At 41.9% G+C, this 71150-nt stretch overlaps 2 protein-coding genes across 6 annotated transcripts in view; both read left to right on the forward strand.

Moving 5' to 3' along the window:
• The first annotated feature begins 15173 nt into the window (after positions 1-15173).
• Positions 15174-42483, forward strand: RASGEF1B (RasGEF domain family member 1B). The gene is made up of 14 exons (XM_064711143.1): positions 15174-15322; positions 27362-27544; positions 28983-29105; positions 29877-30014; positions 32594-32809; positions 32909-32983; positions 34282-34377; positions 34952-35054; positions 35750-35829; positions 36217-36312; positions 37738-37833; positions 39474-39597; positions 40238-40310; positions 41119-42483. Exons 2-14 carry the CDS (start codon positions 27368-27370, stop codon positions 41141-41143), a joined length of 1422 nt encoding a protein of 473 aa, XP_064567213.1. The 5' UTR covers positions 15174-15322; positions 27362-27367; the 3' UTR covers positions 41144-42483.
• Positions 42484-53076: 10593 nt separating this feature from the next.
• PRKG2 (protein kinase cGMP-dependent 2) overlaps positions 53077-71150 on the forward strand; it is a 24607-nt gene continuing 6533 nt past the window's right edge. The window contains exons 1-14 of one of the 5 annotated variants that reach the window (XM_064711145.1): positions 53733-53800; positions 54808-55026; positions 55721-56227; positions 58940-59106; positions 60738-60851; positions 63567-63672; positions 64859-64922; positions 65571-65648; positions 66700-66794; positions 67562-67630; positions 68392-68490; positions 69417-69567; positions 70835-70971; positions 71131-71150. The exon at positions 71131-71150 is cut by the window's right edge and continues 70 nt beyond it. In XM_064711145.1, coding sequence (XP_064567215.1) covers positions 55734-56227; positions 58940-59106; positions 60738-60851; positions 63567-63672; positions 64859-64922; positions 65571-65648; positions 66700-66794; positions 67562-67630; positions 68392-68490; positions 69417-69567; positions 70835-70971; positions 71131-71150 — 1594 coding nt within the window. In that variant the 5' untranslated portion in view covers positions 53733-53800; positions 54808-55026; positions 55721-55733. Of the gene's footprint in view, positions 53222-53259; positions 53418-53732; positions 53801-54807; positions 55027-55720; positions 56228-58939; positions 59107-60737; positions 60852-63566; positions 63673-64858; positions 64923-65570; positions 65649-66699; positions 66795-67561; positions 67631-68391; positions 68491-69416; positions 69568-70834; positions 70972-71130 lie in introns of those variants that run through there. The other 4 variants (XM_064711147.1, XM_064711144.1, XM_064711146.1 and 1 more) reach the window with 4 other exon arrangements.

The following is a 71150-nucleotide window of genomic DNA, read 5'->3' on the forward strand; positions in this document are numbered from 1 at the left end:
TCTGATAAATTTTGCATTATTTGCAATCAATTTACTTGGTTCTACTTGGAGGCAAGAAAAACAAGCTTTACATTTCTTTTCCTTTCAAAGGCAGGAAAAGAGGAACCTGCCTTTGGAATAACAAACAGCTGAAACAGCTTACCTGCCCAGCAGATGTGCTAGGAAGGAGAGTCTGGGAACTACAAGCAGGTGTATAGTAGGAAGGAGAATCAAAGTGTAATCTCTCTAGGCTCTGCATTCTTAATTTTATCCCTGGATTTGCATGCCTGCAAGCTAGATGGATCTACCAGGATCAGACAGTCTGCAGGCCTGAGTTTCATTCATCAGGTTGCTCTCTCCCAGTTTGAAATTCTTCCTTGGAAGGCAAGAATCCGTAATCCAAGTGACATCAGTTCACACCAGATTTAGATGCTTATGCACACTTCTGCTAAATCCAATTAGCTGTCAGAGCTGAACTCTGCAAACCAGGTGAGGAGTAAAGGGTGTGGTAACTTGCTGTTGTACTTCAGTCCCTAACAGCGCTGGGAAGTTTTGGGTGTAAGCAGAGCAGTTAACTCCTGAATTTACTCTTTGTGTAGTAAGAGTCTCAGGCATAGGTGAGCCTACATAAACATCAGAATAAGAGCTCTAATCTGCACTGTGGTAGTTACTGTCACAACAGGAGTGGCAGCACAGAACAAAGGAACTTGAGAGCTGGCACAGATGGGTTTTCCTACTAGTGTCTGACCAGACAGAGCTAGGAGAGTGAGATCTGAAAACCCTGCTGGATTTTCTCTGAAGTCCATATGTTACTTGAAAGGGCATTAGAAAGACACACCTGTTCCTAGCTGGAGAACTTGCTAAAACACCTTAAGCCTACACATGACAATCTGGACCCAGCCCATATGCTGGCAGATGCAGCTTTAAGTTCAAGGGGGGAAATGAGGTTGTTGGGATGGAGGAGACTCCTTGCTCAGTAAATTGTTGAAAGTTGCCTTTTTTCTGTCTAATAAATTTTTCCATTGCTGTCTATGGAGTAAATGCATTTTGTAATCAGTGTACCATTTCACCACTTCTTCTTTCTGCTGTGCACAGCAGCAGCAGCAGTTTCTTGTGCTGAAGGCAGCTGGCATGGGACTTAGAGGGGTTATTGGGAGGCAATCCCCAATGGAAGCCTGAAAAGAAACTGAGTCAGTACCTCAGGGGAAAGTACAGTTCAGCTGACATATGTGCACTAAGAAATCAGCTGGCTATGGCCAGCCCCGAGCAGGGCTGGAAGGTGTAAAGACTGAGCAAAACACAACCCATCGGTGCTCATGGCTCTGGCCATGACTACAAAAGCAGGTTCTTCTCCCAGATGTTGCCCCTTTTCCTGCTTGTCCAGATCAGCCCTTTGGCACTACAGAACAAACCAGCCTTAGCTACAGTACTAAGGTTGAGGGTAAAGTCTGGAAAGCATTAATTGACTTAGAGCCATTAAGCCTCACCCTGTCTCATCCTCAGAGCCAATCAAAGTTGCAGCATTGCTGTGGCAAAAAGAGAGTGCTGTTCAGTCTAGACTGGGGCTGCAGGAATAACCTTTGTGCCCAGAACACAGATGAAGTTTGGGAGCTATTAAACTGAAGGAAGTGAGCGATGGAGAGGAAGGCAGGCTTTCAAAGGAAGTGTGGGGTGGGGTGGTAAAACTCAAGCACAGCAAGTATGTGATATCCAGAAGGGAAGAGGACACTTATTGGATCCACATGTCACAACAAAGAGCAGCAGAAAGAAACCTCCTTAAATGTGGGCAGATAGAGCATTAGGGAGATCCAGCATGTCTTTCACACAGATCCTCAGCCCCTGAAGCAGGAATTCAGCTCCATCTCTCTAGGAGCTCCCTCCAAGTGCTCTGAAGCCTTCGTATAATCCCTTAGCCAGAAGCCTCCCCCAGTGTGTTCTGTAGCCTAAAGGTCCCTTAGGCTGGGGAAAGATAATTGATGACAGAATGTGGCCTCACTTCTAGTCAGGATCCAGCTACTTCCTGTGGTTGCTTCTCCTTGTTTTTTCCCCCTCTGGTTACTTTTAGACAGCTACACATGGTCTTAGGAAATGGCTGGAAGGCTGATCTTGTTAGAGGCAGAGAAATCACCTTTTCTGTTCCATGTTTCAATTCCAGAGTTCCCTCCTTGGGTGCAGTTGGATGTGAAGGACTCAGTGTCCTGTGGCAGAGTACCTTGTAGTTTTATAAGGTGATCTAACTTCTTGAGGAAGCTTCAGAACATTCATCTCCAGTTTTTTGTGCTTAAGGCATGGTTTGTTTGTCTGCTCTGCAAAAGCAGTAAGGGCCTTGCAAGGCATGAGGCAGAAAAGGGCTGACACTTTGCTGTCCCTGTGGAGCTTTCCCAGAAAATGTTACCTAACTCACTTTGTTGATACTTGGTGGATCAGTGGCCAAACTCTACCACATTAGATTATATTAATAAAAAATACATCCTAAAGAATACTTTGTTTTACAAGCCCCCGCACCTCTCTTTGCCTCACTGCATATACTACAGGAAACCAGCTAGTTCCATTTAGAGCCACAGAAAAGCACCACAAAGGAAAAAACTGCAGTTTTCAAAATTGCTTCTGTTATTCTTGAGCAATCAGAATAGCACAATTCCTTCCAGTGCTGCACAATTCTGAGTTCAGAAACATCCATGTAACTTGAAATTTCATTGTCCTTATTTTAGTAAGGACAAAGTAATTTTTCACCAAGAAAAATTACTAAAAATGAAAGTGTTCATAGGTACAGACAGTTAAAGAAACCTTTGAAAAATCTGAGCCAGCAGGTAATTTTTTAAAGCAAATTTTTAAAAAGGTGATTTTGAACGAGCTATTATGTTTCAATTAATAACTCTATAGGAATTCCGCCAAATTATAGCTCTGTATATTTTCTGCAGAATAATGAGATTTCTCCTGTTTCTGAAACAGTAGCTGAGCAATTCCAGAGCTCTGCAGTGCTAATTCATAGTGGTGAAGGAAGGAGGGACAGGGAAGTGTATGCAGATAACCCTGTTATCCCAGGCAGTGTGGTAAACTCTCATATGGACACAAGCCAGAAGGATGTGGAAGCCATAGGCTTCATTCCCCACAGATTATTAGTTTCTGACTGTTAACTGTAGATTGTAATCTCTAAAGAGTGTTTGCAAATGAGGGTTGAGGTCTTATCAATGTGCTGGATTAAACTAAATAAATTTTATCACCTATTTTCTCATTTGGGAAATTATGTCCCTCTGCTTCACACAAGCTGGAATCCCTCTCCTTTAAACCAGATCAATTTGACAGCTTCAGAGGGGAACAAAGAGAAATGTTTTAAGGCCTTGACCAGAAGGGAACTATCAGGACATGACTTTTATATTTCCTGGGAAAGATTTGTGCTTTGTTAAGACATGAATACAAATAGCAGTGCCCCTTTGGATGAGTACAGTAAAACCTCTAAACCTTTCTGGGTTATTTCTGCTGGGCCTGATCATTATGTTCAAAGCTCATTGCTGCCTGATCTGATGAAGAGTAGGGCAGACTGGAAAGATGCTCTGAGCTGTATGGTGATGGAAAATCCATCTCAGTAATGGGTGGTGATGGGAGCCTTTCCTTGTTCAGTTCAGTTGAAATCAGACACAGATCTTTGTGGAGACACAGAGAATGGTTTTGGTTTCTCTGCCTTCTGAGGAAGAACACACAAGAAGTTTCATGGCAACTAGGACCAGCTGCTGGAGTCATGAATTTTCATGAAGGGATTTCTGGCAGCCACATTAAATAATGCCTTTAGCCAACATGTCGGCTTTCTGAACTAATTTTTATATCAGCAGCACTGCAGATGGGAGATCTGCTGCAGCACTGGTAGACACTTAAAGTTATGAGCTTCTACAACAAAAGACTTCTACTAAACAGCATTTTCAAGTTTGCAGTCTCTCTTCCACTCAGGGTGATGGTAGTACTAGAACTATAGAAGGGAGAAGAGGAGAGACTATTCTTTCAACCTCCAGGACCCAGTTGTTTTATCAGTTTTAACACCAATTGAGCCTCTTTACATCTTACTACTGGTTCTAGCTTATAAGATATAGGAATTCATCACACCTGAGGCTTCTTTAAAATGAGACTGGAGTTCACTCTTCAGTGACTGATATCTCAGTCCAAATTAGCCCGTGTTATGTCCTTCAGCAATACTAGAAGAACAAGCTCTGTTTCCCTTTATATGCATCATCTGCAAGATTTCAAGGCTGAGGATGGGAAAACTGTCAGCGTTGTAGCAGAGGACATGTGCAGGCAGATGAAAACAGAATCTATTCTGTAGAGTGCAGGAGAGACCTGCTGGTAAATGCTTCTGAAAAGAAATGCCAGAGAAATCAAGCCAGGAGGTTTGTTTTATGATAGTAATTATTCCCCATGATGTTCATTGAAATAGGAATCCTGTGATTTTCCCCTCAAACTCCACAGCATTGAAGAATGACAGAATCCAAAGTAAGCTCCTTCATCAACTTATTTAAAACTATCATGATAATTATTCACTGATGATATAACCACACCACTTTGCAGCATTGTTTTTATTTCAAAAGCTTGTGTCCTACTGGTGCTCTGCAGCTCATTTGATGCAGTGAAGTGTGGTGGCTGCATTTATAAAGGATGTTCATGAACATTCTGCTAACTGTTAAAAACTGGCTCAGGAGATGTTTTTGATTTCTGGTTCTATATTTGAAAGCATACTGAACTCTGTGTGCATGATGATGCCCCTTTGGAATTGTGGACTGTCCAGCTACACAGAAATAAGCCAGTTTTGCACTGAAAGGCTTATCCTGTGGGAAACTGGAAAAGGGGAATGGCATAGAAGGGAAATGATGCACATTCAGCTGTAGAAAGCATTTTGAGCAGGGACAGGACTTCCCACCTTGCTCTGGCTCATCAGGATGCATTGGCAACACTGTCCTCAAGGTTTAGTGAAACATCTTTCCTTTGACCATGTTTCCTGACAGACACACACCATGTGGTTATGGCTTTCTGCAGTTCTGTTTTGATATCTTCTGCAGAGTGGACAAAGCTTGTGATAAAAACTGAAATCCACTATTCTGATATACTCTTGGAAAATAGCATGTCATCAACCACATGCCTGTGCTTCTGAGGCTGCTCAGTACAGGCTTGGTTCTTTTCCATGTGGGTGAACCAAAGAGTTTTAGATTTTCATGCACATGGATTTCACACTGTTCCTTGCTGGTGCTTCCCCTGTTTGATTACAGCACTGCTATACAGGGCTCAAGCTGCAATAAAAGGGCTTAGTGAAAGTTGTACACAGTGATCTCTGATTTCCTCTTAGGAACTACAATCCTCCTTCATTATTTTCTGCATCCTGGAGTTTGGTTGTTACTTTTGTGGCTGGACTTCTCTTTTAGCCAGTCCCCCCTGTTTATCCAAATGCCTTACCTCCTTCCCTTTCTGGAAGATAATATTTGAGGGCATTTCTTAAGCAGTGGAAACCCTCAGAGCCTTGTGCTGCCTTAGCCAGAACACTTTTATGGATAACCTCTAATTTTTGTGAGTGAGTAACTGAAGGCCCACATGTCCCAAGGGAAGGAAACCTTGGAAATGGGAGCCAGAGTGGAGTGTTCAGCAAACAACAAAACCCTTTTGGCTTTGTTCACATCAAACATTTGTGTTTGCCAAGACAGGGAGAAACTTCTGCGTGACTATTTAGAATGCCACCTGCTCATTTAGCATTATGAATTGCATCTAAGCCGACTCTTAAATAAATCCTGTCCTCAAAGACTGGTTAGTAATTTTGAAGGAGGAAATACTGTCTTACAGAGATTTTCCTCAGCAATCTGTATGTATTTCTAAACTTCTTATTTCTCCCCTATGCTGGAAAAGGAATGTACAGATCAGGCTCTAGAGCAATGCAATAAGTAATGCTTATTCTTCATAAATAGAGAGCTATGCTGATATACAATTGGTTATTTGACTAATGGGTAAAAAAAAAAATCAATGTTTTATTAAACCTCTCTAGCTGGAATCAACTGGAAATTGTTTTGCGAAAATATTTCTCTTTTTTTTTAATGTGAAATAGAAATTGCTTTAAAAATAAAAAAAAATATTTTTCCTACACCATCCAAAAAACCAGAGCAGATGTGTTTTGCCAGCTGCATTTTCCTATGTCTAAACAAAGCCCTACTGTACAGGTTGTGAGGAGGGTGACTGGATAACACCTAGAATCTCTGCCTCCAAATTCTCACAAAAAATTGACAAATAAGCTGGAATACCTTGATATTAAAATAGGGCTATTTTTATGTGTCTTTATGAGCTTTAAATAAATATTTTGGTCATACATATAGGTTTTTGTCCAATAACTATGAAGCTTAGATAAAACTAAATGGAGTAAGCATTAGATTTTTTGCTTAATAAAATTTCTTTCAATGCAAGAAAGCAAAAATTTTCAAGCTACAACTCTTCTGCTAAAACCCTTGGGGCTGGGAAATTGAACTGAATTGCTCAAAAATGAAAGGACAATTCTAGCTTTTGTTGCATTATGATAGATGAGTACAGAGCTATCCTAGAACTCCAGGAAAATAGAAAATGTGGCACTTCTGGTTTCTGGAGGCTTTTTTTCAAATGCTTTCATAAATGCTTCCTACATTTAACTACTGTCATGTTTCTGAATTCTGACACCATGGCTGTATTACTGTTCAAGTACAAGAAAAAGGAATTGATTAAAAAAAATAATAATACTTAGATTCAGAGCCTCTCTTGCTTTAAAATTAGTCTTCTGATGAATTTGCCTGGTGTGCAGTGATGTTCATCCCAGCAATGAAGTCAGAGGGGATGAGAAACATCTCACTTGGCTGAGGTTATGCTCTTATTAGGTAGCACAGCTCTGCTAAGTAGAGGTGACAACAAAGCAATAATATTTAAACACTACTGTAAATCTGGGGAAGAAATGGCAGTCTTAAGTGTAAACCTCCTTTTTTTCAGCCTGTGCCTACATACCTGCATTGATGGGCTCCATTTGAAGCGCTGTGTAAATGTTTAGTGAGACTCTCTCTCAGGTCAGCTCTTATTAATGTTGAGTGTGTGCAGAACAGTTTGCAGAATCTGAATCTTGCTTTCTGGCAGAGTGCCTTTCCTTCCTATTACACTGCAAGAGGGGGGAAAAGCAAACTGCCAGGGAGAAGTAGTAAACTGACAGTAGAGAGCTGCAGCCTATAATGGGTGTAAAAGCATCCTAAACCATATTTAGACAAGAACTGAAGCAGCCACTATTTATTCTGTTTCAAGAATGGCAGTTTTGAAGCCATTCCTGTTACATGAAGTAACATGTGAACAGTTTTCAAATTCCTGCTGCTTGCTTAATAGAACAAAAACCTGAAAAGTCAAGTAATATCAGTGAAGGTTATAAGCTTCTGTTGCTTCCTTCCAGACTTTTGCTGCCCACCAAAAGTATTGACCCAATGCACATCTTTGAATTTACTGAGAATAACAGCAGTAAAGGCATCAATAATAACAGATTCTATTTTCTCCCCTAGCACTGCTGGGTTTATTTTTTAAGAAAGGAAAATCTGAGCGGATTTGTGCAGGAAGAGACCCCTACCCGGATAGATGCATATCCAGTGCCTCTGCCTGTAGCTGGAGAAGGTTCTGCTTTGCTTAGCTTTGTTTTCTGCCTTGGATGTCCTTCCTTGCAGTCTGTGAGCTCAGGAACAGCAGCTCCCAGCTTTCTGGGAGATACACACCATGCTAAATAAAGGGGGGGAGAGGCTGAGTGCCAGCTATTTTTCTTGCTTTGGGAGTAGTGGCTGCTCTGTTGGGGGCAGGGGGGCAGCTCCAGGACGGTTTTATTCTTCAGAGCTTTGTAATCCCCCTCTTCACTGGAAGCTGCAAGGGGACAGCTGGGGACACAGCAGGCAACCTTTCAATTAAGTGGAAAGAGTAAGAAATTTTCCACTGACAGATTTTTCCCCTCTTGACCAGACAAATTTGCAAAACTGAACACTGTGATTTAAATTTAAATTTTAAAAATTAATTTAAAAAATTTAAAAAGGTAGCTCTTGCAAAAACAAGCTGATAACCTTCTTTCAGGGGGAGAATTGAAAAAGATTTGAGCTTCTTTTCTTCTACTTAGTTATTTCTGAATATTAAAAAGCAGGGATTTTTTTTTCCAAGCCAACCTTTTTTTTCACATGTTTAAATAAGATCTTAAATAATACTAAATTTCTAATTTGAAATTTACACATTTAAAAACTATATTAATAGACATTTCAGTCTGAAATATGTCCAGGATTGTTGGCTCATGAACATGAGATTTTTGGGGTGATTTCATACTTATGTTCTGATTTGGGAGGGATTTTCGGTGTCTTACAAATACTTTGGGAATACAAAAGCCATTCCCCACACAGCTGCTTAATACTGTGGTGAGAGTTTGGAAACTATAAATCCATTCCCTACACTTCACAGAGGTTACCCACCAAATTCCTTTCACTTAGACTGTCAAATTGATTTCATTAGGAATAAATTTTCCTTTTTCTGCACTGACCAGCAACCGAACTAACACCTTACCTGTAATAAAGTCTTAATTTTCTATGTTTTTCTTCCACGTCTTTTTTGTTAAAGTGCAAGAGTCTATTTTGTCACACATAAGAGTGGAAAACATCCCAGCTTCCCTCACCAAAGAGCATGCCCAGGGAAATGTGTGAGCATACTTTACCCACACTTCAAAACAAAAGCTGTGGTTTACGGAGTCTTTGAATCCTTTGTGCACTGGTTGTGGGTAGAGATGATTGAACTCCGGCCAGAGATTTTGAGAGGGCACTGCTAAGTTTATTAAACATCTGGGAGGCAGACCAGGTTTCCTGCAAGTCATTTGGTACAGAAGCTTCTTACTTCTAACCAGGGCTTTGAGGTTTGCAATTACAGCTCCTAAGAGCCATGGCTGTCACAAGTTGAAAGGATTCATTTCCTCCGTGACTTACTGGGACACGGCTGGGATGGCTGCAAGTGACAGAAGAGAATGTCTTTCAAGCTAATAGATCACCCAATATAGCACAGTCCCAGACTGGCTACATGCCAGGCAGACACACAAGAGAAACAAACCCAGTGCTAGTAAAAACTTAAAACAAACATGGTGGGATCACTTTCTCCGTTTGATAATCCATTGAAATGGACACTACTTTGTCCTCATGACACTTGCAGCACAAGACTGCACTGCAAAAGCAGTTCAGAGCCCTTCAGTTCCAGAGCAGTTCAGCAAGGATTTATAAGCATTCCAAAATTCAGAGGAAGAACTGGTTTTGGTCATGGGAGGAGGTGGTTTATTTGCTTTAATTTGAGGTTTGGCTTTTGAGGGATAGGGGATAGTGTTGTTGGTTTTGTTTTGAGGGCTTTTTTCTGCTGACATCCTTTTCTCCTCTTTACTCTATTCTGTTGTTTTCCTGAACCAGTGAGACTGTTTCTTATAACCCAGATCCCAATACTGCAGCACAGGCAAAGATGTTGAAAGCTTCACTGGCCAGAGATGGGGCCTCGCTGCCTGGAATAGCCAAGTGTGGCTGCTCATCCATGGGGATACTCCCTCCAGCAAGCCTTTCCCAGCCCCCAGCATGGCAAACTTTAGTGCAAAGGGGGTTTTTTGGCTGCCGGTGTGAGAGCAGTGAGTCTGCAGGACATTGTTATTCAAACCCTTGAACCTGTGTCAGGTTGTTAATGTCTTAATGTTTATTCAGGGGTCAGAGACTGCTGGCAGGTGTCACAGTAAATGGGAGGCTGTCAATAAGCAAATGACTTGCCATTCACAGTGTGATTGCTGTCAGCAGGTGACAGGATGTCAGACTGAAAGGGGAGAGGATGGGGAGGCAGGAGAAACTGCAAATGTTTCCTGGTCTTGAGGAAGTGAGGGAGAAGCCTCCAGCAATAGCCATGGTAAATCAAGATTTAAACAGCAAGAAAGATCCCAACAGCCAGGTTTGGGATAATGCTACTAAAGGAGCAGTTTAGGTCTTCTAAAGCTTCGGGCAGATGGCATTGACACGTTTGGAAGCACTTCCACTTCTCCATCAGGAAAGAAGATAGATTATATTTACTGGTACTCCCATTTCTGCCATATTACATTGTGTGTATAAAAAGAGGCGAGGTCCTAAACGAGTGGCTTTATCCATAATTAAAGACAGTGATTGTGCAAAGTATGTTATTTCTTTTAGATAATCTGCTTTTAGGCACACTTCCCAGTCCATAAGGTTCTGACCTCCCAAGCCACAGAGAACCTGGGGATCAAGATTCTGTTCTCAGTGTTAGGTGTTCACATGCTGCATCATCTGCCTCTAAAAATTCCTCCATTCCTTCATCTGTAAGACAAACTGGAATATTTTTCAAATTTGCAACGACTCAGTAGTTAAGATACTTTGAGGAAGTTTTATAGAAATAAAAGAGAGACTTAATTATTTCGTCCCGGACAGTTTATTCCTTTGGGACAATTAAATAGAGGTCGCTGATAATGCAAGTGATTGCAATTAAAAAATAGCATCTTTTAGTGATAAAAACTGGAATTAAGCCATACTGAGCCAGGATCAACTTTTCCCCTCCTTTTCACACTGTCTTGGTGCTAACATGGAGGGGACAGAGGATGTAAAAGAGTCTTTCCATCTCCTCAGCTGTGGTACCCACTGCACTGAAAGGGATCACTGAACTGCAAGTCCAGCTCAGCCCCTAAAACCTGTGACTGATTTTGGCCATCATGAGAAGGTCTGTGAGAACCAGGCTGACAAATTTTCACACATGCTCACAGGGCAGGCACAGAGCTTGTCTGAATTTGGGCAGTTCTTGCATTAAAGGCAAAACATTCCAGGAAAATTAGAGGGAGTGTATTCTTTCAATTTTCAGGACCCTGTCCAAGGTTTTGCACAGATTTTCCTTCAGTAGGTAACAGGAAGAAATAAGGAAGCCATAGTCAATACACAACAGTGTGTAAGATGATCAATAACAATAGATTTTTGTCCACCACCTTTTCAGAAGAGTATAAATAATATTTTCTGAATTTTGTCCTACCTGAAGCAGGAACTTGCCACCAACACTTTGAGCTTCAATTGCTTAAATTCTGACAAAGTTGTAAACAGCTAAAATCAAAGAGTCATTACAACAGATCTGCTAGAGGAACTGCTGTATGCCTACCATTCAAGTGCCCTGAGTGCTTTTACATCTCTAATGTCCACACACAACCCCTGCACTGCCACACTACTGCATCTAAACACTGAAGAATGTTGCCTGAATTCCTCTGTGTTAGCACTTCGTTTCAAATTTGTACCCAAGGCAAAGTTTAAGTGATCTGCTAGACTGATTCATCTACTCTGCATGTCTACAGAGTGAATTGCAGCAGATTTTTGAGAATTCAGAGTGGTCAAGAGCTTTGGTATCTGGATCTGCAAGAAATTCAACAGATGTGTGAAATTCTGCAGGTGTCCCAATGATTCCAGCAGGAGTTCTGTGCACAGGTTTAAATGTGTGCTAGCGTTGCCAGACTTCTGAATTTCAGACAATTGCTTACATTTGAATTTCAGACAATTGACTTCACATTCTAAATCCTTCCCTTCCATCCATTTGCACAAGAATACTCTTTATGTACAGAGTTCTGCTGAGTACTTTTTGAAATGCCAAATGTTGTGCATGTTTTAGGTAACAGGACTTCTCCACAGCGACTTTAATACTACTTTTCATTTACTTTGTCTTGCATCTCATTAAAACCACAGACTAGTTTTGGCAAGCATTAAGAGCTCTTAAATGGTTTGTAATCTGTTTTTAATATGACCCTAGTTCAAGTTCAAGCTGAATAAACATAGGGCTAAAATGAAACCTGATGTCTTTCTGCTTTATGCAGGGAACTGCTACAAACCACAGGGTAAGGGCTGATTTATTTGCACAGCAACAAGTCCTAAAATTAAAAAAAAAAAAAAAAAAAAAAAAAAAAAAAAAAAAAAAGGGTACTAGTTGTTTTCTCTTAATTATTACTCTTGGGTGACCTTTTGGAGTTACAGGAGGCAGACAGCAGCTAGTTTGGCCAATTGTTTTACCTTGCTCTGACAGAGAACTGTCCAGACAGTTACTTGCTGAAACAAGAGAGAATGTTCTCTCTTGATGTTTAAAGTTCACCCTCATTTAACTGTTTGAGCATGCTTGCTTGGCCAGCAAATGATTGCTGGACAAACTGAAGGGCATGGTTTCTGATTTATCACCTGGAAATGACCAGTATTGGGCTGGGGCACATATTCACAAGCCATCCTGCACGAGGTCAGGATAAATCTGGAGATGGGGAGGGTGCAGGTTGTTTTATCAGTACACAGATTTTCAACCACGTAATAGAAGTTAGGCCACAACACAAGTTGTTAACAACTCTATTTTCACTATGTCCAGGCTTGGTGAGTTTTCTAAAGCTGCATTTCCTCAAGTTATCTGATACCATTAAATTTGCTTTCCCCCCTACTCTCCATTTTTTATAACTTGTAACTCTTGTGTCTGAAAGAGATATGGAATAGTCTGAATATGCTGATTTGAAGCATATTAACTCACTTAATAATCACCAGAAAAGTAAACAGAAATATCTTGAAAAAAAGCATTTTTATTCTATGAAAGTACCAAAATTTTAAAACTTCCACTCCTTCAGCAGTTGATATTGGCATTGCTGTCAAACTCACGTTTTCTGGAATGGACCTAAAAACTCAGGAGCCTGGTCACAATCATCCGGAATTGTAGCTTGTTTGCCCAGGGATTTTCTATGTCTATGACACAGAGAAGTACTCTTCCCTCCTAAAATCTTTTTTTCTTTTTTGAAGCAACACATTGTTCTCACATGCTGATGTTTTATAGCAATAATAGAGATCAGGTGGGGCTGTGGATGACATTTTCCACAGCCCAAATCCACAGACAAAGCAAAGCCTGGTTTGCAGTCCAAGCCTGCAGCCTGTATTTCTGCCATGGTGGATGGTCTCATGTTAAAGCCCAGCCTAGATGCTGGGTTTCACACTAGCAGATCCATGAGGACTAGGCCTGGATTTTAGGAGAACTTGTTTGGCAAGAATTGGTTTAATTGGTTTAATCATTCCCTATGTCTTTTTTTGGGCTTTGTGCTTAATTCCTTTAATCTGCATTGCTGTTGTGAGGACCACCATGTCAAAATGGGAAAATAAACAAGCAAAACATCTGAGCAGCACAAACCAGGCATGTTCTGTGCGTGCAGTGTTGACTCATAACTGTAATTCTTTACTCCTTCCAAGTTTTGATCTCCTCTCAACTCTGGCCAAGTGATTCATAACCACCTGCACTATGCAAAGGAGGCCTGAGCAGCAGCACACAGAGCCACTTCCCTGGGATTTTCCTCCCTGCCAGGGAGCCCAAGGGCTGCCTTCACTCTTGTCAGCCTGCACCAAAACAAAGCAGAATAAACGTGCCTGTACTTGCAATTAATTCAGCAAAATATTTCCATTTTAATCAAAGATGTTGTCTGAGAACACAGGAGACGAGGGGAGGGGAAAGCAATGTTTGCCCTTGCATCTGAAAGGGGCAAAAAAAAAGACAAAAAAAATGGGAGCCTCTTTACCTGGACGAAGTCTAAATCTTTTTTCCAGTAGATTTCTTGTATGTATAGTAAGATGGGCTGTCTAACGAAGGGAATTGTAGGGGTAAACAGGAACCAAGAAAGCCAGGTAGCCTACTGCATTGAGAAACCTGTCACAGAGGGGAATTGGAGGCAGAACCACCACAAAGCAGAGCCTGAAGAGAATACATCACCATCCTCTGATAGCACTGCTCACTGACATGCTCACCAAAATGGGAAAAGTACCAGGATATGTGTGCAAGTGCTGGGACCCATGACTTGGCAGTATGTCATCTTCTTCCAGAAACAGCATTACAATGTAATTTTGTTATATCTCACATTCTGTGTGACACTGTCCAAAGGGACAGAGCAGGCTTTTGTGTGAATCCAGAACATAAAGACTTGCAAGTAATTTCTAGAATCCACAGTGAGACCACGTGGGTGTTTAAGTCCTAATTCCAGAGAGAGAAAGCTGCATGCACAAGGGCCTTTTGTGTTGGGGTTCCTTTTACTAGTAGTTACATTGACAGCACAATTACTTTTCAACTAGTTTTTACAAGTGTTTCTTTCTATATCCTCTATTTAAAGAAATAGGAAGGCAGGATTGCATGATTGCCTTCAAAATCATCCTGGCCACAGGGTGTGAGGTTTATTCAAGCTCCTTCTACTCTTGAATGTAGAAATAATAGCTAGAGACATCTGTCTCTCAAGCCTTTAACTACCAGGGACAAATTTTCTTCAGTCAGTGAAAGATCTGATGCCTGTAGTTAGCCTCGCTTGTAAAATGCAGGTTCTGACCTGGCTGCTGCCACTCCATAGAAAGACCTTGGTTGGATGTTCTGAGGGGTCAGAAAAAGCAAATTGAGCATAGATCAGTAAATGTTAGGAGAGGGGGCAAAGAGCAGTTGAAATTTTGCTCCCTAAATCTGAGGTTCAATTGCACCTTGAACTGTGCAGATGCAGCTCCCTCATCTCAGAAGGTTTAGAGGTACTGCAAAAACACTGGTGGAGGATAACAAGGCGTGTCCAAGATTTGGACCCTGGACTTTTCATCCTGGAAAAGTGCTGACTGAGAGTGCTGAGAGGACAAAGAAGCAAAGTGTCTGTCACTCCATCCAAGAGCAACGGGACACCAGATCCAAGCTAGTAAACCAAGTTGCAGAGAAAACGAAGGGCGGTGGGTTGAAATGGAGGGAGTTGTGGCGATGGATCTGTACAAGATCTTTTTGAAGATTACCGTGCCTGAGCTGGACGGGGAACTGGATGAGAACCGGGGGAGAGAAGAAACAGCACCGGGCTGAGGAAGAAATCCTCTGTACTGGAAATACGACCTGGGAGACTCATGGTGCTGGGCCAGCGGCACACCAGCTGAGGCCGCGGTTGGCATCAACACAGGGGACACCTCCCCGCCGGTGCCCGCTGCCCGTGGTAACCCCAGCACAGGGGACACCTCCCCGCCGGTGCCCGCTGCCCGTAGTAACCCCAGCACAGGAGACACCTCCCCGCCGGGGCCCGCTGCCCCGGGGGGCCCCACAGGCCGCTGTGGGCCGGGCGGGCCGCACCGCGCTCCGCCTCCCGCGGCACGGGCGCTGCGGCGGGAGGGACGGGGCGGGACGGGGCGGGAGCGGCGATTCCCGGCGCTCCGCCCGCCGGCGGCACAGTCCGTGCGGAGTCGAGCCGTGCTGTCCTGTGCCGTGTCGGGGATGATGAGTGCGTGAGAGCCGTAAAGCAGCGTCTGGGGCCGGGAGCACCTGCTACTTCCAGGTATAGTCTGCGGTGCGTCTGGTCGGTCCATCCATCCATCCATCCATCCATCCTTCCGTCCATCTATCTGTCTGTACATCCATCTATCTATCTATCCATCTCTGTCTTCTTTGCCACCCCCGGCAGGACGGTCTCATTCCTCCTGCTGTTTAATCTCCTTCCTGGCTACCCAGTTCTGTACGGACAGAGCTACTTTTTGGGGGGTATCAATATACTGGGGAAGACTTCAACCCAGCAGTGGTGGTGCAGTGATTGGATCCTGCTCCTTATCTCCTTCTCTATAGTAAGATAAAACAGCATCCTAAAACTGCATGATGTGATTTTTTTTTTCCGTGGTTATAATCCTTGGAGAAGCTTTCCCCGCTTTTCTTTACACCCGGTAGTTCAACTGATTGGTGGGGGTTTTTTTTTGAGTGGGAAGGATAAAAAAGCACTGATTTACCAGATTGTGTTTGTAGGGCTGAGTAAAATGGGGGTGTGGGCGGGATGTGTCTGTGTGTATGTGTGTGTTTCACTAGGCATCTGCCGAGTGTGAGTGTGATAAAACTTCAGCCTCCTGCGCTGTGTGGGGTGGCAGCAGTTCGGGGGTACGAGGCGAGTGAGGACTGTTAAGTGACCCCAATCAATGTAAAATGACCTCAAATCAGTGTTAAATGACCCAAGATCAGTGTGTCAGTCCAGACTGTAAACTAAGGCAGCCCTAACATGCAGTGCCTCCCAGTCTGCCCGTGTGTAAAGCTAAATACAACACAGGGGGATGAGGAACTCTTCCAGAGGAGTTCTCCGGAACAGAGCGGAGGAGGGCTGGCTCCTCTCAAAGGGCAAGAATGGCCTGAAAAATCAAAAGAGCCGGGAACAAAGAGGTGCTCTGTACCTCGGACGGCTATTTCTAAGGCAGGAATGTTGAGGGGGCTGCTTTCAGTGAGATTAGCGCCTTGGTGGGCTGAGATGTCATCTGTGCCATCTGTGACAAACTGGGACTTGGGCAGGCAGGACTGGGTCTCCAGGCTGTCTGTTTTGAAAGCTGAGAAGAGCTTTTTGAAGTACGGCTTCCTCAGGCTTATCTTAGGGCTTCCAAATGAGATGCCTTGGAGAGAGGCTGTTAATCAGCTGAAAATCAATGCTAAATATACTCAAGACATGTAGCTAACTGATGAGCTGTACCGAGAGAACTGAGACCAAGCTCTGATTTTGGATAAGCTGAGCCCAAGCTCTGATTTTGGATCTGCAGTGGGGATATCACTCCTTTGAACAGCAGGACTGAAACGGGCCGCTGTAGGATTTGTTAAATCTTTGTAAAAGAAGAAAGAAATTACTGATTTAGCAGGGGTTAAGCCCACAGCTGTGCCCCGCACTGAGTGAAAGGCTTTTTTTGTGTGGTGTGCTGAATCCCTGTTGGTTTGCATTCTTTGTGGTTTCTTTCTGCCGAGGTTTTGGGGGACAGCTCTGTGTGTTGGTGGCTGTGTGTGGGTTGTGTGGGTTATCCAAACATTCCCCGGGGAGTGCGGGGTCACCGTGCCTGCTCCCGGCCTGTGCGGTGAGTGCTGGCACACTGTGACACAAGTGACAGGCACAGCGCAGCCCTGGAGCGTGATCAGTGAAGGAATATGAACTGGAAAAGCTGATAATGTGGGGCTTTACTTTTCTAACTGGGTGGTTAAAAAGTGAGGTTTTCTTGGGGTGAAGACTGGAAGGACTGTGTGTGGATGATATTGCCAGTCTGTGCTGTACATTACTGTAAGGGTTTGCTGGCATATCCCAAGGGCTCTTTGGGATAGACTGCCTGCATTTCAGGGAAGGAGGTACAATCTGTGATTGCACATACTTAAGGATTTTTTCCGAATGTTAGTAAACACACAGGTGTAGTCTGCAAGCACTGACAAGCGCCCTTTGCTTGGCACGGGTATGAAGGACTGAGCCACATCATCTAATAAACACTTTGATAGAAAATGAGCTTGTAAACAAAGCTTCCAGAGAGCATTTTGCAGCCACAGCAAGACAATACATTAGTTTACAAACAGGAGGCAAAGACTCCAGCTGAAAGCTGTTGCTAATTTCTCCTCTGTTCTAGCTGCTGTAAGAAGTGGTATTAAAAAACTAAATTGCTACTGTGAGGAACCTGAAGGGGTGGCATTTAGTATGGCTGTATTTTTAAATAGAAAATGTGCAGGATCATGACAACAATCCAGCTCACTCTCCCTAGGCAGCTCCAGAATAGCACCGAATGACTCAGATCCATGCATTCTGGCTATTTTGGGTTTGATTCATCAAAATGCATCTTCTCCCCAGAATAAAATGTTGCCCAGGTCACCTGCCCTTCCCATGGGGTCAGGTACTCTGCCTGCTTCTGGTCACACCTGGAAATAGGGCCAGAAATGCCAGGTAACACACCTGCAGAGAGGAGCCTGGGAGCTGTGAGACCTTCGGATTCATGAGGAGTAAGACAGAGGATAAATAAGCTTGAGTCAGCCTGGGGAGTGGGGTATTCTGTGAGGTAATTGCTCTCATTGATACAGGGCCAGGTGCTTTCTGCATGAATGTAGCGTGCTGAACTGACTGTACTTGTCCATCAGGACTAGAGCTGATCCTCCCTTAAACATCCTGCAGGGGTTCAGGCGCTGTTAGGCCACGTTTGTAATGATCTTTTCACAGCCCAGCGTGGTGTCCATTTGCTCAATATCATACCTACTGGGTGGTGACTTAATAGCTGTAATTGTTGCGGGGCAAGGAGCGTTTGGCCATCGATTGCACAGCCCAGGGGTCCACCCTGAGTCGGGCACGGGAACTGCTGCTGGTCCCGAAGGCTGGCACAAACCAGGCTGCTGTGGCCCTGCCCAGACTGGGGAAAAACATCTTTGCAGTCATTTTGGCTATAAGACACTTCTCTTTGATTTCCCAAGGAGTCAGGCAAGCTGATTGCAGATTACTGTTTACAAGTCCTCTGAACCTCAGACCCTGCTCTGTTCTAGAAGCCTCAGGCGGATACCTAGCCCAGATATAAATGGGTGAGAGGCAAGTGTAGCTGGTGCAGATACAAAAGTATACTTCCTCTCTTAGCTGACAAAGTGCAGCCATCCATTTTTATCTTCAATCTAGATACTGGAAAGTGTATTTTTGTTGCTGTTGTGGTGATGGTAGGGTGATCAGTAAATACTTTGACTGAAGTATTTCTGTTGCAAGAACTGTGAATATACTGCTTTCAACCTGCTGTATATTGAAGTGTCAGTGAAAATTCTGTACTGCTCATGGAGACATAAGGACTCCTGGGGAAAAAAAGATCATATGAATTGTTTGCCCTAAAACCAGCATTTTTTCTGCATCATCTAAATGGCGGAGACATCTGGAAATGAGGTTTTAGAAACAGTTTAGAAACAGTTAAATGAAATTTAGTACTGTTATTTAACACTGCAGCACCTTGCTGTTGTAAATTATAACTTGGCTGCCTATTATGATTACAAAAGAGAAAGGTGTTTTCTTTTGAAGTGTACTGTAGGTAGCACCAAAAGGCTAAGCATGGGTGTCTGCAGAGACTTTTTGGGATTCAGAAGATATCTTGCTTTGATGAGGTTGAAGAAGGAACCATGTCAAGAGAGCTTCATGCTTAAGGCTAGTACCATGCTCCTGGCAATAATATAAGATACACCTTCTGTACACCTTTTGAAAAAAGATCTTAGTGCTTAATGAAAGGAAATAACCCCATACTTATCCCTCTTTGTACTGTCAAGCAGAGGAATGCAGTAATGAGAAACTGACTAAAGCCACGTGAGGAGCTTGTAGCAGAGTCAGAAGCAGATCCAAACTACCAGGTGCCAGGTCTAAGCATTGAAATACTGCCATAATAATTCTGTTTTCTGTGGATAGATATGGGAACAGCTCATGATGAAGCTGGTTATCACTCTGAAATGGTCCTGAATGTGCTTAGCTGCTGCCCATGCAGATAGAGAAGGTGGATCTTCTGGCTTGGAGGACCTGGGGTGGGTGAGGATTACATCCCTGTCACATCCCAGGGTTCACATCCCTGCCACATGGAATGGATCACACTCCCCAAGGTCAGTGAAAGTCTAATACCACAGTGATTCTCTTCTGGTGGTAGAATAGGGGAATCTGCTCCCATCTCTGTTGAAAACATCAAATTTCAGTTTTGTCAGCTTGAAGTATGCAGGAGGCACAAAGCCTGCTACAGAAATGATGCAGAGTGCAGAGCTCTGTAGATACAGAGCTACAGGACTCATGTCAGAGTTCTGATTCACTAGGGGGGTAGCATAGCATGGTGGCATCACAGGCCCCATCTGTCCACCCCACCCCACACCCCATTCCTGGACATCTCAGGCACCGTGAATCAGCTGCTGAATCACTGGTTTTACAGTGTGATGTTTTGGAATAAAGCATCACTGCTGTTCCCTTGCCTTCACACTCCTGACCTCAGAGCTGCAGCAGCCCATCAGCTGAGTGAGGAGCAGCATCCCAGCTGCCCCTCAGTGGTGCGGGAGCCAGGCTGGTGAGCTCCTCCAGGCTCTGGAGCTCTTCTGCATCCTGCTGGTGGATGGCAGCCCTGACAAACCAGTCTGCAGCTGGCTGAGCAGAGAGGTGAGGTTTTAGTGTTTTAAGGCTGTATTTTTTAGTGTTTTAAGCTGTAATATTTAAGAGCAAATGGCAAAACTGTTCTGTGCTTCACTGGGTCCAATAAGGGGAATGCTTTGCTTCTAAAATCCCCACCCTGCTTCAGTAAGGTGAAGAACTGGAAGGCTCTAGTAGCATTTTTGCTTTCAGTCCAGCTGTCAGCTCAGAAATTTTGGTAGAAAAGAGTAGCTATGTGTATTGTCTGTATTTTAACATGGGAGGTGTTTCATTGAATCCTTTGGCTGGCCTAAAGACTCTTGTGCATATTTTTCCTTTTCATTCATTCTGTAAATCCCTTAAGTTTAAAAGAGTCGCTATGGAGCATGCAATGGACTGAACTTTTCTAGAATCTCTTGTGCCTTCTGACATTTAATTACTGCTGTGCTAATTCATCATGTCACTTTATGTTATATACTTATACTGTTTATTCATGTTTTGAACTTCTTTTCTGAAACTAGGATTAGCAAAAAGATGTACAAGGTACAAAATCCCTTCACTTTTATGGGGAAAGCCTTATTTTGCATTCAAATGGTAAAAGAACAGCATCCAGATGAAGAAATTACCCATAAAATTAAAAATAACTTAAAATGAACTTAACAAAAATATTAATCAGTCACTAATGGAGCACGCTTCATATCTTTTTAAATAATTGTGGTCTCTTCAGTTTTCTCACCTACAGAAATCTCAGCAGCACTGTGGTCATAGTAAGAGACAAGGGCTTTAAGAAATTATATGTTATAGGTGTGGCATCCTTTTAGTGTCATGTGTTTCAAGACTGTTGCTTTTGTGTGTCCAGCAACACGGACAAATTGTATCATGTGTTTTGTTTGGGAGGAACACATGTCCTGTCCTCACCCTGGATTGAGTAATTTTCCTGCAGCTGGGATTTTTGCCGTGATGCAGTCTGCCTGCATGTGCTCCTCTGGCACTGCAGCAAGCTGTCACAGCCACTTCCAGCATCATTACACTCTCTCTCTCTTCCTGCCCCACTGAAGAAGAGGATGGGAAAGGATAGAAGGGGAGCTGAGTTGTGGGGCTTAAGCAGGGGACATGGATTTACAGCATATCAGCAACAAAGAGGAACTTGTTTGTTTCCTTCCCTTTTTCTATGCTTGCAGATTTGGGGAAATTCAAGCCATTCTTAAATGCCCCACAATGTTCCTAATGCTCCCAAGTAAACCCACAAATGTGTTCATGCCCATCACACCTCTGCTGTTCAGTATCCAAGGACTTTAATTTCAAGTCATTCAGGATTCACTTAATTACTGTGCCAGAGTTCTCATATGTGAGTGATCAGTCAGCAGTGCTGCATCTGACCTTCCCAAATCATCAGCAGGGTCTATTTATAGACCCAAGAAAAATGCACATTCAGGAGGAAAATGCCCCTACTTGAAATTCAGTTCCTGTTTTAATCTTTGCTTGCTGGCATTTTTCATTTTCCTTTGCAGCTTATTGTTGCCTGGGTGATTTTTGGAAAACTTTACAAAATTGTTCCTCCTCTGCTGTTTTAGTGAAAACCAAAGAGTGCTTTAAGGCTGAGTCAGGTTTCTTACATGCACCTCAGGTCTTTTCTTGCCCCACCAGCAACTGTGCAAGGTGTATTTTCTATTGTTATGGCATTGTCCAGCATGGATAGTTTTCGTCCTCTTCCTCTGGGCTGGATTCCTTATGAGAGGTTCTTAATTTTGCTCTTGATTTCAGTCTGGAAAAAGCCAATACCACTCCCCTTTTCATGTCTTGTGTGAGTAAGAAAAAATATCCTGTACTCTGCCTCTTTAAAGATGCACTTTATAAGTAATTCTAAGAAGGAACTATAACTCAGGGTTGGTGCTGAAGTCACACTCTGAGAATTGTATGGCAAATTCACCACAAAGAGTGGAAGCAAGAAGGCTTGAGCTGGGATAATTATGTGATCTTTATTTCTGCAAGACGCATGAAACACCCATCTGGGAGTTTTTCAGGTTTCTTATCTTCTCAGTAGCTTGAGCTGTAAAATTTCCCTTTACCTTTCAGTGCTAAAAATAAACAAAAAAGGCTTTGTGAGTGAAGCACACACACCAGGAAGAGCTGTGTGGAATGCCATGGGCGGCCCCTGGGTCAGGTATGCTTTTGTTTTGGGCAGCCTGGGTGGATGCCCCAAGCACTGCAGAAGGATTCCAGCTGCTCCAGTCACCTTTATCCAGGGCCTGGCTCCGATACCTCTACACAAACACACATGGCATGGGGAACAAACAGGGAGAGTAAGAGACATGCACATGCCTGCTTGGGTGTGATATCACTGGCATCAGTGGCTGCAGCATTGGAATGGAAGGTTCTTGGCTTTCCATGGAAGACAGGCTGGGGAGACAAGGAGGGGGTGTAAGTTTGGAGGAATATGGGGAAATTGTACAGGAGGTTAGGGATGGGGTTAAGAAAGCTAAGGACCAGTAAGGGCTTCTGTAGGCTTGTTGCTAACAAAAGAAAGAGCGGGGATAATGAGAGCCCTCTCTGGAGCTCGGCTCCTGCAGGGAGTCAGTCTTTTGTTTTGCCATACCTCAGTTTTATGATGGCATCCTTAATAACAATGGGGGATGGTAATCACCTGTTAAATGTGGTTAAGGGTTTCGGATTGTATGGGGAACAGCTCTGAGGGGATGTAATTGGGTTTCTCAAGTTTGCATCTTTTAAGGGGAGGTGTGCCTTGGGACTCAGACCATTCCTCTGCCTGAGGGATATAGTGTGGGAGAAAACTGTACCTGAAAATGTTTGGCAGTGGCTTTAAAGGCACCTTTCATGGCTACTACTGAACTTCTCAGTGGGTGCTTCTATGAAGGTTACCAGCTGTCCATATTATTGGGTTGGTTTTATGAATCTGATGTGCAGCCTGAGCTCTTCAATATAAATTAAAACAAACCAATATAACCTTCCACTGTTTATAGTAGAAAACAGATTTTTTTTTTTTTTTTTTTTTTGTTTAACATAAAGGTTTGGAAGAGCACTTGGCAGCCTTGGAAGCCACGTCTGATTCCTTTAGTTTTGCCAGACTGAAACTTGGCTCCTGCAGGAGATGGTGGGGGTTTGAGCACATCATCTTTGGCTCTCACTCCCTATTTACAGTGCTGTTCTGCGAAGGTTGAGGCTTCTTTCTTGTCAGAGGCCACTCACAGGCAGAATATGGACCCCAATGCCCAAGGTCTCCTGTTCTCCATAATGATACTAAATGCAGAAAAAAAATGTTGTATTCCTCCTTCCACAGTGCAGAGTTTTTGACTTCTCTCTGTCACAGGAGAGCATTACTGGTAAAGCCAGGAAATTATTTCATTGCTCTTTCCTTCAAGTCAGATCTTTAATAAAATTTAAAAAAAACCAACAAAACAAAGCAAAACAAAAAAATCCCACCCTTTTCACTCTTGGGGAAAAAAAATAAAGAGAGAAGAGATAAATGGCGTTCCATGTGATTGCTAGCCAAATGTTTCCAAAGGCCAGTTAAAAAGTTCCAGTTTTTAACTCCCAGAACATTTTTCATTGGAATAATATTTGTCTTTTTTCCCAATTCCTGCTTGTCAGATCTTACCCTGCTGTGCTTTGTCAACAATATTTTTAGGTTCCAAGATACCTGTGCTCTATATGCCACGGATTTGTGGACCATTATCTGCTCTGTAACCAAATTTCAGCTCCACTCAAGTTATTCTGAAGGCAGGGTTCAGCTGAAGCTTTAGCTAAAGAAGCTTCTAATTAGAATTAAGCATGCTGCTTTGTGCCTCCACCTCCAAATAAAATACAGCAGAGGAGTCAAAGTCAGGATAATAAAGGAGTCATGCTGGAAAAGCACATGTGTTGTATGAATCACCCCGTTGGCTACGCTATATTTATCTCTGTCACACTTTGCTATCGGCCCTTTTCATCGCATGGGGAACGTGTCTTGTGTGCTGCTCACTTCCAAGTGAATCCCAGATCTGACCACACAGCATCACCACAGCTTGGTGTCTCACTGAGGCAGGACTGAGCCCTCTCTGTCCAGCAGCTTCCAGAAACAGATAGCAAACAAGTGAGACAGTATGTGCCCTTTGGGGACAGACTTTTGAGAATTTTATTTCATGGTTACAAATTAATGGCCTGATGATTTTTTCTTTTCTGTTGATGAGGCCCTAGGAGACTGTGTCTTCAACCTGCCTGATTTGTGTTTGAGAGGATTGCATGAAATCAAAACTAATTGCTGGCTAGTCTGGCTAAATCCCCTGCACATTCCAGGCTCACCCTGAATCAGGCTGGTTTGGTTAGTATGAGATCTGGGTTGGAACAACTACTCACCTTGGTTTTTTACAAGGGCTAATATTGGTTTCAAGTTGTTTTGCAGATGCAGACTAGCCTTTCTCATTTCCCTGTGGAGTAAGACCTTGGAGCCACAGTGCTGCAAGTGTTTGGTGGGTTGCAGTGTTTACACACTGTTCGCTACCACTTGCATTTTGACTGAGTAGACTGCACTACAGTAGCTGAAAAAAAATCTGAATTTTGGTGCAAACAGGGCATCTTTCAGTGTCAGTGGGCTGAAGAATATTTTGGAGTTGGTTCAAGTCTGTGGCTTTTCATGCAGGATATGAAAACCTAGAAAACACTGCAGAAGGTTCCTGTCAGCTCCTCAGTAAAGTTTTGTTCCTTAAACTGGATTAGCCTTGCAAAGAACCTGAAGGACCAGGAGTCTTTTTGGATCAGGATGCTTTATTGCTGCACAGCCTGGCCATGATAGGCTTGCACTTCACCTGCCCAGTAACTTGAACTCCCTTGTACAGGAACCCAGTTAAGTTCAGCCCTGCGCTTTACACTGTGGCATGTGTTTTTACTTTGTTCTTCTCCCAGTTCGTCAGGCTGAATGGAATTGAAATGCTGGTTGAACAGCTGCATAGAGTGTCTGATGTCACTTTTCAGGCACTGAGACTTTCCAGTCTTTCCCATTTTGATGCAGATATCTTTTGGCACCTCTCAAGGTGGAATTAGCACAGGTCCTGTAGGCCAGGAGGCTCTCTCCACTGTCCTTCTCTGCCTTTGTTTTTGGCTTTCTTTTGCTGTTTATTTACTGAACCACTCAGGCTTGTGCTGGTTTGAATGTCTGCATTGTCTGGACACACTGCCAGCAGCAGCAGCAAGTCTGTGTAGTGCTCCAGGTCCAAGCTAAGGAATCTGGCTAATAACTTAATAGCTTCTCATCTGCACCGAGCTCACTCTGAAAAGTGCTTTATTGTGGGCAGGGGAGCACACAGATGGCAGCACTCTATTTGTCTCCAGGCTGTCACATCACTAGTTGTTCTCAAAACGGGGTGCCTTCACAGGCTGGTGTTCACTGGGGCCTGTGGCATTAAAGAGCCTTTTCCCCAAATAGGGTTTGATACAATGGGGAGAAAAGAAACAGCATCTGCTCTTACAATGATGGCTCAGAGGCATTAATGCTTTTCTTATGCACATGTCGACACATGAGCACAGCAGCCTGTGGATATTGTGTTCTCAGTTTGATCTCCCTTGCCTTGAAGTTGTGGGTAGGGTTGGAAACAGAGTGCCATCCATCTCCTTTTTCAGTTTGTCTGTCTCTCCCTGAATGCCCATCAGCACCCAGTAACTCTTGGGTTCTCTAGCTGGTCAGAGTGACCCCAAGATACTTTAAAATGTCTCTTTTCCCAGCTGAGAGATCGAAGAAGGAGTCAGAATTCCTCAGTTCTCATTCTCAAGGTTGTTTATTGTTTCTTATCTATAAAATTCTTTCTCCTGGCCTGCCAAGGTCTGCTCAGCAAGACAGTCAGAGGCACTCTGCCTGCCTCAGGGCAGTGTTATCTTTTTATACTAAAAACTATGTGTACAATATTTACAATTACTTCCCAATACCTATCATCTATGTTAGTGAGCTTCTACTCTAAACCAATCTAAAAGTGCCAACATCACAGCAGAATATGGAGGCCAAGAAGGAGAAAGGCTGGACACGCCCAGATCCCTCCATCTTGCCCCCTTAACCCCCATTCTAAAAACCCCAAAAATATCTATTTTTTACCCTGTGATAAATTCACTATCATTCTACTTAAACTGTCGTGGCTTGTAATTCTTCATATAAAGGTTGGTAATTGTTTTTTCCAAGGGCTAAATCAAAGGCACGGGTGTCTTGGGTTCCGTGCCAAGGTCTCTGGGCCCCCTGGGCAGGGGCTCAAGCCCTCCAGGGCAGCCAGAGGAATTTCCTGGGTTCCCACAAGTAACTGCTGCAGTAGAACCAAACCAGCATGTTTGGGGTTAAAACTGGGCACAAACTTAGCTTCCCATCGATGCTATAAAACCTAAGTTCCTTAAACTGACAAGAGCTGCTACTCCCAGAAAGCAGGGAAGGAGGGAGAAGGAAGGAGTTTATAACTCCACACTCAAGCAATCAGAGAGATTTTATCTTTTGGCCTTTTCAGATATTGCATTACCAGAAGAGCTCCTGAGTGGTCCTGGCCCCCTTGCTGCCCACCCACTGCTCTGAGTGACTAAACAGCCTGCAGCACTGACTGATCTTTTCTTTGGAAAGACATTTTGATATTTTGATTCCACAGGCACTGAGATGCAAACTGATGAGTAATTGCTTTATTTTTCCTAAAGCTGGGAAACACAGGGCTAGATATTTTCACATTTTCACAGAATCTGGGGAGAAGGTTTAACAAAACTCTGAATCTGGTTTCATCTTTTGTTTCATTGGTGAACTTGGACAGCAGTGGTAAGCAAGTATGCCCAGGCAAGTTTTTCCAAATTTCTGTAGAGCCACTCAGAGGGTAGGTGGAGGCAGATGCACTGAAGCATCAGGCTTTAGCCTGGGTCACGCCTGTCACAGTGTTATTGGGAAAACCAAGCACCAATTTGCCAGGGTGGAGTTGGGAAATGGGAGGTTTGGGATTGCAGTTACATGGCTGTCGTGTTGCATAAAGGAGACTGTCCTCTCACATGACTTTTCCAGGGCTTCACTTCAGTCTCTCTCCTTCTGCACTGGCACTGGGAAGTGTGTCAGCCTGGGACAGCCTGAGCCTGCTTCCCCTCAGAGTGCTGCTCTTATGGAGTTGCTTTCAGGATTTGACCAAAGTGAACGTTGTACCACATCCCCAAAAGCTTTATAGAAAGTCTGAGTTCCCAAAACCTGTTAGGATTTTTGTACCTCCTTCTAACTCTTAGCCTGGACATCTTATCTGTCATTTAATAAGGAAACAGCAAGATAGGAAAGAAGCACCTGGCAATTGTGACAGGCAGTGGTGAAAGCCTTTCCTGAGGGGCCTGCACAGGCTTGAAAACAGTGCAGTCTTTACTGTGTGCAAGTAACCCATGACGTGACACTGAGGGTTTTTTTCTAGTGCTGTATTATCTCTGGGAGATAGAAAACCCCTTACATTGTACCTTCCCTGAATTATCCCTTATCTCTTTTGTGTGTCTCCCCAGGGCAAGATGCCACAGACACCTCCCTTTGCAGCCATGTTTGACAGCAGCAGCTACAACAAGAACCTGTATCAGTCAAAAGAGGACAACTGTGGAGGGCTCTATTACCATGACAACAATCTCCTGTCGGGCTCTCTGGAAGCTCTGATCCAGCACCTGGTACCCAACGTGGATTACTATCCTGATGTAAGTTAACTGTGTGGCCAGGCCTGATGTGTCTCCTGAAGGGAAACATGCAGCAAGAGCAGATTGTGTCCCATTCATGGCTGAAGAAGGGGTTCAGCTGGCTGACCAGCAGTGATAACATGTGCTTTACCTGAGTGCATCCTGCAATAACTCACCCAGCCTAGGAAGTCCAAAGCTTTATTACTCCTGTTGTATGGTGAGCAACTTGTGACTCATTTATAAAGCACACACCTAGACTGGCTTATTGCCTGATGGACTGTGTGTACCATTAACCCCCAAAAATGCTGCCAGGCAAGCTGAGGAGGAAGGCATGACCACCATTGTGACAGAATGAAAGTATTTATTGCAAAACCGAGTGGTTTTAGTGCATATTTCCCATTGTTCGTGTGAGGTCGACATGTACTTGCAATGAGCAACCAAAATGTTGAACTAGTACCACACTATTTAGGATCAGCAGAGGCTGGATGTGACAACAGGAGGTTTGTCATCTGAGAATTTTTGACTCGTGTGGGCACATCCATGCATTGAGACACTTTCTGTAATTCTTAGAAAAGAAGATAAAAAAGAATGGTATCAAAAGGTGGCAGGAAAGGGTATAATTGGTGAATGATGAAACTGCAGCTATATTTGTAAACATGCTCCTGCTGAAGACATAACTCTGCTTATATTCAGCTTCTGTTATTATCAGAGATCTGTTCACATTTCCAAGACAGGATCTTTTTTAATTTGGGTTAGAATTAACAGCAGCACATTACCTAAGCTACTGCTTAATGCTTAGTGTAAACTTCAGATATGTAGCAATTTAGACACTGTTTGGTCAAAACAGTGACCAAAGTTTCCTAGTTTCTAGGGCCAGAACATTGTAGAGTCTTTGTAGAGTGGGTGCCATGGATACTTAACTACTGGCAAAGTGGAAAGTGGAATGGATATCCTGAATATTCGTCTCACAATGAGTTCAAATCATGATACATCAAAAATCGAAGGAAAATAAGGAGCCTCCTCTTGTAACCTCAGAATCAGTTACTGATTTTTATTCTGTAAAAATAAGCTGTGTAGTTCCCTCTGCTTTCACCCAGGAGATAAAAGTTTACTGTAGAGCAGGAGAAGATGAGTTGAAATTTTGTTCTGAGTAATTTCAGATAATAAGCTTGCAATAAGGCTGTGTGCAATAGGAGAGCTAAACTACCTTTGCCCTGCCTTGTTTTGGTTTAATCTTGCATAACTTGGCTCCAGCACAAATTTGTAATATTGGTTCTGGAGCAATGATAAGCGTTAAATTAAATTATTACCTCTGTAGTAATTGCTTTTGGCAGAGCCACTTGTAGTTTTCTTCTGCAGATAGTAAAGTACAAAGAGCAGATTTTTCAGGAAGGCATTTTGAGAAAATATAAAAAATGCTGGTAATTTATGCTTTTCTCTGTCTTCCTCTTGCTCACAGAGGACGTACATCTTCACCTTCCTGCTCAGCTCCCGCCTCTTCATGCACCCGTACGAGCTCATGGCCAAGGTGTGCCAGCTGTGCACTGAACAGCAGAGGCTCAGCGAGCCTGGCCTGGACAAGGTGAGGTCCCACACTCTCAGGGACTTCCCAGCTCCCTGCCCAAACCCTGCTATTCGAGAAGGTCCTCAGTGGGATAGAACAGACTGAAAACCTGATGCAAGCAATTAGAGTTTGCCCCTTTATTCAGTGAGATTTGTGGGGAATTTCCACACTGCTCAGCCTGTCCTCCATGAGGGCTGCTGCTTCTGCTGCATTGCTTGTTTTACCAAGAGAATCTGTGAAACAGGGTCCTGAACAGACCAAAATCTGCCCTCTGAAAGTCCAAGGTAGAGGGTTTTTTTGACCCCCCCACATTAGTTCACTGAGAATCAAAAATCATTTTGTGGTCACTATGCCCAAGGCAGTCTCTGACCAGCGCATTTCACCAGCCCTTCTCTGTACACAGTTTCTCCCTATAAGGTGTAGTGCATGCAAAGGTCCTGGCACATCTGAAATTTGCCACTTTCTTTGTTGAGGGTTAGTCATAACTTATGGAAACACTAATCAATGCCTTGCACTGAGGCACTCCTGATAATGAGGGGACTAATTTCCACCCACCTGAGGCCTAATTTCAAGGTCGGCTAAACCAGTGAGAGTCTCTTCATTGGTTTCCATGGCCATTGGCTCTGGCATATAATATCCAGTGCTGAATGAAGTTAAGATTAAAATTTACCTGACATTCATACCCTTACACTCCACAGTATCCTGCAGAGCAGAATTCTGTTTCCTTTGAGCTGGATATTTCCTGCATTGCTGTTACATGTAACATTCCTCACTACCGTTTCCAAATAGAACTGGACCCAGAAAATTGCACCAAAAATCCTGCAGTTGTTGACTGAATGGACAGAGACTTTTCCTTACGATTTCCGAGATGAAAGAATGATGAGGAACTTAAAGGAGCTGGCACAAAGAATAGCCAGTGGGGATGAGGTAAGTTGCCTGCACACAAAGTTACTGGATAAAAAGGCATTCCTATTACTGCTTTGATATTGCTGTTAATAACATGGTGAGGCTCTGGGTGCTTAGGAAAACTTATTACCAAGGTGCTGGTAGGGAAAAAGTTCTGTCTGGTACCTAAGCCTAGGATGACACCACACAGCATAAGCAGATCTCCAAAGCATGGGCAAGGTTGTCTCCACCTCTAAGCCCATAACATAATCCCATTTTGTGCAGACAGACACAACTTGGTGGATGTTAGTATTTGTCATTTTACTTGGAAGAAGCTAACTGGGACAGTAGCTAAGAAATCCCTATTAATGTTGATCATTTCTTAAGTAAGGTGTGTTGGAATTGGGCCTTTGACCTGTAGGTCAATAGAAAAGTTACAGCAGGTCTGGGGAGAAATTTCCAAAACAGGAATGGACCAGAAAGTATTGTCTTGAGCTTTAAGTATCAACTCAGAGTAAGTGTGTCCTATTCCTTCCTGTGGGTGGAGCACACAAAGAAATCTCAAAATCCCACTTTTCAGATGGAAGTTCCACATGGGTATTATGAAATATTTTGATGCTTAACTGATGCCTGTCTGTTAAGTACTCAAATAAACTTGGACAAAAGCCAAGAGTTATATTTACTTAGTGGAAGGGAAATAAAAATGTTTCAGTAAGTAAATCCTGTGTAGCTGGCATAATACTGCAATTGCAAAAGACACTGGAGTGGCATTTGGAAGAACTATAAACACAAGTAGCAATTGCTAAATGGCACTCTGTTTCCAGTGTTCCTCAGGGACCAGTGTTCCTTATATAAGCTTTTAAGTAATGGTGTGGATGAGGCAGCAAACACCACATTAACAGGCGTGGATGTAAGCTGCACTCAGAGAGGGTGAGAGTGCTGCCAAAGGCCTGGAAGGGCCTTGAGCCTTGAGAGGTTGTACACAAGCATGGAAAAGAACAAACCTAAAAGCTGAACTTGGAAGCTGAAATACATTTTGATGTTGTCAAAGCGGGGCAGGACAGAAGATGGGACAAGAGAGTGAGATGTGGTAGGAAATACAAATGAAAAAAGAGACACAATTTGATGTGCAAGCTGAAGGTTGCAAGGTAGCTCCAGGGAGCTCTGGGCTGGGAAGGGGCAAAAGGATGCCCTCACTCCAGGGGGGCCGGGTTGATTTGTTTCTAGATACTCTTCATAGCAAGGTAGGAAATTGAATTTAGTTCCAGGCAAAGTAGTTGAAATTGAGGGCTCACACCCACTTGAAAAATACTCACTGGCACAAAGAGAAAGAGCTGCTTAGCCTGGAGGAAGTTGAGTTGGTGGATGGAAGAATGAAATGAGAAGAGGGAAGGGTTGTCTGCAGTGAAGTTTCTGGCACTACAGACAGTTTAAACAGTGAAATCGTCTACTGAAGGGAAAGCCAGATGTACAGAGCTGCTAGAAACCATGCAAAGGGAGCAATCTTACTCAGAGAACTATAAATCCTTACTGGCTGTAGCTTTGAGGGTTTTTGACTTTGATGTTTCCTTTAACAAGACAAGGCAACCACTGCAGTAAATTGACTTGTTTTATTGTGAACTTCTTGGAACAGTAAATGGCAACTTCCTTGACCTTGCCTTTCTACAGATCACTTGGATTTTTGTGAGTCATTACCTTAAAGGATACAAAAGAAGCAGTTTCCTATTCCTGTTCACTACAGTTCTACTTAAAGCTTTTTATTCCACTTCCTGAATTATTGTACTCCAGTTCTTTTAAGAGTTGGTAGTAAGAGTACAACCAAAGCCTCTCACCACACTCACATATCTATCCTTTAAAACAACATATTTGGGAAAATCTTTGGAGAAAAGGAAAAATTCATCAGAGTAAAGGAAATATTGCTGCCTTGGACTGATCATACCATAGTTTGCAGACGATAGTTTTTAGATGATTTTTTTTTTTTGAAGCCACGTAGGTTTTGTTGTAATGGCTTTAGGATGGTATGTGGAATCTGGAAGAGTAACCCCCTTGGTTACACAGATCTATCTACTCAAGAGTTGAGTTCTGCTCCTGCTTTAAATTGTCACTCCTGGTAACTTAAATCACTACATGGAAAGGCCTACAAAGGCAAAAGAAGAGAGAGATGGTTTTATTATCTTCTCGTTTTTCTCAGATTCACTGCAAGTTTGAGCTCTAACTTTGATGAAACTGGTCGTGATTTGCTGCAGAGAATAGCAGGCCCTTTGTTTATCACTGAACGACCACGTTTTTGTTTTTTTCTGTGGTCTTAAGCAGGAGAAGATGGAGTGTTTTCATTTCTTGTATTTCCTCCTGTGGTGGTTGGTGCTTTTCAGGGAGTGGATTGAACACATTTTTTCTTTGAGCTGACTGGGTCAATATTGAACCTGTGAGACAATCACTGCTTAAACCCTCAGCTGGATTCCTTTTGGTCTGATGAGATGTTGATATTACAAATTCACATAATAGAGCTTACCTTGACAAGAGACACAGGTATCAGCATCCATCTGCTGTGGTGTTGTGCAGACTTTAGTGCTGTATTCTCCCATTTTGGAAGTGCTTTCTGACAGTGTGGTGTTTAACAGATGTACAGGAAGAGCGTGCAGCAGCTCCTTCAGACCCTGCTGCGGAAGCTGGCCGCCGTGACCCAGTACGAGGAGGTGCTGGCCAAAATCGATGCCTCCACATCCACAGATCGCCTCACACTCCTGAAGACCAAGCCCCAGTCCGTGCAGAGGGACATAATCACAGTCTGCAATGATCCCTATGTGTTAGCTCAGCAGCTGACACACATAGAGCTCGTGAGTTGTTACCCTCCCAGGGATGACTTCGTCCCTCCCCTCTTTTTGAAGTGCAGGTTAACAGGGGATATGACCTGGCTGCTTCTGTGCTTTGTTTAGGAGAGACTCAATTATATTGGACCAGAAGAATTTATCCAGGCATTTGTGCAAAAGGATCCTTTGAATAATGACAAGGTAATGGGAGCAGATCTGGAGCAGCTCTGAAATGCATCATTTACCATCAGGTGCACCATGAGCTGGGAGTGAGGTCCAGCAATAAATGAGGACCAGTAGAAAAGCTTTAGTATTCCCATTAAACATTTTGTTAATGTTTTTTTTTTCTTTCTGGAGTGCAACTCCTGACGCTCAAGAACTCAGCCAACAAATTGACTTAAATGAACACATTTCCTGGGTTTTCTGACTTAAGCTCAGGGAGAACTTAATCCTATGAATGTTTTCCCCAGGCCATTTATGTGGCCTACAGCTGGAAGAAGCCGGGTTTAACTTTGCCTTCTGCATTACTCATTTTCAACATCTGTTCTTCCTTTTTAGTAAACTGAACTATTTGCAGCCAAGTGGCACATGGGGGAATTTGCAGGTAGAGCAAATAGACATAACAAAAAGACCACAGAGGGCTCTAGGTCTGTGTGAGATGGAGGGAAAATATGCAGTGTTTTTAACCAGCTATGATGGAGTTGTCATCTCTTTGAGTGCTGTTTTCAAAATGACTAAATTTTTTATGTTTTTCAAGATGACTTAACTTCTGTAAATAAACTGTGACAGAGTCAATCCATTAAAACTTGAATTATCCTTAAACTGACAAACAGAATAGAATGATGCAAGTCTACAATTTGATGTTCAGTCAGATGGTCTCTGAAATTGTTTTTCCAGATAGAGATCACTGAAACTGCTGCCTGCCCCTTTTTAGGCAGCCCTGAGATGTGGTGTGGGAATGATTCCAAGGTGATACAGCATAGCACTGCTCAGAAAAGGGATAATCCCATCAAAATGGTAGAGCTGATCTCCCAAACTTAGGATGCAGTATGTCCATTTATCATCAACAGCCAAACATAATGTGCCTGACATCTGTTTTCCTGCTGCACTTGCAGAGGGCCTAATGTTTTATCTACTCTATCAGAGGGACAGGAGTAAGGACTGAAACAGTGTGTGTATTCAAGGGAGCTTTATGCAGATATTTATCCCTGATTGTTTGCATAAGTCTGTCTTAGCTCCTTAAAGAATCCCAGTAGGACTTAAAGCATTCCACATGCCTGCTGGAGTGTTTTACTGGGCCAGCAGCTCAGGAGGAAGTTACACATGCTGGAGTAGTACCACTGCTGCTTTCCCTCTAAGGTTTTTTTGTCACTTTGGGTAATTTGAGTTATTTCTGGTTACTTGACAGTGTTTGGGAATGGCAAGGCAGAAAGCCAAAAGATCTCCCAGGGAAAAGATGAAAATGGTGCTGAAAGTTGCTATTTTATTTCTGTCTATAGAGCTGCTACAGGGAGCGAAAGAAGACTCGGAATCTTGAAGCCTATGTGGAGTGGTTTAACAGGCTCAGTTACTTGGTTGCAACAGAAATCTGCATGGTGAGCAAGGACTTTTTGTCCTGAAGGTTTTGTTTAGTTATCTAAAACTGTGAAGCCTTTTCTAGTTTGGTGCCTTTTGGACTTTCCATTCACTTGGTTCTGTAATTGTTGACATTTGGTTGCAGTCAGAGCATGTCTGAAGAGGAAATAAGTGCAGTGTTTTTAGCATTATACTGGTGCCTCAGCCTTGTTGGTGTGACAGTGGTGATTTATTCTGGGTTAGCCCTTCTTGGTACGTGAGCGTGTCTGGCCTGCTGTTCTCCTCTCTGGAAGGCCCTTGTGAATTGAGGCACATTCTCTCCTCTGGCTGACCCTCTGCTCTGCTCTGCTGCTCTTCGTATCCTTCTTCTTGGCAGAGCCTCCTTGCCTGTTGTCCTTGCTCTCTGCCTGCCCAGGGTCTGGTTTGTCCTTGCTGTCCTGAAGGCTTTTGAACACAATAGTGTAACTTATTCTACACATAGTGTGAAACTGTGCTTCATATGGAAAAGACTTTTAACAGGGGTCTTATTTCTTTGGGGATGTGTCTGAGTGCTGTTTCCTGCTGAGCATAACCCTACAAATGCATCTCTTGCAGCCTGTGAAGAAGAAGCACAGAGCAAGAGTGATAGAATATTTCATCGATGTGGCACGGGAATGTTTCAACATTGGCAACTTCAACTCCTTAATGGCTATTATTTGTAAGTATGTGTACTGAGATATTATTTTATCCCTGTTTAAATCTGGATAAAGTGCTTCACACAGAAGGCTACTGCTGAGCTTGGTCAGCAGCATGAAGTTGCTCAACACTGTTGTGGTGCTATGTGTGTAGTATAAAGTTGGTGTAAACCAAAGTTTTCTTTGCAACTCTTCAGAGACCTCAATCCCCACTTTTTAAAACCAACTTCAGTGCTAAATTGGAATAGTTACTTTCCCTGTAATATGGAGAATTGAAACGTCTTCCATCATTTCTGTCACATCCTAGTGGTTTGAAATCCACACCTCTTTATATATGGTACGAAAATACTGGGAATTTCTTTTTCATTTGAAATGTGAAAACTTCATAGTTAGGTGTAGTTTTCAATGAATTGTGTAAGAGATGGTGTTCAGAACACTGATTTGAACTTCCTGTTGTATGTATGTGTTTTATCAAATCCACATTAAATAATGTCATAGCATTTTTTTAGAGCTTTCATTCTGTAAGAGATGAAGATTTTGTTTCCAAGGTTATTTTGGAATTTAAAGAAAATAGTGACTGATTTCTTGAGTAGCTTCATTGAAAATACTTGTTATTAGTAATAGATTCTTTGCTTTGTAAATACTTACTGGTCCAAACTACCTAGAAGATTTTTTTTTTCTTTTTAATACTCCAACAATCTCTTTCTTTTATATCAAGCTGGCATGAACATGAGTCCTGTGTCTCGATTAAAGAAAACCTGGGCAAAAGTGAAGACAGCCAAATTTGATATTCTTGAGGTAAGTTTGGCTAATATTTGGACAGGAGGTTGTTAATACCATGTTACTTTAAACTGCTCAAAAATGTGAGTTTGGCTTCATTATGGCATTTAATTTAGTTTATTTGTGCTCTCAGTGAATATTGTCCATCTGATCTTTGTCAAAGATCATGCAGGTGCAGCACTATATGAGTTTGTGATTTGTCCAAGAGAATGTATTGGATCCCTTGTTGTGCTGAATAGACATTTTTAAAATAAAAAATGATCAAATGAACAGACAGAGCAATACCTCAGTCCTCTACAAAGCTGCTTTTGTGGGCTGTTCAGAAGACCTTTTCCTATTTAAGAGTTGCTCAGTCGAAAAAGGGTTGTGTGTACCTCATTATTTGCATCTTTTCATGCCTTGCAGCATCAGATGGACCCTTCCAGCAATTTTTACAATTACCGAACTGCTCTGCGTGGAGCGACTCAGAGGTCCCTGACAGCTCACAGCAACAGAGAGAAGGTGTGTTTGCAAATGAATTGGCAGTGGGCAAAAGGGAAATGTGCTTGTTAAGTTGTGTGGTAAACCTTTATCCTGGAATTCTCATTCTCAGCAACTCTACCCCTGGTTGGCTTATAAAAAGCTGCCAGATCAGTTTGGTGCTGGCTGAAAGTCCAAACATTAAATGATCACTTGAATTATTTAAGTGAAATAAGTACATTGCCTCAGCTCATTTCTGTTTGACAGACACCTGTATCTCACAAACCCATACTACAAACAGAAAGGCTTAGGGCTGACATGAAGTTGCCAGTAATTTGTTCTTAAAGCTGCTACTTGTTCTGAACTTGTAGTAATTCATGGCTTAAGGTGGAAAGGCTTTAAAACTTACTCATAAAAGGTGTTCTGAACCTCAAATCTAGACAGATCTGTGGTGTCCCTTTCCTGTGTATAGTCTTTAGATGCAGAATCTCAGTGGTGGCTCTTGTGGAAGGGAAGCAAACAGCTTCCCAGCTGCTCCCCACTTGGAAGCAGTTGCTCGTCAACTCCTTATGATATTAGAACTTCATGCTGTGTTGAATAAACATGATCTTGGAGTTCATGGAATAAACTACCAGGCAGATGAAGTAAATGCACGTGCAGGCTGCTGATCTATACTGTTGTTATACATGCAGTGTCTTTCTGAGTCCTCAGGATCTGTTCACATACCATTCAAAGTACCAGAAGTCTATATATAAGAGGCTTACTTCTTTTCAGAGAAAAGTCAGTTTTAAGACTTCAAAAAAAAAAAAATATTGAAATATGGCACAGTGAAGTGTTCTGTGGAAATAATAAGTGGTATTTGTTTTATCCCCGGTTGTAACAAGAATGTGTAGCTGTGAAAACTTCCATAGGATGAAAATTAAAATAGAGCCATTTTAAGAAAGTAAAATTCTCCAGCATTATCCAAAGAAAATTCTTTGTTCAGTTGGCAGGAAATGCCTCACTTTAAGGCAATCAGTACCAAGGCTCCATGATTTGCATGAGTTCAGGGAATTGTAGCTCAAACCATTTGTGCTGCTACCCCAATATTCCCTGCCATGCTTCAATGGACATCTCCCCTCATTTACCAAGTCAGTCCTATCAAGAGGGAAGCTACACTATGAGATACTCTGCAGGAATTATGTGTAAGAAGTAGGTGCCTCTGACCATTTATCTTCTGGACTCTGCAAGGAAGAAGGAAAAAAATGAAAACAAGAAGGACACGACATAGAAATGGAGGACTTCATGGAGACACTTGTATTTTAAAATGTAATGAATGCACAGTTTTTGTGTAAAGATGTAGAATCCTTAGTAGTCCTTCTGTATTGTGCTTACCTTTTTTATCACCTGACTTCCTTTCATTTTTCTCTGTAGACCATTGTGTCTTGATTCAGGACCAGACTGACGATAATTCTGCTCTCTCCCTAGATCGTGATACCTTTCTTCAGCCTCTTGGTCAAAGATATTTACTTCCTCAACGAGGGTTGTGCCAATCGCCTTCCCAATGGCCATGTCAATTTTGAGGTAAGGGGAGCACTGAGTGTGGTTTTAGTGCAGGCTCAGCCCCTTTAACAGAAAACTAAAGCAGATCACTGTCCAATTTCCACTGGGTTCTGGGAGAGCAAACATAGACTGGAATTTGAGTATATGTGTAACTTCTCAAGAGAGCTGGGAGGTAGTCAGGAAAAAGCAGTTTTCTCAAAGATGGAATGTTTATAGAAACTTTCAACATTCCCAGGTTTTTTAGTGGGGGAAAAAAAGTCAGAACTTCTTTCCCATGCTCAAATTCATCTCAGCATTTCAGTTCGCAGGTTTATTATAGTTAATGACAAAATGTTCAAGTGTGGTATTTTCAGGGTCCCCCATCAAAAGGAGGAAATGATGAATCTGACTCTATGTTCTTAGAAGGCTAATTTATTATATTATATTAAAAATGCTGTACTAAACTATATTAAAGAATAGAGAAATGATACTTACAGAAGGCTGAAAGATAATAATGAAAACTCATTACTCCCTCCAGAGTCCAACACAGCCTGACTGTGATTGGTCATTAAGTCAAAACAATTCACATGAAACCAATCAAACAATGACCTGTTGGTAAACAATCTCCAAACACATTCCAAAGCAGCAAAACACAGGAGAAGCAAATCAGATAATTATTGTTTTCATTTTTCTCTGAGGCTTCTCAGCTTCCCAGGGGAAGAATCCTGGGCAAAGAGATTTTTCCAGAAAATATGATGGTGACATTCAAATTAGTATTTTAGGGCTTTATCTTTTAATTCCTCACATAAAAAGCAAGTTCTTCCTTTATCAAGATATATATAGGTAGCATTTTCATGCATGCAAGTCCCAGATTGTCTCTGAAGAAATATGTGATAGAGCAGCAGCGAGGGAGTTTTGACTCTCTTGTCTTCCAGTAGTTTTTCTGCCTCTGATTTCGTGGTTATAATCTGACACAGGGGGAGTTACCCAGTGATTTGTTTCCTGGTACTTTCATTTTTCAGGAAGCCTGGGTCATCCACACAAAAGTGCAGTACATCTCAGTTATAGTCATAGGCCTGAGTTAGCCTAAAGGTTCTAAAACTGGGCTGTGCGATGCCCTTTTGCTCAAGGAATCCACCTGCACTTGTGGCATGTTAAGCTTTAATTGGAAAAGCTTATCAAATAATGGCATCATTACATGGGGAGTGTTTATTTTTGACATACATTTCCAGCAAGAAAATAGAGCATTTCGTATTTGCTGACTGACAGGACACATCTGGATTTTGAAATGTCAGTATTGAGCGTCTGATGTGAAAATCTATGTATTTAATTGCAAAACAAAAAGCATAAGCATCAATGAAGTTAAAATTTGGGTATAAGGAGTATTATTAGCTCCCTGAAAGAGGAAATTAAGTGTACTACATGGTCTGCTATATTTGTATTCACAACAGCAATTTTAAGAAGTTGAAGGAGTGGGAAGTTACCATAAATTGAAACAGGAACACAAAAGTTAGAAGCTGAGTTGTTGAGTCAGATCATGTTTCAATTCTGTCTTAAAAGCCAAGGACAATCAAACAAGCCTTGGTCTCCAAACCAAGATCTCTCCTTCTTATTAAAAAAATATTCAGGATAAGCAGTGCTATTCAATGTATAGCAACCTCTTCTGCTTTGTCTTCTGACAGAAATTTTGGGAACTAGCGAAACAAGTCAGTGAATTTATGACATGGAAGCAAGTGGAGTGTCCTTTTGAAAGGGATTGGAAGATTTTGCAGTACTTGCTCTCTGTCCCAGTCTTCAGTGATGATGGTAAGGAGCTCTGGGCTTCTGCAGGGGTGGTGTCACTGACTACTGCCTAATCTCTTTCTGTGTTAATTTGTGGCTTCCTCACAGTAAGGAAAGACTGTCCTGAGGACATCTCTGTCTGGCAAGTGAAAAATGTTCCTACCTTACAAATGACAGAGAAGATAAGATTTTTCTTTTATGTGCATATAGTCTGTGAGGATCAACTTGGGTTCTGAAATAGAATGAACTAATGTGATGAGGTCCCTGTAAATGTCACATGAAATGTATTTATGTGGACTTTCAGGGTACTTTGCACTGAAGGGTGCTGCTTAAGGAAGAAAACAGGGACTTCACTGGCTGCTTACAAAGCATCATGTCCCTGGGCTCAGTTTATTTTCTCTTGAGTGCTTTCTTCTCCTCATGCTTTTGAGTTTCCACTGGTTGGTTTTTCCCCCCTCAGGGCTGTCTTTGTTCTCATGCACAGTTTGTTAGCATTGTCTGGGTGCAATTATAAGCAATGCTATACTTCCTAATGGGATTCGGAAGCCCTAAACTGAGGGATGGATAATACATGCCTGCTTCATTTAACTCAGGCTGCTTTGCAGGGAGAGCAAATTTTAAAATGCCAGTAGGCCTAACATAATGTATTTTCTTCTGATTGCAGCTCTTTACTTGGCTTCCTATGAAAGTGAAGGTCCTGAGAACCACATTGAAAAGGACAGATGGAAGACACTAAGGTTTGTGTCAGAGGTTACCCAGATCAATAAATAAACAGAATAGGATACAGAGCAAGCATCAAGCAGTTAAAACCAAATGGTGTGTTACATGTTTCAACAGATGGGGTACAGCATGGTTGTAAATCCCCCCACCCCAGTCTCTTGGATTCCTAGAAAAAATAGAACACTCAGTCTTTATGTTAAACCCTCTTGGTCCTTCTTTCCCTTGGGAAATGGGAATTAAAATAAGTAATTTAGTTTTTTAATTCCTTGTGTTACTCAGTGAAGGAAAAAAGTGCTTTCTAAACTCCAAGAAATCCCCACTTCCTCACAAGTACTATACAGAGCACTCTGGATGCCATACAGATGTTTTCACAGCTTCTGCATCCCTTTCTGCACCAGCCTTTCAGACAGGGCTGAGGTTTGCCTAAAGGTCACTCTGGGGCAAATGCATTAATGAAACCAGTTAACAATTTAGAGCTCAGGCTGGGGAAAAATATTCAGCAAAGTCGTATTTTTGGCTTTTCTTCTACTGCCGTTAGAATGCAGCCTCAGCAGCTCTTTGATTTTACCAATTGTGGCAGGATTTGTGAACCACTGAGGCTGGGGACGTAACAATTCCATCTGATTGATGCCACTCATTTTGAGGAGGAGACAAGAAGAGAGTTACATCAGGGCACAGACACTCCACAGAGTTACACAGGGTGACAAGACCTGTACCAGCTGGAATCTCAGTTTCACAGCTTCCTTATCACAGTCACTCTGGCTGAGAAGATTTACATGGTTCTATGGTTGCCTTTACCCATTTGCATTTCCCTCTGCCTTTCAGGTCAGCGCTTCTGGGCAGAGTCTAGTGCACACCCTGTCTGCTGTTGCTGTGTTACACGGATTGCCAAGGGCCATGGCTTGGTTTACTTTTCTGTGCACTGAGTGGCGCTCAGAATGATGAAAGATGTGCAGTCAGTTGCAATATTGTGGCAGCAAAGATGAAAGAAGTTAATTCAAGAACGAACAGGCGGCTTCTCCCATCTGACAGATGAGATAAAATCACAGCCCACTCATCTGGGATTCAGGCTGAAGTATTGATTGAGAATCCTTTGAAGATCTCAGATGCTGCCTATGAATCATTTCACACCTGGATGGAATATTCTTTCCTTTCCTTTTGCTGCAGCTTGCTGCTGCAAGGACTCTGCAGAGCTGCTAGAAGGACTCACAGGAGGCTACAGAGGGGAAATGTTCACCGTTCCTTTCAGTGAAACCCAAGCCTGCATTGAAGAGCTCTCATTCCTAATAAGCTGAATATACCCCAAAAGTGTGGGATTGCTAAGAAGGGAAAGGACTGGACACAAGAATTGGCTGCTGAGGAGAATTTCTCCCTACCACTGTAATGGTGGCTGGGTTTTTTGTCTTTTTCCAATGTGTTTTTGAGTTGGCTGCTGGCAGGCAAACTCATTATTATTTTAAGTTATTTAAAAAAATATAAAGTAATAAAAATCTAAGCTGTGGTAGAAAATGCACCTACTATAAAAAGGTAGTAGCTATGTAGCTCTACAACTTCTAGAGAGGCTTTTTCTTTTGTTCACTTCTTTACAACTAACACTACATGCTACAGACACACTTTTTTTACTGTGCAGTTTTCTTACTCTTGATTTTCCATACTTGACCTTCTTCTTTTATTAGGTTGAACAAGTTGACTTTTCTAGAATAGTCATTGAGAAACTGGCATAAAAACTGTTGAAATGTGAGAAATGTATGTTTTTATTCAGTAATTTTTATAACTGCCTTTTTTTTGAAAGGGTAACAGTGGAGAACACAATCCACTTTGACTGAAACAGTAAGATGCTAAAAAGAAAAAAAGAGTTTCTTCTCCACTCAATCTATGAACAAAACAGTCTTCCTGTGTGTTTGCTTTAGGGATTATGTTTATGACTGTGAAGTAGTTCACTGTGTTACACACCTAATAAGTTTGTAGTAGCTCTGAATACTTAGTCACACTTACCTATCCTAGGAGGAACCTGATTGAAAAAGAAATACAAAACTAAGCTGTAGCTGTAGATCACCCTGGATGCAAAAATCAATAAGCAAAGTACATACTTGGCAAAAAAAAAAAAAAAACTATTTGCAATTATTCTGCTGCTGTTGTTAAAAAAAAAGGAAAAAAGTAAGAATAAATATATTTATTTGTTGCACTGCATCTCTTGAGTTTTCAGGTAAGGTGGTTTTTATGTTCTGTCTGTGCCTTTTCAGGCATATATTTTTATTTTGAATTCCACTGTAACATGTTGAGGTAGCCTTTGTTAATGGGGGTACTGTCCTTAACTAAAGCTGTTTGCTGAAACAAGGCACTGGAAGTCTCTGAGTTATATATTCCACAAGGAATTCCCTTCTCACCTGGGTTTCAAGCCCTGACAGAGAAGGTTTCCTCTCCTCCTCTCCCATTCCCTGTGTTGGGCTAAAGGAGGAAGAGGCCAACTCTTGGAAGGGAGAAAACTGCTTCTGCTGTGCAAGGCTTGCCTCCCAGCTTTCATCAGGTGAGGTCTTCCCCACCCTCCCCTCTACATCCCTCCCCTGTTGTTGGGGTTTTATGTCTGGTGCTTGAGAGGGGAGTGCAAATCCCAAACCTCTGGCAAGCCAGAGCTGCTCCTTCAGCCATTATTTAACTCAGTGTTTGGTGTTAGAGCCTTGCCATGCTCTGTGCCCTCTGCTCCATCATTTGGTGCAGCCAAACCATGCTGGGCTTTAATTTTGAGCATCCCAAGCTGTGTCAGGCTGTTGAACCACTGGTGTGGAAAGAGCCATTCACACCTGTCCATAGCAAATGGGAGAGAAAAGGACTCATTCTTCCATGGTCCAGCAGCTCCCAAAGGAAACATCACAGACGCTCAGAAATGAGGAGTCACAAGAACTCATTAACTCTACAAGCTGAGTGTTGAGGCAGGACTGAAAATCCCAGCTCAGTGCTGACAGATGCTCAGTGCTCAATGGGGGCGGAGGCAGCAACGATGTCTCCTGTACAAATGGCTCAAACATTACTTATTTCTTTGTGGTGCACTTTCTTCTCATGGTGCAGAGACAAAATCTCTGCCTCTTACAGAGCCATGTGAACCAGCTTGTTCAAACGAATCTACAGATGTCTGGCTAAGCCCACAAGAGCAACACCTGTCCTTGCCATCCAGCTATTTCCCTGCCCTCCCAATTGGAAAATCTCCATGGCATCACCATGAAAACAGCAGTCAGATGAATGCAAAAGTGTGTAAGAGCCTATTTGGAGCTCTCATGTCTAAAAGAACAAGTAGGAACCTTTACATCCAAGTGGGTATTTTGCATTTGTGTTGCATTTTGTCAGCCTTCCCAGACAGATGTTCTTGACAGAGCTGAAACTGTTACTTGATCTAGCACTAAAACAGGCAAATAGGCAGTAGGCAAAGCATCATTCATTTTCCAGGATTTCTGTTACTCTAGGGAATATTCCCTGTCATTCTGGGAGACTTTCTTTACTACATAAATAAGAAAAAAAAAATTAAAAACACATAGAAAACAAAACATAGAAAACAACATAAAAATGTTGAGGTCAATAAAAAGTCAAAATCGCAGATAAGAAAATAAAAAGATGCCTTAGTCTTCAGCTAAAGTTCTCTTATAAAACTATAGTAAAAATACAAAAGATATATCAAACCCTTTTTCTTATAACTCATGAAATGCATTAGAGCAATGTAACAGTTTAAGTACAGCTATAAGTAAAAGCACTAGTGCTGAAGCAAACAGATGTTAAAGTAATTATGATCTATAAGGAGCTTAAACAAAAAAAAGAAATAAAAAACATTGCCCCAAAAATAAAAGAAAATCTCTGTTTCTCAGAGATAGGTGAAAAGAACTTTTATGCTAAAACAGCTTATCCTTAAAATAGTACCCCATAAGTTAACATAAACCATATAGAAACTATAAGAAAACTATGAAGTATAAAAAAACCTTTCAAGCTGCAAACAAATTTTCCTTTCCCAAGCAGCTAATTTGCTGACATTAAAACCACAAGAAAACTATTTCTTGTAGAAAAATCTCCATAGCATAACAAGAGACACCTCTTTCCCTAAAAAACTAAAAAAAACTATTCTAAAAATAGCAAACTAACTACAAGTCTCAAATTTTTTCTCTTTACATTTTCAATTTAAAAAAATGTTCTAAAAGTTTTATTCTAATTCTTATTATTCTGTTTTAATTCTATTAATAAGGTTTTCTTTATGCCCTTTAAAGCTTTAAGCCTGCTTTGTTCTCCTCCTAATTCTCATCTCACAGCAAAAAAATAAATAAATAGTTCTAATATGTGCACTGGCATTTAGCCAGCATTAAACCCACTGTGTTAATTAGTGTTTTAGCCAAAAATCTCAAATTAGCAAACCAAAACCACTGCACTTACTACATGTGTGTAGCATGCTCCTTTGTGGGCTTTCTGCAGTATTTTTGCTGGAAAAGAAGAAGAATCCTTTTGTAGTGCACCAATGTCTGCTTTTTCTCTCAGCTCCTCTGTCTTGTCTTGATAGCAGAGTTTTCCTACTTAAAGGGAAGGCATGTGCTAAGCTGACACTTCAAACTCCGAGAACTGATAAATTCAGTGAGGGTTTGGTGCCAGCAAGGGCATCATTTGATACCCACTGACACTTCATCATCATTACACTGTGCGGCATAAAGCTACTGTGGAACAGGATTTTTTCTTTCTCCTTCAGCAGAAAGTTTTAGCTACAGTGTGACCCAAAAGGAGATCTCACTGTAAGCCAAGTAAATGCAGCGTCCTCCTTTCATGGAGATTACTTTTCAGGAAGAAAAATGCAAAAGATAGTGTGAATAAAGCAGCTGGTTTTTATCAGCTGTCGGCTATTTATGTAGCCAAAGAAGTCTGAGTGCCAGTGATTCTGTGGGGCCAGATTGTCTGCTTTGTCCTAGTGCTTTTCTCCCCTGTCTTGTGAAGTCCAGAGGCTGGAAGGGGAAATGGTTCTTAGGTGGACTTCCAGCTGCAGGGGAAAGCAGCATCTGGAGCCAGTGTCTTCCAGGAAACAATAAACCAAGCAAAATATCTGTTGGTGGTGCAGCAGGATCTTCTGCAGGCCCCTGAGTCTGGCCTAGTGGTCAAAAGATTAAATAACTTTCCTGGCATTAACAAGTCCTTAGTGTCTGAGAAGTCACTAGGCATTTACATATGGAATGCCTCACTGCTTTTTAAATGAGTTTTTATTGGGAGAAAGGTATATGTAGGAAGTCAGAAATTATTAGGGCTGGGAGAAAATTATTTCAGAAGGAGTTAGACTTTCCCTTGTCCTTTTCTCCTTCAGATGGTTCAGAGAAGTTGAATTCTGCTTTTCCATTAAAAAAGTTAGAAAAGCAATATGGAGTATTCTATACAGTATTCTATTCTATTATTCTATGGAGTAATAGAAAAGAGAGTCTGGTGAGAAATTAATTGGCACCCCTTTCCTGAGGCATGTCACATAATTGTAGCCAGCAGTATTGGATAGAAGGAAGTGCAAGCAATAAAAGTTTAAGTCACAGTAGTTTGTTTGACTTGCATATGTTGAATTTCTTATGCTGCCTAAAAAGCTCCACTCAGAAATCCCACAGTTTTTTAAGAGTCAGAGATGTGCTGCATCTGCTACCAAGCTTTAGAGAAGGTAACATCCAATGCCAACAAGAGTAACCTAGTAGAATGACAGAATGACAGCAGAAGTTTACAAAAACATCAATCAATTAGTAAAAAAAGTTTAGAAAACTAGCATGTGAAAAGTGTGATAAAACAAGTATTGGCTGCATCCAATGTGTTTCTTCCTACTGCTGTTGCTAAGGCAACAATCTATTCTGATGCTAATAATGAAGAACATTACTGTTTCTCCTTAATTTCTGTTTGGCAGTTCAGAATCAGGCCTAGAGGAAGCAGCAGGTGATGCTCTTTGATCCCTGTGTGACTCAATTCGATAACCAGCAGAATTGGAATTCAGAGGCTGTTTGCCCCCCATAAAAAACTGCTTACAGCATTACTCTCAAGCAACCTCACAGAGAACAGGGCTCATGTGAAGGTCCAATCTGAATTTGGAAGGTTGAGCATTAAGGAGACCTCATCTGTGAATTTCTGTTTCAACAGGTTTACTTAAAATCACAATACATGTTGAGCTGTTTTCCACAAAAGATTAATGAAAATATATTCTGGAGCAATATTCACAGAGTATGTCATTAGATTAAGTTTCAAGAAAAAGGTAAGTGTATGATGAGAACAGTGCACCACAGTGTAAGCTTTTTAACAGATAGAATTTTGCTTTCCTCATACAAAATCAAAATCAGATTTATCCCAGATAGGTGCTTTCATAATACAGATTTTCAGGATACAGTACAAGTATTTTTGATGTGCTATCAGGTTGCTATACTTAAGAAACATTCATTCGCCAGCGTTAGAAGTGAAGTGGGAATTTATTTAAGTCCATATATCTTTTTATACAAATTATATTTCATATAATAGTAGCATACTTGATTGGATTATTTAAATGCTGCTTTTCTTCTCAAAGAAGAAAACTCCCTCCTTTTTATTAGCTGCCATGGGAAGCCATAGTTACACAATGTCTTGTGAAGAGTGCCAGTTGGTATATCAGTAGTTAGCTGGTTTTCAGTGAAAGGAAGTGAAGAAGGCACTCCAGTTATCCATCATGACTGAGAGAGCCTTTTCAGTTAAGTATTACATGGTTGTCCTGTTTAAATCCCTTATCTGCAGTCTGCTACTTTGGAATTGACTTTTAAAAATTGCAGAGGTCCTGTTCGAGTGGGAGGAAGGCAGGGTGGGTGTTTGTCCTTCCCACTCAAGGAGAGGACACTGACATTGTAGGGGCAGCCTGGCTGTTTTTTCAGTGCCCCTCTCTCTTCCTGTAAGCCCTTTCAGTCCACGAACTTTCCTGGTTTCAGCTTCTGCCTGTCAGGATGTGGATGGGAAACTTCATTCTGATGCAGGGTGCCCTCTTGTGATACAAGTGAAACAAATCCAGAGATCCACATGGGATGGGATGAGGAAAAATGAATGAAGGTTCCCAAGAAAAGATGTGTTTAGATTGTGGCCATACCCAGAAGCCAGCAACTGCTTTATCTCCACACTCTTCAACTTCTGCCAATGTGGTGTGAAGCCAATGAGAATGAAGCATCATAATGAATTTTACTGGGGCATATTTCCTGCACAGCCTCACTTCTCTCAGCTTTTTCCCTGGAATAGCTACCTTGTAATTGAAATGAAGCTAAAAGCAAGCAGCAATTCAGATAGGGCACTGCATCCTGTTTTGAACCACCTGGAAAGCTGGTTTCTTTGGAATAAAGGAAATGAGACTCAGCACCAATGTTATCTTGCCTAATGCCCAACTGAAAAGTGTTCAGGTATTTTAAGACTGAGATGAAGAAAAATGCAGAATGAAAAAAAGAAGATAATCAAAAGCGTTATTAGAGTTTTCTCCCTGTCATTTTACATCCTACTGAGTCAAGATTGCACTCATTGGATGTTTCTCTTGGGATTAGCCATGTGTGGTATATGATTCAACATAAATTTTATCTTGTAATTCCTTTTTTCCCTCTTAACTGCAGATGGGGACATGCAAACCCCAAAAAGAACTCTAGGCATTTGTAAAGAAAAAAAAGCAACAAGCCTGCCATCATGCACAACATTTAAGTTTTGGAAACAAATACTCAAGTACTTTGGAATGAACCCAATGAGCATATTAGAATGGTTATGAATAAATTTATTCTCCCTCTCTCCCCTTTCTCCCAGGCTTGTCATCGATCAATTGCAAAAACACTGGTTCTAAGTGCTGTCTCTTACATGTTGATTTCAATCCCATTCTTGCTGCTTCTCTCAGTCCATTCATTTATCAGTTTGATATCACATTGCTTCCGCAACCTCCTGTAAGCAGACGAGTCATCAAGTTTACAATTTGGAATTTACTTGGTTATAGAACAAATTATATAATGTAGGTAAGCTCATGGCAACAGGCTGGCTCCTGCTTTTCCAGCAGCAAAATGGCCCTAAAACAGTTGTCTGAAGTTGAGGAAATTGCTTGTCTTGGAAACACATTAAGTTTTGAAGAAACACTGAACAGAGATAGAGACAGACCAGAGCCAGAGGTGGGGAGTATCTGCTCGTTCTTGAGACCAATATTTTGTGTCAAGCTACATTTGCCTTGGGCTCTTTGGGCAACAGAGCTTTGTATACTGAGAGATTCACCTCATGTCCCTCCTACAAGCCAGGGTGTTGCGCATTTAAGTTAAGGCACTGGAAAGAACAGGCACCTCCAGCGCTTCATCTCCTCTTAAGGTGAAGTGATCTCACTCTTTTGATGTGCTTCCTGGAAAAGGTAAAATTAGGGTTGATCCCACCTTTAGCAGATGGAGTATGGAGTATGGAGTATGGAGTATGGAGTATGGAGTATGGAGTATGGAGTAGTCCCTGACCCTACATATTTCTTTCAATACATAGAATAAATATACGTGTCCTAGTGCACAGTATCTCAGTGGGAGAGCTTGAATACCCTTCCAGATGTGTCATGCACTGAAGGATCTGTGACTTAAGTAAGCAGTTTTCCAGCATGAACTAAAACAAAGTGATGTATAGCTCTTTTCCTTTCTTGCACTAGAGCCAAAGGATACACAAAATGTATCCCAGAAAAAGAGGGACTGGAGACTGCAGGCACATGGAGGTGGTCCAGAAAGGACCACACACATTGTCTGGAAATATTCCTGCTTCCAACTGCTCCTGGCTGTCTCAGGGAGGAGTGGGGTGCAGTTATCTGGCTGCAGAACTGACTGAAGCCATTCTTTGCCCTGTGGAGCATCTGTGTAGCAGATACTGCCTGGGGAGGTGTCACTTGCACTGCTGGAAGTGACTTCTCTCCTCCTCTGAACACACTTGCATGGCAGAAGTGATTTGCAATCTGTTGGGCACAGTCTGCCTTTTCTTCTAAGCGCCCAGGGTCAGCAGGCCCCTGAGGCTTGACAAGGGGAGAAAATTAGTGACAAGGTAAAAGGGGAACAAAACTGAAGATAAATCCTTGCTGCATAAGCAAAATTTGTTTTTTCCTATCACTGGGCCAAAGTGTAAGAAGAAAAGATCCTGCATCCCTCCCTTGTTTGGCTTCCCTGGTTCAGCTGCCATCACCAGCTCGACCACCAGATGTCTGCACCCAACAGAAAACCAAAATGTACACTGAGAGGAGCAGCTGGGATAAGAAATGAAAAGAGACAAAAAGTGGCAGGGAGGGAGAGTGCAAAGGGAGCTGTAAGGGTTTATTTCCAGGCCTAGACACCCCTGAGGCAGGGTGATCCAGGCCCTCCTGGTGAGCTTTCATTCCACAGTGCAGGATTACATTCCCACACCAGTGATGTTGAGCTGAGCTGGATCTCTTTGGAGAGTGCTCAGGAAAAGGGAGTGCTCAGAAACAGTGCTGTGGCTGTTTAACCTGGATGCTCAAACTTACCACTTGATGGGCAGTCCCACAGCAGAACTTTTTCAATGTAAGGATAAGACCTGGGTCATCACCAGGAAAGGTTTGCAAGCAAAAAGTAATCACAGTAGCAGGATGTTTTGAAATGTGATATGTGGTAATTGAACTAGAAAAAAATAAGTGTCTTTTCAAAGTGTGCTAGGTCACAACTGAATTCTAATACCATCTATTCTTTCATGTAATCTAAAGACTGGTTTCTGTTTGAGAATTAAGAAGCAGCACCATTTCCCTCGTACAGTCCGGTCACTGTCATATTTTCTGGAAAAATCCCTTTGCCAGGATTTCTCTCCTGGGAAGCTGAGAAGCCTCAGAGAAAAAGGAAAACAGTAATTATCTCATTAGCTTCTCCTGTGTTTTGCTGGTTTGGAATGTGGTTGGAGATTATTTATCCAACATGTGAATTGCTTTCACTTAAAGACCAAGCATGGTCCAGCCCCAGTATGGTCGGGGCTCTGGAGAGAGTCACGGGTTTTTCATTATTATCTTGTTAAGCCTTCTGTCTGTATCCTTTCTCTATTCTTTAGTATAGTTTTAGTATAGCATCCTATAATATAATATAATAATAAATTAGCCTTCTAAGAAGATGGAGTCAGATTCATCATTTCCTCCCTTTGATGGGGGAACCCGAAAATACCACAGTCCCTCTTTTGTATGTCATAATCTCTGTTACCATATCTGCATAAAGAGGCTGCTCAAGACATCCTAGCAACATTCAACCCGTCAATCAATTGTAAAGAGAGGCAGCAAAATATGGTGAACTTTGCCCAGTGATCGTTTCAGCAGGATGAGAAACTATTTTTCCCACAAGGCTGAAGAGAAGGATTTTTTTTTTTTTTATGGCAAATGGGGACAGAAAGAAAAGCAGGATCTCACTTGTTATCTGCTGCCTTCTGAACAGCCACTGTTGGGATCCAGCCTCAAGACAAGACTGCAGCACCACCTCTTGCCAAGGCTGTTGTCCCAAAAATGCTTCTCTCACACAGTGTACAAGAAGCCAATTCACAGACTTGAGGTATTTATTTACAGTTCTGTGCAGACAGGGTTGCTGGGTGGCAAATTCACAAAGCCAACATGACAACTACCAAACCTTTTGCTCTTTATACATTTTAGCAAACAAAACATGCTTTCTTTTTTATTTTTTTTTTGACAGCAGTGGATCTTAGATTATTAATGTCCTGTAGGTTTCAAACAATGTTTTTCTGATTGTTTGATTTTGAATTATGTTACTAGATGAGCCAAAACCACAAGAACAGCCCCACACCCACGATAAAAAAAGCTTTTATTTGAGGTGGAAGGGAAGAAGGGATCAACTCCGAACAAAACATTCTTTCTGGAAGTACGGTGGGCAAGTGAGACTGTGTTGTGTTTCAGGTTGAAGTCCCTGTTCTAGATTACTGATTCAACAGGTTAGTCACAAAATTAAGAGCAAAATTGTTAAAATAAAGAAATACTTCCCAAGGCATGAAAGAAGCAGAAGCACTGTTATTTTCTAACCCCTGCTTGATTTCTGCCTTAAAAAAAAAAAAAAAAAAAAAAAAACACCAACAAAGCAACATTTAACACCATCAATTTTATTCTGCTACAAAACATGAAAGTAATTTAAATCCCCCATGTTTTCAAGCTCCTGCTCCTCAATACTTCCTGGCAATAAATGTCTCATCTATTTCTCTCTAAGACAACAGTATAAATGGAGAGGATTAACAACAGGCCACCCCTGTTGTGCTTCACAGGTTTACTGCTGCCCCTGAAGTTTGCAGATAGGACAGTGGTTATTATGGGATATAGGCCTTGTGTGATATGATTGCACAGCTTTTTCTTTCACAATAACACCAAAGTAAGTTGCAAGCTTTCCAAATTTTCAAGCTAACTTGTATCAAATGAAATTCTAATTTATCTTGACCAAAGCACCCCTAATTTTTCCCAAACATACTGCCCCCCTGAAACAAGTTCTGAAGGGATAAACAGGCTCTGTAAGATATCTAAGGAGTTTTTAGAAGAGGTGTGACAGCTGGACCTGCCCACAGAGGTATGAGGCCCTCAAGACAGCTCCCTGCAGCTGACCTCAGTCCTTTCAGGTCTGGAATGCTGATCTCCACAGGCTCCTGGGAGGTGAACTCCTGGTGTTCCCATTACCTTTTTCACCTTACAGCAAAGAGCAACACCCCACAGAGCCCTGGTGTACCACAAATAGGGGGCAAGCTCTGGATTCCTGGCTGCATTTCTTGTGAACTTTGCAACAGGAGAAGAGGCTGCTGACAAACTGCCTCAGGAAACCGGAGCCAGTGCTGCATCCCAGAGCAGCTCACTTGCAGAGGAGTTGCTGGGACAAGTTTTCTCATCACATGCTTCACTGAGCACTACAATATTTCTGGTTTGAGGCTCTTGAGCAGTGAAATGTATGTGACCAGCATTTTTTAATATTTTTTTTCTTTTGGGGGCTAGTCCTGTTAGAATTTATGTGAGCTGCTTCATCCCAGACACGGACAGAGATTGTGGAGCACTGAGATCTGTTGGAACCAAAGGAAGATTTATTAGTGGGCACTCCCAAAAGGAGAGTGTAATGTGACGGTGTTCACAGGGGTCTTAGGATGGGGGAAAAGATGAGAATGTTGACTCCATGTTTCCAGAAGGCTTGATTTATTATTTTATTATATGTATTATATTAAAACTATACCAAAAGAATAGAAGAAAGGATTTCATCAGAAGGCTAGCTAAGAATAGAAAAAGAATGATAACAAAGGTTTGTGACTGACTGAGACAGTCCAGACAGCTGGACTGTGATTGGCCATTAATTAGAAACAACCACATGAGACAATTACAGATCCGCCTGTTGCATTCCACAGCAGCAGATAACCATTGTTTACACTTTGTTCCTGAGGCCTCTCAGCTTCTCAGGAGAAAAAATCCTAAGGAAAGGCTTTTTCAGAAAATATCATGGTTACAGTGTAATTGTAGAGAAGAAATTGGAGAGCCAGGGTCCTAGAGGCCACAGGTTGACGTTAGACCAAGACTTTTTGACAGCATTCCTAGGAGACGTATGCGTGCAGCTCTTTGCCTGTTGTAAAATCCTTTCATCCCTGGTTTGTCAGGCTGTTTGGGTAAGCAAAAAGAGACAGATGTTTTGAATCAACATAAAGGTATGTGCTAGGAGAGAATAGCCTTTATGAAATGCTGTACTCTACCAAGAGTCAATGCTGAACATTGCTTCATTCTGGGGCAAGCCTGAGTGGATACAGATCTATCCTAGGGCATGGGCCAGCCCCTCGCAGGCTGTGCAGCGCTCGTTGAGGGTCAGTTTGCGAGAGCAAGGGCTGCAGCATCTCTGCAGCTGCGTGCCCGACAGCCGAGACCCGCACACAGAGCGGCAGAAAGCGAACAGGACAAACACCTGACCTGGGTCCCGCATTACCTCTGTGCCAGGTGGGTGCCTTCAGGAGCCCGGCCCGTCCCTGCCCACCGGGCACGGCCCCGCAGCCCCTCACGGCCGAGGGAGGGACCGAGGGCGGGACGGGCCGGCCCCGCTGCAGCCCCGGCCGCCGTGACGGGAGCGGCTCCGTGCCCAGCGGGGAGCAGCTCTCCGTGCCCGCCGCCGCCAGCCTCGGCTCTGGGCTCGCAGGTGAGGGCAACCCGCGGCTCCGGGCGGGCGGGGGCCGGGGCAGGCCGGGCCGGGGCAGCCGCGGCCTCCCGGGGCCGGACCGGGTGCCGGAGGGGCGGGGGTGCTGGCCCGGCAGCGACCGCACCCCGCGGGCCTGAGGCGGACCCGGGTCCGGCTTTCGCTGGATCCCGGGAACATCCCCCGGGCATCCCCCTCAGCATCCCCCGGGCGTCCCGCGGTGGGCGCGGACACCTCCGTCTCTCTCGGGTGGGTTTTGGGTCTCTTCGGTGCTCGTCCCCGTTTGTTCAGTGATCTGGAAGGAGCCTGTGAGGTGCCCTGTGGGCAAACACGGAGGAATGAATGCCCTGTTGAGCTTTTTGTCTCCGGAGCTGTGGGTAAAGCTGGTAAGGAGCAAGGCTTTAAGTTTTCTGCTTGAATTGGCTGCTGTAATGCTGAATTACTAAAATCACCTGTTAGTGTTTTATTGATTCCTGCCATATCCACGAGTTTCCTACACAAGCGGCCAGTTAAGATGTGGAAACAGGAATCTGGCAGATCTGGCTGCCTGTTCCATTGCCTACTGACAATTAACTGTGCATGTACAATGGGAAGACAGAAGCTGCTAACATTGTCACTCCAATGAGGCTGATAGATTATGAACCTCTAACATCACACAGTTAACCTATTCTGTTGCTGGGTACAATCCCAACAGTAGGTTTTTGTGAGCCTTGGGGCAGTCACTCTGCCATACATAATTTTGAAGTGTGTGGGATATCCTTTATTTGAAATGCAGTGACTGCCGCTGCTTTTAGTAGCAGGAACTGCTACAGTGCGATGATGTGTTTCCCATAATCTCCTCTCTGTATTGTAACTTTTAGTTTATATTGATTGTTTGGGGTTGTTTTTAAATATGTTTGCATGCTGAGCTAAGATCTTTGGTTAAGCCGTGTGCAGTGACACACAGTCCCTCTTCAGAGTTATTTGGTTCAGTTCCCTGATATGCAATTTGTTTAAATTCTCCTGTGCAGTACAGATTTGCCTTCATTTCTGACATACTGAGGTGTCCCTGTTAACAGGCTGAAGCATCAGCTGTTCAAAATACATCTGTGAAATTGGCACAAATGAAAAATATTATTCAAAGTCACAATAAGCCAGACAGAGCTGAGAAGAAAGACTATGCTAAAGAAAACTAGATTTGGAATATGAGGTACCTTGTCAGCTGTTTCAGTTCTGACCCATTGAAGGCTGTAGACCAGAACAGAACTGTGCTTCTGTTAAAAGTATGATTATACTAATAAGTAAAAGCAAATTGCTGGAGCTTGTCATCTGACCAACACACCTTGTCAGGGCCGTGTTCCCATCCAGTTCCAATAAAATGGTGAAGGAGATTATTTTAATCCACATCACCTAGGGTTCAGCCTGAAAAAGGTGTCCTTCATCCATGGGGCAGACAAACAGCAACTTTGGGCCTGCTGATGCCTGACCACAACAGCAGCACCATCCCTTGCTCCTCCTGAAATGAATGATCCAATGAAACATGCCAAAGATTGTGTCCAAGGAAGAAGGAGGAGTCACTTCACTGCACATCTACTGAAGTCTGGTCTGCCACAAGTGCTTGTTGGAGCCATAGGTGTGTTCTGACAGGAGCCCAGGACCATTTTTTTTCCTGGTCACTTTTCATGAGCAGCCAATGGAAAGGGGTAATTCCCCATAAAAAGATAATTGTTTCTTGACAGCAGTAGCAGCTGTTACAGCAGTTGTACTAACAAATATGAGCCAGTTTTAGATGAGTAAGTGAGCTGCAGAAATGATGCCAGCTGGCTGTGTGTTCACACATATTCTTACTAATCACATATCCTTTTGCAGGCAGGTATGTACCCACTGGTTAAATTAGTCTGTCTATTAAATTAAATTAGTCTACACAATAATTATTCCTCAGTGGGAAGTGACCCAGCTTTTGGTTTTTGCTTCTAACAATTTTCTTGCTTTAGCAGTCAAGCACAAGCTTTTCTCCTTCCTGCTGTTTGTTTTGTCTTTGTTAGACTGAAAGGAGCTTACACATCTCTTCAGCTCACAAAAATGAAGTGGTAGCCACGAGATCTTTTGCTTTGATTCTACCACCTCTCCCTGTCTCTTCTCCTTGGCCTTTGCTCTGCTGACTTGCAGGACTGGAGAGGATGAAAGCAATCAGCTGTGTTTACTACAGTTGCATATGGCAAATTCAGCTGCCAGCTAATTACTGAATTCACTGCTCAACATTCCATGGCTTAATTTTATTTTTTCTTCAGAAAGAAATAAAACTGCAGATTTCTTTTCCCACCTAGGTCCCTGGACAAAATGGGGAACGGATTAGTGAAGCCCAAGCACCTGAGGCAGCCCAACAGGCACGTGGCAAACCTGGCTATTGGCTGTGCTGCCAGCCACAAGTTTCTCATGGACCCATGCCTGGGCATCAATGTGATCAATGGGCCAGCTGATGTCCTCTGCAGCAAGGTAGTGGAACTGGAGAAGGAGCTGAAGAGAAAAGATCAGCAGCTGCAAGAGAGTCGTAGCCACGTTGCTGAGCTTCAGGAGCAGCTGGCCATGCAGACTAAGGTCATAGCAGAACTCACCAAGGAGCTCCAGAGCAAGTGCATTCAGCTGAACAAGCTGCAGGATGTTGTTAACACTCAAGGAGAGCACTCTCTTCAGCCTTCTCCATTTAAAGTCTCTGCTGACAGGAGGAGAGGAGCCAAGGAAGGTGTATCTGCAGAGCCAACAACAGGACTGTGTGATTTGAGCAGGCAAACTGTGTTTTCCCTTGAAAAAGCAGCAGTCCGAAAGGATTCCAGGTGAGCTCATTTCAGAGGGCTTCTCTGCTTGTGTTACAAGGTTATTACTTATATCATAATTATATCCTCTCCTCATGATAAGTCAGGATTAAAGTATTCATCCTTTTCATGCAGACTTTGCAGCTGTGATAGAGTCTGGTTGAGTTTGTGAGTAGCTTTAACCAAGAATCATCTGTGTCCCTCAGACTTCAGATGAAGAGTGGTAGGCAGCCTCTGTATTTCAGATGAGAATCTTACAGTTTTTTGGGGATTTATCTTTATTGCCAGCTTCCTCCTTCCCTCTAGCTTCTAACAATCATGGTGTAGGAACTGAATCTTACTTGTTCCTCTTTTAACCCAACTACACCTTCTAGACTGTGACAGACCCAGAAACCTCTGTGGTCAGAGCTGACCTTGCAGACAGAGATATCAGACTGGAATCCTTAAGCACAACTTAGACCCTCTTTTACCTTGCAGTGTAGACATAACCTGAGAGACTGTTTAACATGGTGGTAGCCAGACTCTACCTGGACTTCAGCCAGTGACTTTAGTGCCTTCAGATTTGTGAGGAGCTTTGTTATTCATGGCATATCTGAGTCTTTACCATAGTAGACCTGAGAGTATGAGGCATGTTTTCTCATCCATCATGTCCAGCACTGCACCTTAGAGGGTGCCTCATGAATCAGAAAGGCTGCCTGAGTCACCACAAAGAGCTGAGAACTTCAGCTAGCAGTGTTTTTCCAGAGTAAGGAAACTGCATTAATATTTTATCACAAGTACCTGGGTAGCTTAAATCATGGTTATAAGAGTGTTCTGTTTGTAACCTGTCTTCTCCTTGGCATAATCCTTGTACTGCAGTCCAGCACATGGTTTTCTAGGGTCCCTTCAGAGACAGAATTGTAACAGCAATGAGGAGAGCCAGTGGATTAGCAAAGTGCAGCAGCCAGAACCAAAGCAAGCATTGCAGCTTAAGTAATCCAGACATAATGCACATCATTTTTTGATGTCGTGGTGGCCAAAGTATTGTTTGATCTTCCAAATATTTTGGAAGCAAACATATGCCAAAAAAGCACCACAAACCTGTAGTGCTGTGCATCGCTATGTCTCTCAGTTAGATAAGCCTGTGATACACATGCATTTGTGTAAAACCCCATCACCTTGCTGTTGAGATAGCCAAGTGATGAAAAGCACAAACATTTGGTTTCCTTACCTGGCCTGTAAATACTGTAGTATTTCTGTAAGTACTGTAGTTCAGACACATAAGGACAAAGTGTAACCCTCACTGTCTGCAGAATTCTGAGTGCTATAATTATCAAATACTGACCCCTTAGCCTGACAGTGTCTGTGGGGGTGTTTGGAGTTGCTGCTACCAGTAGCTGCCTTCCCTTTACAGAGAAAGGATTTAATGCAGCCCCGCTGCTGTGTAAGGTAACTTTACAGTGCTCCTTGTGCAAGGAGCTGCCTCAGAAGGAGGGGAAGCTCCATGCTTCTTGAATTTGCATTGATTCCAGAGTGTCACCAGTCCCTTTTAGAAATATTTGTAAAGCAAATGGCACAATTTGATGCTATTTGTATGGCAGGGGTTTGAGTGCCATACTTTTGTTTGGAGTATCTCAGCATGGATGCTTTTAATGGAAGTTTAGAAGCATAGTCTCCTCTTCCATAGTTCTGGAAGCTTTTGTGCTCATTTCATGTATCAGATTATTTGCAATTACTGTATTTTATTGCAGTATTGTACACATGATGCAGGCCAGGATGAATCAAATTAGCAAGGTTGGCTTTAGATGAAAACTAAGTTAGAGCTTATATTCCAATAACCCTGTTGCTTTCAGCAGAAGGTAAGTTATGATTCCTATTTCTAGACACAGTCCTCACCATAGCTACTTGGTTTTATTTTCCTGCATCATCTCATCACCTTCACTTATTTTCAGTCATTACATGGCTAGTAACAATGTAAGTGTATTTACGTGCTCTAGGTTTGTTCATTCCTGGATTGTCCTCAGGAGATTTTTTCCCACATAACCTAGTTTTGATGACAACCTCCCACTGCTTTATGAATACAAACAAGAGGAAGCCTTAAGTGCCTCAGAAATCTGTCAGGGTATTGACTTTGTCAACATTAGGAGCATGGGGACTCAAAGGCAGAATTTATCCTTCACTTCAGCAGTAAAGGAAAACTCAGCAGGGCCATAAAAGCCCCATCAGTGCAGAAGTTGTATAATTGCCTTAATTTCTGGTGTGGACTTGTGGCACTGCTTTTTAGGATGCCTTTGCATACTCAAATCAGTATGAACCCATAGATTGTGTATGGCCTGCTTTGTTTTGGCTGGTTAGCCCCTATCCACAGATTCATCCATTGTTTCTTTATCCATGATTTCTCCTTCTTAAAATCCAGCCACTGGGCTCTGCTACCAGCAGCTCAAATACAGACAGTTCTTGTCTTTACAAGCCACCCATGTATTTATATGCATTTACTGCAGCAGGAACTGATGCAGAGACTGTCTCAGGGAGCAGTGAGAACAAGATTGTTCAATGGGATTGTTCCACCAGGTGACTACAGCACAGACAATTCCCTCACTAGCCAGGCTACCATCCCACAAGTTCTAAACAAGGCAGGCAGAGCAGTGTGTTAGAAATGAGAGGAATGCTCTTGAGAGCAATGGATGCTTGGTGAATAACAAACCCCAGCCATGCTGGGTATTTTAAACTTTGTGATTTTTCTTTTGCAACCAGTGAGAAGAAGCTCATCACAGATGCCCTGAACAAAAACCAGTTCCTGAAGAGACTGGAGCCCCACCAGACACGAGACATGGTGGAATGCATGTACGAGAGGACGTTCCAGCAGGGCAGCTACGTCATCAGGCAGGGAGAGCCGGGAAATCACATCTTCGTGCTCAAAGGTGAGCATTGCTCGCTTGTACAGCACACAAGTGCAAGGAACAGGAAAGGGGTTTAGGAGGTATTGCAGGGAATCACTGTGAGGGTGTTTGTGCTCCTAAGTAATTGGTTCCTGTAGAGGGCAAGGCAAGTTTTACCAGTGACTTTCATGAAACTGAGTGAGAGCAGTAAAAAAGCACTTTGAAACATGAGTCTTGATTTAATGTTTTTTCATGACCTTTTTCATTTCTGAAAGTCCAGAGGCCAGCAGCTCCTTTCTGTTGTACGTATAGCCAACACTTTACTTTCCAGAGGAAGAACAGGTATTATTTAAAATACAGAGAACTGTTCAATCATGAAGCTACTCCTGAAATAGACTTACTTTTCAGCATTCATAAGATACCAGTTTTCAGTGCATGGAAAATTGAAAGATAAGGTCTACATTCATAATTCTCAGAGCTGAGAGGTTGCTTTTAAAAAAAAAAACAACCTGTTTGGCTTTTAATGGGGAAAGAAAAAAAGCTTTAGGATCAGAAGGCTTTCTTAAAATAAGGCCAACAAGTCTGAAATAATTTGTGCTGACTGCTACTGTGCCCCAAATTGCTGTTCAGCTATATTTTAACACCTGGAATTTGCTCCTATCAGCAATAAGGTCTTTCATCTTTTTGCCATTAAAAAAATTGTGTTAAATTTGCATATTTCATCAGCTGGGGACCACTAAAAGTCTCAGAGACTCATATGAGTTAGAACTCATACTATGTATAGTATGAGTTTTGTTGAGGTGGGAATATTTAAACAGGTATACCAACAAACTGGTATATGTTGGGAAGCTCATTTTCTAGCTTTATATGGATGGGTTGGTTGGGAAAAAATGATGGTAACTGTGTTAGGAAAACAGAGACGCTACAGGAAAAAAGAGGAGGCAGGATTTGTGACATATTATTGTGTGGTCATATTATTGCAAGACAAAATGCTAACACTTTGAAAACAGATGAAATATCAGAAAGGAGATGTGCAGCTGGAACTTTTTCTGGCACATTAGAACCTTTCTTGAGGAGATGGTGTGGGCCTTGGAGAGAGCAGGGCAGAATTTTCATAGCATATTTAAGGGAAGGTTTTTGGGGGCCATAAACTGTGAAGTTCAGACTTACTTTATCTTTTACTAGTAAAGCTCAAGAACAACTTATTGAATGAAGATTTTATGTACTTTTAATTTTTCTGCCCTCTCCTTTGCATTCTGCACATATATATATATATATATATATATATATATATATATATATATATACACTCATACATCTGTATGAAGAGATAAACCATGAGTCATTTCCCCTGTGATCATTATTTTGAGACTTCTTTCTTTACACTACACTAGAGTATCTGAACCACAAGGGAGTGGCTTGTTGTAGCAGAGGTTTATCCATCAGGATTTAGAATGGCCCTTCCTTCCAGAGCGCACCTGCAGATTAGCAGTACATTAAAAAAAATAAATCTTTGCTGGTTTGCACGTGAGTTTCAAAGCACTTTTTGCACTGTTGCTCCCATTCCTGTGTTCCAGGGAGTGGCAAAGTCAGAAATATATTGATTTGTTTTCCATCCGCTCTGTGCAGCTGAGCACAGGTTTAATAGCTATTATCCTGATGATTTTTGGCAGAAGGCAGTCTGGAAGTCTTTCAGCAGAATAAACTCCTCTCCTCAATACCTGTGTGGACAGCATTTGGAGAACTGGCCATTTTATACAACTGCACACGGACAGCTTCTGTGAAAGGTACCTGAGGTTAAATACAGCAACCTTGCTCAAAATAAAAACTGTGGATTTTTGTGAGATCTTGCTATACCCAGGTTTCCTTTGAAGTTTTCAATTAAGAGATGTTGGCATGTCTTAGCTATCTACAATAAACTCACATATTTCTTCCTTGAGTTGTTTCTTCTTGGGAACTTTAGTACTATGCCATGAACGTCATTCCACCTCTGGCATAACCTTGATAATTTATCTAATCATAATCTTGATAAACAATTAAGCACCTCCAAATTGTGCTGGTTAGCCTGATGTGTGGCATACTAACAACTAGGGCAGGACTGTGTTTTAATTGTGGCTGCTTTAGTAGAGGTGGTGGTCTCTGGCTCTTATGTTCTTGTGCCTAACACAGTGCCAAGGATGAAATTGCAGTGAGTTTGAAAGCATGTGAGAGCCATGGTATTTTTAGTAGAGTGGATACAATTCTAATTCAATTTAAAATGTGCAGGAATTAGTTGCTTTTGCCCTTCTTTTAGTTCTGCATCATCATTATGTTACTGAGTCTTGCCTAGACCCATTTGCAGCTGGCAGTTTAGGGGCTGACCAGGATGGAGCGTTTAAGTGTTGCTCTGATACAAATATTCCTCTTTCTGCACAAGACTGGGTGTACATCCATTAAATACCCCCTGATTTCCTTTCCAACATGCCATAATTGCTCTGTGACAAACAAGTAAGTGACTAAATATAGTTAAGGTCATCATTTTTTCACTCTCCACCATTTCATAAATAATACTTTTGTTTGAAGACTAATTTCTGTTCTTGTCTAAATCTGCAGGGACTTTGTGCCACCAGTAATTATGAAGAGTTCATGTTGACTTAAAAAGGAGCAAATGGAATAAAACAAGAAGTTGTTTGCTGTAAAAGCTTTTGGTCTTTCTTCCTGCACCCAGTTTAGACACTAAATCATTGCTGGCTTTTCAGATGGAAGTTATTACATGTAGTCTGGTTTTGTTGCTGCCTGATAAACAGAATAGCATCAGTAATGTGATTATTTTTCTTACTAACATGCTGTTCTAATTGAATATGTTCCCTATTTTTCTTTTTTGCCTGCTGTATAGTATTAGCATTATAAAGTAGTGTTTCTGCATAATAAGATGTCAAGCTGCTTTAGGCTTTTGCTAGCATTAATTGTTTTTGAGGTAGGACAGGAATTGTCCAATTATGGACAAGAAAAGGTATTTGAATACTTGCAAACACTGCAGAAATGCACCCCTCCCCACCAGTTTTCCTGTGGTCCTTGTGGAGGCAGAGCAGTGCCATGCCATACCTGAGCACGAATAGTGAACACACATGTGAAACCCTTTCCTGATGCTGGATCTCCTGGTGCCCTTTTCTGCAGCCTGTGAAAACTCACAAGTGAAGGTTTCACCCAAACAGCATCTCAGTGGCTGCTGCTGCTCAGCATCTTCACAGGCAGGAGCTGTATTTGAAATTGGCCGTGTGATTTACCCCAATGTTTCTGAATTTCTCTCTTTTTTTAATCTCATCTTTCAGACTGCAGGCATTTTTCTAACTCTATAACCACTTCATTTAGTTAAGGTGCAAGATACAGGAAATACCAATTTCCAATAGGCTGGGTGTACTTGCCATGCTTTCTTCATGCAAAATAAACTGAAAGATGTTATCCAGGAGAGAAATAAAACCAAAGTAACACCTTTGTTCTCCCATCCAGCATCCAAAAATATTTTTTGATCTATTTTGATAGATGGGAGATCATATGTGTGTATTGTATACAATGAGAAATGACTGTGCTTCATTTTAAACCTGGCATTTTTGTTCCCTGAAAAAAATGGTTCCATGTTGATGATAAACAGAGGAAATCAATTGTCCCAATTTTTTTCTGTAAATTTTATCTCACAGAAAACATAGTTTTGTTCTTTCTTAGGGCAGAAGGAAAACTGCTGATTATGGTGTAGCATCTTTGAAAAGAAGAGATTAAATTTAATAGAATCACCTTTTGCTTAAAAAAATAAGAACTGTTTTGTTGTGTTGGTGATTGCACTCAGAAGCTGCTTAGTGGTTTGCATCTTTGATGCTGAATCCTGTGCCTGCTTTCCATATTAATAGTTTGATTCTCTTTTGAAAATGAGACATTAATATTTTGCTTACTCTCTATTCCCTTATATAATGGACAGTTTGGAGGAAAAGTGGATGAGGATCACAGGATTAAATGAAATTAAATTTATTTCTTGACCTCTGTTATTTCTATCTTGGTGCAGATAATTTGCATACAATCTGAATTTGCATATAGTCTGAATTTGGGTTGGATCCAGGGCACAGTATTTAATGGCACAGGTTTTGGAAAACCAACCACGTTCCTCTTTCTTTCCAGTCAGTCTCTGCATTTTACAGGTTTTGAGTGCAGTGACTGTCTGTGATTAGAGTAGATTTTCCCAAGTGTTCAGCCCTGTAATTTCCAAGGTTGCTCAGCCTATGAAATTGCATGGAAAGCATTCCCTAGAGGAACTATTGGAAATCTATTCCTTACTTTAGTGAGCATTTTTTAGTGGGAATTGAATTCTTTTAAAAGTCTGATTACAATAGGTGCTGGATATTTTAAAATTCAGCCTTGGGCCTTGTGAAATAGCTAGTCTGTCTTCTACCATGAGCTGATTCTGTAATATCATCTATCAAATAATTTGGAAACATTACTGATTTTGTTCTCTTTTTTTTGTTTTCTCAAAGCAATCACTAATGTTAAAACATGGGCACTGGACAGAGAAGTGTTTCAAAATATCATGAGAGTTACAGCACAAACCAGACAAGAGCAATACAGAAACTTCCTTAGAAGGTAAATATGGTGAATTTCTATTTCTGATACTGCTTTGTGCTACTTGCTAACGTGCACAACAATACTGTGCCTGTCTTGTAAACAGAGAGAAAAAGGTGCTCTTCATGCAAATATGGCCTCAAAAGGCTGAATATTTGTATTTTTTTCTTTTAATATTCAGAAGAGTTTTTTCCATTTTAATTGTTTTTCTCCTGCATCACACTAGAAAACTTCAATAGGTGCTTGAATGCCTTTAAGTAGTGGTATAAATGTATAGGGAAGTTACAGGTCTAGAACTTAGAACAATATAATAAATAAAGCTAAGTAAATCCTCCAACGAGTAGTTAGTTTGCTGCTGGAGTAGATTAAGGAATATTCCTTGTCCCTTGGAGATTTGGATATGAGATCTGCATGTCTCTCAACTTATGAACTGATTCCAATCTAAATTACTAGGAAATCTGCAGAGCAGAATAATTCTCTCCTGCAGGGACCACTGAGAGTGGTGCCATGCTTCTCCTCAGGAAGATGGGGAAATCAGAGGTTGCAAACCACAATTAGCTGATGTAATAATCTATCTTTTTAACCCAGAATGACCATTCTGTTGTGCCTTCAAAGCAAGATGCAAAACCTGGCCATGCATAGAATGCTTGTGTATTTTCACATCTTTCCCCACCTTTGATTTCTATACACACTTCTTTGCTGAGTCTAAATAGATAGAAATTTCTATAATTTCCTAACTTTTACAAGTCCAAGTGATCAGGGTGGAAGGTTTTTTCGTTCTTACCAGCAAGTTCACAAAGGTTTTACTGTAATTGGATTATCTTTCAATAGCTGTCCAGAGTACTGAAGTTTTTACTTTTGGTTTTGCAATCTCTGCAGTGCACTTGAAAATATATTCTTGAATTGCTGTCATGTCTTGCGTTTGTAATTGCTAGATTCTTTTGAAATCAATCCTGACATATAAAGTTGATTTACAAACTGATCAATGTTTGCTGCATTTCTAAGTTGTGAGAGTTTATCTGAAAACCAGGATGAGAATGCTTGAACCTTCCAAATTAAGATTTAGTTGTGTACTGTGCTCACCACTAGTTTAACTAGTTATAAAAATTGACTGCAAAAATGGCATAGATGAGAAGAGATCATAAAAATTGTTAATGATAACTGCTTTGGGTTATGGGGCTTTTTTTTTTGTTTTGTTTTCTGGAAGTGTGTCCCTGCTGAAAAACTTACCTGAAGATAAATTAACCAAGATCATGGACTGCCTGGAAGTGGTAAGATATTAAGTTTTTCTAAATAGTATTCAGTAAGCTTCCAAAATAACAAAGAAAAATAAAAAACAACCAAGCTTTTTTAATATGAGAGTGGTTTTGGAGTGATCAGAGCTGAATTCCAGGTTGGCAGAAAATAATAACATTAAAAATAATAGCATTGAGTTATTATTAGAAGTAAGTTATATTTTCGGCATCAAAGGAGCCAAGCAAGTAGTTAAGAGGATTTGTAATCTATCCTTTATTAAGATTAAGTACAAAGTTGCTCTCCAAGACTCTTTTGGTAATCAAATTTACCTCTTTGTGATGTGGGTATGTAATACTTTCATATCCCTTGGACCACATACACTGCAAGATGTAAGGGAAGAAGGCATCAGGTGCCCAGCACACGAATCCAGCCAAGTACCTGTGTGCCTTAGGGCTGTATTTGCCAGCAGCCTTTGAAGGTAAAGGCTTGATCTAGAACCATAGCTGGGATTTTTTCCAAGGATAATGGGAACTCTTTATTCTTTTCACATGGAGGCATGAAGGATATAGGAAGTGAAACATCAGTGAAACATCCACGTATTAAGAACTCTTTAGTAGTCCTTACTCTTTAGTAACCTTCAAAGATTTGTTGGACAATATTTTCTCTCACTTGCCCCCCACCAGGAGTACTATGACAAGGGAGATTATGTTATTCGGGAAGGAGAAGAAGGAAACACCTTCTTTATAATAGCAAAAGGAAAGGTAAGGTATAATAAACCTAGCTTAAAAAATAACATGTACAAACACTTGTCTCTCAAAAGCTACTTTTAGGAGTGTGGTCTTCAGTAAAAATGTTGCAGAGTGTTTCTGCACATGCTATTAAATTCACAATATCGTGATAAAAGACTGGAGCAGCAATGCAAAGATTCAGGGAGCCTAATTTTTCATTCACAATGAACTCATGTTATACTATTCTAATTACAATGTAATTAAATTTTGTCCTGAAGCCTTTTGATTCTGCGCCACAGATGTAAAGCCAATTTTTTTGTAAATTTTTTTCGTAATTTTTTTTGTAAATGAGATTCGACCCTACATCTTCTCCTACATGGTGCAATATCTGATGGGCAAAACACAGACTTGTGAAAAGTCTGAGTAATGGAGTCCCAGACTTAATGGAGAATGGCCTTTGAGCTGTCTCAGAATCCCTTCATTGGTTAGTCCCAGAGGAGCAAGGCAGCAGAGCAGCCTTTATCCCTCAACTGATACCCTGGAGGCTGACTCAGGACTCTAAAGAATTAAATCAGGAGAATTTTCCACAACAAACTTCCATTTTCCAAAACATCTCTGTATCTGTAGATATTCTAGTTTGTTTCTTGCTAGCATGGGCATCAGCAGAAAGTCTTACTGTGGAAGCAGAGTTTCGTGAGGGGAAATGTTAGTTAATGATTCTGGAGTGTTGCCTATTTAACTGAGAAGACAAAAAGCTCATATGACATCTGCCCACTGTGGGAACTGAAATATTTTTCAATCTTTCATTTAAATGTGACTTATTCTGCTTTGTTTCAGAAAGAATGAGGAGAAAATGTTGAGGGCTTGCCAATAGTGAATATATTCCTTCTTCCCAGCAAAAATCAGAGAGGAGTCAGGGAATGTTTGGTTGTAATTTTTGAGAGGAGGGATAGCAATGTATATCTGTAACTCTTTCTGCAGCATTACTGAGTTTAAGACATTTCTCAAATACACAGAATAGAAAGAAAATCGTGCAATACTTTGAAACTTTCCGTTACAAAATTTTTGTTCCTGTACTTTGCAGGTGATAGTTACCCAGAGTACCACAGACCGCTCGCAGCCTCAGGTGATTAAAAATCTATACAAAGGAGATTACTTTGGAGAAAAGGCTCTCATTAGGTTAGTTCACACTGTCTGATTCATGATGTGAATTTCAGGATCTCAATTGTCCCATCACTGTGTCAGATTCTACAACTCATGACTGTTTTGAATATATTTCTTTTCATTGTAAAGCCAGTAGATGAAGGTAGTGACCAAATTTGTGTTAATGTTTTGAGGGGTTGCAGAGAGAGCTCGAAAGTTTACACTGGCATCTACCTTTGGTTTTCCCTGCAGAAGTCAAAGTCTGGCCCTCTGCATTGTGGCTTTTTGTCAATACTTCTGTAAAAACTGTGGTGAGAACTTGTGCCAGGTTGTAATTGCCAGAATGGATAAGGTCCATTGTGACTGGAATGAGCCCTTGTTTCCATTGCCCATGGCAGTAAGAAACAGAGAGAAGGAGTCACACAGTCCATATTTACGTGTGTGATAGAGAAGGGAGTCACCTGGCTTTGGGAATGTTTTATATCCAAAGATCTTTTTAGAAATAAGTAGTGAATTCTGATGTAGTGATAATTGCATCTCACCCTAATTTCTTGGAAGCTTGCTAAAGGATGTAATGATCCAAGCCCTATTGAAACTGGAAAAAAATACTGTGCTAGACCATAATAATGATTAGTAAAAGGCTAAATGTTGTATTTGGTTCAGCAGCATTAATTCAGGTACAGGCTGCAGAGGCCTTTGAGGAGTTTAACCCAGAGCAGCTGTGCCCCTCCATGAGTGCAGTGTGAGGGACTTTGAGGATTTTGACATGCTTCTGAGCTCTCCTAATGCATTTCAATTCTCAGTGACGACGTCAGATCAGCAAACGTCATTGCAGACGAGTACAACGTGGAGTGCCTCGTTATAGACAGAGAGTAAGTACATTGCACCTTCATAAAAGATTTGCTTCCTCTTTCAGTAGGTTAAAGTGACTTTCAGTGGGTTAATGTGACTTCACTGTAGGCAGAACCACAGTGTTTCCTTAAAGGAATCCTGAACGAGTGGTTGTGCTTTAGGAATACTAATTAAGAGAGGCTGACAGCAGGTGCTGGAGCACAGAAGCTTAAGAGTAGTTCAGGGTTACTCTTTTCTTTCTCTCCTTGTAGTGGTGATTTTTATCCTGATCTCCTGGGTCAGAGGTTCCTAAGGCCTGTTCTTGTTAGTGAAGCCCAGTGCAAAGAGAGCATTCAGTAATTCTGCCTTCTCTGTCACCAGAGTCCCTGCTCCATTTAGTAATGGGTCCTTATCCTTTGGAGATTTGAATATGAGATCTGCATATTTAGTAATGGGTCCTTTGTTTTCATTTAGTTACTGATGTATTTGAAGACACCTTTCTTCTTGGCCAGATTAATTCCAGGTGGGCCTCAGCCATCCTTGTCTCATTTCTATTTACCCTGACAACCTCTCTATATTGTTCCAAGTAGCCTGACCCATTTTCCATCTCCTGTGTGTTTTCCACTTAAGCCTGAGTAATTACAGGAATTCTTTATTTCTCCACACAGGTCTCTTGCCCCCTTTGCCAGATTTCTTGATCATTTCTTGAGCCTGGAGGAAGTGATCCCTGAGTATCCACCAACTCCTACTGGGTCATGACTCAAATGTTCAGCAGTTTATGATGTTTCCTTTGTGGTTTTAGGACATTCAATCAAACAGTTGGAACTTATGAGGAGCTGCAAACTTATCTGGAAGGTTATGTGGCCAATCTGGCCCAGGCTGATGAGAAACGACACGCAAAGTAAGTCAGATCATGTTTGTTACACCTATAGTAGCTAATCATAAAAAAATGTCATAGATACTTAAGTAAAATCATGGATGGTAGTTGAAGGAGATGAGCCCCTAGGAATGACAGCCATCACCATAGTAAAACTGTCTGGCTATGCTTATGGAGCCCAACAAACTTTTTCTGATACAAAAATTACATAGAATTTCAGGGTATTGACTTCCAAACAAGAATTCATTCTATTCCTGGAGAACTGAGGAAAAAAAATAATGTTGTGCTCAAATAGATTTTGCATTTTGATGGTAAATTCTTTGACTGGTAAAAATCCCTGAAGGCCAACTTTAACTCCAGGTTTAGTTAAAGAATCTGTATTACTGTGCAAAAGATTGAGTGCCATTTCAAAAAGAAAGAAGCAGACATAAAGAAACAGTTTATTTTTAATGTTTCAGTGCAGCACTGATGGTATTGATGTCTGCTCTTAGCTGTGGGCCACACTTTTAGTTTATGTACCTTTTGGTTTCAGTCTGAGCACTGCTGGAAGGTTAGCAGAGTGTGTTTTTCCTCTGTTTAGAAATGTATCTGCATTCTGATTTCTGATAATTCTACTGCAACTGGTACACAGTTGCTTCTCCAGCTTGGACTGCCCAAACTTTTGCAGCTGCCTCCATCAACAGGAGTCTTACTAGGGATCAGGTCTTGCTAAAATTACTAGTAGATTCTACTCAGTGAATTTCAGTAGCATTTTTCTTCTAATTTACTTCTAAAGAATTCCATTAAGATTCTGTTAGGAAATAAGAGTTTTCTTTCCTTCTCCTTTCCTCCTTTTGCTTTCCCACTTCCCCTTTCCTCCTTTTCTATTTCCTTTCCTTTCTCTTATGTAGGATCATTAAAAGTAATGGCAAGGAAAAGAACTAACCTATGTTATTTTTTTTTTAATGCAGAGGCAGATCCTTCTGTGGACAGTTGACCAAAGAGGTGTCTTTGGAGATGATAGAGCTGAAGGAGAAAGTAGCCCAGTTCCCTCCTTCCCCATTCCAGAATTTAGAAGTTGTCACAACTCTGGGTGTTGGTGGGTTCGGAAGGGTTGAGCTTGTAAGAGAATGTTTTAAAATTATTCATGTAGCTCTCTGTCTTGGATGATTGATTTAGCCACTGAATAATGGGAAGGATTTTGGTATTCTATGTGCTTCTGCCCCTCAGGCAGAAATAATTCTCCATAAAGCACTGCATAGTTTAAAAAAGCATTTCAGGACTTGGGTGTTTTAAGAAGCCAATCCATTCTTGTGTGCCTCCATCTCCTGCTGTTAAAAATACCTTCCTGCTCACTAGACATAGTCATCAGTTTGTGCATGTGGAGTTTACAGACGTGCCTGCCTGCATTATGTCCCCTGAATGGCAGGCCTTTTTCCAGGAATCTGCCTGGACCTGGAGCAATCTGAATGGCACCACATAGTCTGTGCTGGTGGAACTGCTTCTGTATGCCCCACAGCAGCTCCAGCCAGCCTGAGCTGTCTCTGAGCTGTGCTCACTGGGAAATTTCCAACAATTTGCAATGGCTCTTTTGAGTCATATTCAATAGCGTGATCAGCTGTGCTTCTGGGATACCAAGGGCTTCATTAGCCCAAAGCCTTAAATTCCACTGGCCTCTGGCTGAGCTGCAAACATCTGACAAAAACCTGAATGCTTTTTGTGCAGGCTGCTGAAGGCAATGGTAAATTAAAGGAGACTTTGTGCTTTTAGTGAAGTCAATAATCCTTTACAGTCGTTAGACCATCAACTATTCCATTCTGATTCATGCTTCACAAAAAAAATTCCACACTGGAATTCTACTGCAGCATCTGAATACTAAGCTGAAAATTGAATTCTCATCCAGCTGTAGAACAGATATCTGCTTCCTTCATTTCAAGAGGCCCTTTTTTAACTTCCATCTTTTTATTGCATATTGGATAATATTTCAGTGTAATGCAAAATCACTTGTAAACAGTCTTCCTAAACTGCCTCTCCTTTTTGTTTGTATTATGCTGGTGATTAGAAATCTTAACTTGAAATTGGGACCCACTGTAATATAAACTCACTGTAATATGTAGTACCTATCCAAGCTGCTGCTCTTTGGTATATATAGCATGAACAGAGGGAACATTTCACTTTACGAGTGGGGACTGGGAAAGTGAAATATCTGGTGCTTGGCGTAAAATCCACATAACAGTTCTGGAGAAAATCTGGAATTTGTCTCTTGTTACAGCCATCAATTTCAGTCCTGTGCTGTGTTGAAAAATATCCATATCAATGTATCTACTGAGAACAATTTAGTAAAACATCCTTTCTTTGCCTCATGTGCTTTCATCATTTTTATCCACAGGTTAAAGTTAAAAATGAGAACGTGGCTTTTGCTATGAAATGCATAAAGAAGAAACACGTAGTGGACACCAAACAGCAAGAGCACATCTATTCCGAGAAGAAAATCCTTGAGCAGATATGTTCTCCATTTGTTGTGAAGTAAGTTGAGCATAAGCTTCCCTTGATTTTGTCCCCCAGCTGACCCCTGGGGCAGCACTGTTAGGAATGGGGTTTGGCACACATGAGCTCTGGAGGAAAGCCACTGCAAGTCTCGTTTTTATTTGGCTTTTCCTAAATTGCTGCTGTTTGTCTCCACAGGCTGTATCGCACATTCAAGG

The sequence above is a fragment of the Zonotrichia leucophrys genome, chromosome 4 (assembly GCF_028769735.1).
Source record: "Zonotrichia leucophrys gambelii isolate GWCS_2022_RI chromosome 4, RI_Zleu_2.0, whole genome shotgun sequence".
In the NCBI taxonomy this organism is placed as follows: Eukaryota; Metazoa; Chordata; class Aves; order Passeriformes; family Passerellidae; genus Zonotrichia; species Zonotrichia leucophrys.

What these genes read in the sequence shown, in the direction of transcription:
- RASGEF1B (XM_064711143.1), top strand. Translation starts at nt 27,368, where the DNA reads ATGCCACAGACACCTCCCTTTGCAGCCATGTTTGACAGCAGCAGCTAC. An exon ending in CTCCTTAATGGCTATTATTT is followed by an intron (nt 35,055 to 35,749) that starts GTAAGTATGTGT and finishes TTTTATATCAAG; the next exon opens with CTGGCATGAACATGAGTCCT. An exon ending in CCAAATTTGATATTCTTGAG is followed by an intron (nt 35,830 to 36,216) that starts GTAAGTTTGGCT and finishes CATGCCTTGCAG; the next exon opens with CATCAGATGGACCCTTCCAG.